Source organism: Sinohyriopsis cumingii, chromosome 6 (assembly GCF_028554795.1).
Source record: "Sinohyriopsis cumingii isolate HCF-2022 chromosome 6, ASM2855479v2, whole genome shotgun sequence".
In the NCBI taxonomy this organism is placed as follows: domain Eukaryota; kingdom Metazoa; phylum Mollusca; class Bivalvia; order Unionida; family Unionidae; genus Sinohyriopsis; species Sinohyriopsis cumingii.
The window spans coordinates 136,323,552-136,384,499 of record NC_142966.1 but is presented as its reverse complement, the minus strand read 5'-3'; the positions used below and the strand labels follow the sequence as shown (position 1 = coordinate 136,384,499).

Genomic DNA, 60,948 nt, shown 5'->3' with positions numbered 1-60,948 from the left:
ACGGCACAAAAAAAATGCAAAAAAGTGGTCAAACATGCAAATATGCACTTTTGGTTACAAATTTATTGATAACTCTGGACCTCTGGAATACAGGATGCACTGACATTTAACAACCAGACATATACATATATCTTTGGGCAGCATTTTAGAATACCACTGTATTATCCTTAAAAATTTATCATTGCAATATCTTTGAACTTTCATCACAATTTTCTTCAGTGGATTGCAGCTTCCAAAATACTGTATATAAAAACGTTCATCGACATCAAATATAATTGTGTAACTGATAATAGTACTTGGTTACTGGTCATGTAACAAGATGAATCAAATATTTTGTTAAAATACATTTCTACTGCTCTGACCAGAAACCAGTCCCATTACATAATATCTGTCATGGTTGCTGTGTAAAGTATATAACCTGTTTTGCATATTTATGTGGTATATATAATTATATAGTTTGTATTCTGTTCTGTTCATATTTACGTAACATACCATATATATGCATTTTTAAGTCTAATCCTACTGTAAACTGCATTGCCACAGATCTGTTTCTATCCAGTTTGTGAGGAATAATCAGTAGAACAAGTGACATGGATCCTGATCTACATTTGCATAATGCACTGGCAGATCATGGTCAAAACGGATTGATCCAACTTATATGCAAGTACACATGGTAATGAAATGCCAGCCCATATCTGTTCATTAATTATGCATATAGCACATGGAGGAATTTGTAAATTTCAACATTATGCCACAAACTTGTTATGTAAGCAATATCACCTTTAGGTAATTATTAGATCAAATATAAATAAATATAAATAACCAAGTGAAATATGTAAAAAGTGATTAATTAAATATAATAAAAAAGTTTTTCTTCATAATCCACTACAATATTATAATTCTTTAAAAAAAAATTCTTCTTATCTCAGCCTGTATTAGGTTAATACTATAAGCATAGTTGGTCTGGACTTTAAAGTCAAAAGCAAAGCGATCCTAAATATATTATGCGGAGGACCCAGGTTTAAATTCATAACGTAGCTATTTTTGAAAAACCTCTCAATGCATTATTTCCTAACAAATCTATTTCAAACATGGAGCCCTTTTCTCTGGAATGGATGCCCATATACATCATTAATCACAAGCGAATTAAAATAACAAGGATATTCCCAATGTGACTTTATACAAATTGATGTACCTTCCCTTACAGAAAGAAATAATAGATCTTCCTAAATTTAACTCTGTCCACTGAACCCTTATTTATATTCAGTATTGTTACTGAGTTATGCCATAGTATTTGCTGATTTAGAATTTGTTTGATTTAAAAGTTGCTGCAACCTGGAACAGATTGATCTAGTAGTAACAGTGTCTGCTCAAGAAAACAAGCATACTCTTTGAGCTGGTTTTAAACAATAATACACGCGTAAAAGAATTTGATCATGGAAGAAATAAAGTGCACTATAATATGCATGACTGCACTTCTATTCTACCTGTCACAGGCTGCATAGAAGCTAGAATATGGAGTAAAAGCAAATTAAGCTCCATTTCAGTGACATCCTATTACATTGTTAACAATGTGCAATACAATGTTACATTTATGACAGAGATTTATTACATAGATTTAATAAGGAACGAAAATGTTGGCTATTGACAGATATAGACCCTGCTTAAACATGGCAATGTGTAAAATTACTGCCTTCTTTCTTTATGGTAAAATTAGTCCTTTCTTTATTTTAAGGTCAAATAGACATAGACAAGACACACTATTAGAAACAAACCAGACACTGGATTATCTTTAATAATTTTATTTCTTGCATTTAATCATCTTATATTCTTGTTATACACACATTCTAGTCAATTTTGTGATAGCATTAAAAAGCACAACACAAATGTAAAACAATGACAGTATTTGTAAAATGGTATTTGACTGAGAAAAACATGGCCAATGTTGCTGCCTCCATGATTTTCAAACAATACAAAACACAATAGTCAAAACATTAACAAGTATGGTATGAAGTGGAATGTAATTGATTTGTTTATGTCAAGTAAGGCATTTTCTTGCCACTAGCTTTGGCAATTTGGCATTGTCAGCATTCACTATAACAAGCAAAAATAAGGAAAAGGGAGACAACTCAAAACAAGCTATGTTGTCATAGAAAACTTAAATTGAGCAGACTCAACAACATGGTCAGTATCTCTGGCTGTAGGTAAAATTCTGAGGCTAAAAAATGTAGCAGTTGTCCGATAAAAAAATGCATTTATATACAAGCTAAAAAGAAATAGATGAATAATTTAAAAGGATACAACTATCTTGCCTGTCGTCTCATTCTACAAAGATGCCAACCACAGAGCATGCTCATCTTTAATCCTATGATAAATTTTCCATGAATATTTCAGTAATAATTAATGTTCAGTGAAAATAAATATGGCACATTTATTTGTACAAGAAATTCCCATTAACATTTCTGCAAAATAACTAAAACATTAGCTTCCCTTATGAATTTAATTTACTCTTATTTCCTATTCATTGATGTTACCATTTATCACCTATTTAAAGTCAGACTGGTTTATCATTATTGATATTATCATTTTACATTAAGAAAATAAATTATATGTACCAAGCTAAAATATATGTGAGGTACTTTTCTTTCTGTGTCCACAGTGAAAATTCCTGTTCAAAATGTTATCTCATAATTTTCCTCATAATTTCATCAACATAGATGATAATGTGGAATTTTCACAAACAAATCATAATTATTTTGCAAACTTCAAAATGGTCGGCATTTCTGCATTCTAGCAAATACCTATGACTAGTGAGTTATTGCTATTTATATACAACTATGAATACTGTCAGTCTACTAGATGTGAAATCTTCACATCTCTCTAAGTAACAAAAGCTTGAATTTTAAAATGTTGAAACCTGTTTATGATTAGTAAAAAAGTTAAAGATAACTACTGATGTTTTGGAAAACTGAATATATATTTGCTCAATAACTATTCATGAAATTTTGGCAGAGGTTTTGGTAAAACACAATGGATGACAGTGACCAATGTTTCAAAATCTTTTCCCTTGGCACACATGGCTGCAGTAGTTGCACATTTTTAATTAAAAAACCCCATTTCTTTTACTTTTGAACACAATTGATTTAAAATAATATCTGAAGACATTGTATCCACAGATCACATCATATCTTCAAAATATTTTTCACTGTGCTGATTTTTCATCTAGACCTTGTGCAACTCCTTTCCATAGCATGTGGCCACCTTCATACAAGTACAGAGTAGGCCATACCACGAATGCCTCCTTGTCTCCCTTCTTGGTGTACTCCTTGAACATATTATGGCGGAATGACCCATCCTTACTTGGTTCACTACACATATAAATTTGTGGATCTTGTACAGACATGTACCAACAAAGTTCTGTGCACTTATCTATGTATTTCTTCACATTTTCAGACTCCAGTTGAACTTCATTCCATGGTGACCAAGCCTTTATGTGATCCATTACATGCTGAAAAGATACAATCACATAATGACGAAATAAAACATCTGAAGAAATATCAGGATACATTCTTAACAATATGTTGCTATCTTTCTTTGTCGTAGTAATTTCCGAAATAAGAGTGTATTGATAACAAATGTTCTAAGTGATACCCAACCATTATGCTTCTCTTTCACTAAAAGCAAGGAAGAACATCTGCCATTTCAGGTCTTAACTGAGTGTTGAAATAATCTAAAACATGCCAATTTAAAAAGGTAGCTGACCATGTAAATCTAATTCATATACATTGAATTTATGAAATTTTACCTCAGTTTGATCATCAGGTAAGTTAAAATTACAGGTGTTAAAATTACAGGTTTACTACTCAAGGATGATTTAAAATTTAGTCAAGGTCTAACATCCATTTTGTATTGTGTGCATCATTAATAGAAGATTTCACATACCTGTACAAACTACTTTTATGGTTATTACATCGAAGCCTTTTTGAAGACAATCTTATAAAGTTTGCACAAGGGAGACATTCATTTGAAAAAGACCTCTGTTATTACTGAAGAATATGCTAACATTTGCAAGATACAAGACAAAAGCAGATTTCTTGAAACTCTAAGACTGATTATAAGTCTATGTATGTTACACTTTACAACTTTGGCTATATTGCACATGACTGATTATAACTCTGTGTGTGTTATACATGACTGATTACAACTCTGTGTGTTGCACATAACTTCACATGATAATCACAGGTTCTTATCATTATTTAGATGTTAGAAAATCATGAAACATTTCAAAATGAATTTAATCCTTAACTGGGGTCTGGCCAGACTAATTGGATCAGGCTGTGGAAGACTTTATGTATCGCATCAGTCAGTCTCTTTAGATTGCTTTTGTCATGGCTTTTCAAAGCTGCTAATGATGTATCTGTTTAATTTCATTTTCAAAATCAATTATGATCAAACAATCCTGACTTGTTCTACATGTATGCAACTCTTCATTCAGTTCATCATCTGGCACATTAATAGATGCTCATCTTGATGCTAAACAGAAATATGTACAATTAATTTATTCCAAGAGAAAAATAAATGCAGGTTGATCTACACTACCTCTTGAACAGCAGACAAAATGAAAGGAGCCATAGATTTGATTTCATTGTTAATATGTTTTTTCATCCCTGGTAACAATTCAACACCATTCTGAAAGTAATCAAGATAAAACAAGGCAATATTAATAAAATAAAAAAAGTAAACAATTCAATTTCACTGTAATTAATTACTAACAAGAACAACTGGACTGTATATTAAATATATGGTCCAACTATTGCTTTCATATGTGTGACCTTGACCCCATGTAGAAAAAGTGCCTTAGTTCCAGGAGAAAGCATTACTATGTATTTAAATTCTTTATACTATGTTATTTAAAGTCTTTATAATATGTATTCAAATTCTTTATACTATGTTATTTAAATTCTTTATACTATGTATTTAAATTCTTTATACTATGTATTTAAATTCTTTATACTATGTATTTAAATACTATGAATTTTAATTCTTTATGCTATGTATTTAAATTCTTTATACTATGTATTTAAATTCTTTATACTATGTATTTAAAGTCTTTATACTATGTTATTTAAAGTCTTTATACTATGTATTTAAATTCTTTATAGTATGTATTTAAATTCTTTATACTATTTTAATTCTTTATACTATGTATTTAAATTCTTTATACTATGTTGTTTGAATTCTTTATAGTATTTAAATTCTTTATACTATGTATTTAAATTCTTTATACTATGTATTTAAAGCCTTTATACTATGTTATTTAAAGTCTTTATACTATGTATTTAAATTCTTTATACTATGTATTTTAATTCTTTATACTATGTATTTAAATTCTTTATACTATGTTATTTAAAGTCTTTATACTATGTATTTAAATTCTTTATACTACGTATTTAAAGTCTTTATACTATTTAAATTCTTTATACTATGTATTTAAATTCTTTATACTATGTATTTAAATTCTTTATACTATGTTATTTAAAGTCTTTATACTATGTATTTAAATTCTTTATACTATGTATTTAAATTCTTTATACTATGTTATTTAAAGTCTTTATACTATGTATTTAAATTCTTTATACTATGTATTTAAATTCTTTATACTATGTATTTAAATTCTTTATACTATGTTATTTAAAGTCTTTATACTATGTATTTAAATTCTTTATACTATGTTATTTAAAGTCTTTATACTATGTATTTAAATTCTTTATACTATGTATTTAAATTCTTTATACATTGTACTATGTATTTAAATACTATGTATTTTAATTCTTTATACTATGCATTTAAATTCTTTATACTATGTATTTAAAGTCTTTATACTATGTTATTTAAAGTCTTTATACTATGTATTCAAATTCTTTATACTATGTATTCAAATTCTTTATACTTTGTATTTAAATACTATGTATTTTAATTCTTTATGCTATGTATTTAAATTCTTTATACTATATATTTAAAGTCTTTATACTGTTATTTAAAGTCTTTATACTATGTATTTAAATTCTTTATACTATGTATTTAAATTCTTTATACTTTGTATTTAAATACTATGTATTTTAATTCTTTATGCTATGTATTTAAATTCTTTATACTATATATTTAAAGTCTTTATACTATGTTATTTAAAGTCTTTATACTATGTATTCAAATTCTTTATACTATGTATTTAAATTCTTTATACTATGTATTTAAAGTCTTTATACTATCTTATTTAAAGTCTTTATACTATGCATTTAAATTTTTTATACTATGTATTCAAATTCTTGATAGTATGTCTTTAAATTCTTTATACAATGTATTTAAATTCTTTATACTACGCATTTAAATTCTTTATACAATGTATTTAAATTCTTTATATTATGTATTTAAATTCTTTATACAATGTATTTAAATTCTTTATACAATGTATTTAAATTCTTTATAGTATGTATTTAAATTCTTTATACTATGTATTTAAATTCTTTATAGTATGTATTTAAATTCTTTATACAATGTATTTAAATTCTTTATACTATGTATTTAAATTCTTTATACAATGTATTTAAATTCTTTATACAATGTATTTAAATTCTTTATACTATGTACTTAAATTCTTTATACTATGTATTTAAATTCTATATACTATGTATTTAAATTCTTTATACCATGTATTTAGATACTATGTATTTAAATTCGTTATACTATGTATTTAAATTCTTTATACTATGTATTTAAATTCTTTCATCCCATGGGCAGTATACACTCTTTTGTTATCACAAAAATTAATGTAAAAGCATAAACATCCACTCATGCTGTTTGTGCTTTAGATTACCAGTTGGATTTGTCAAGTGATCATATTACGTGTTGAAGGGCTCTATTTTTAGACAATGAAAGCCTTATGTACATCAAAATTTTACCATCTTTATACATGATTTTCAGTCTTTTAAGATCAAACAGAATGTTAATTCAACATTTTTTGACATTTTGAACCAAACAGAAAAAAACTAAAGCAAAGTAAAAAATTTGAAAATTTATGCAGGAGTGCTCCTTCAAAATTCAAAGACATTTTTTGTTTCAAGAACAAGTTTCTGTGTTGCATTTGCTTGATATCATTCTCAGTGTTTGGAAACTGTAAATGCATTATCAACTAAACGTGTTATCAATTAAACTCATGCTAAAATGAAAATAACACAAAATGAAAAATAAACAAGAAAATTAGAAATAATAGCAAGGCGTAGGATATAATCCAGGTACATATTTTTAACAAGTCTAAACTTACCGCTGGGGAAATTAATTGCAGTTCAATTGTGTCAGACTTTTCAGTAGCAAGGGTCTTGCACGTTTTGTAAATTTCCTGTTAGAATCATGAAAATTTGGTATTACTAAATACTTCCCTTCATGTTAAATCAAGACCATTTTTAAATCTAGGTCTTTGATTAGGTGAATTCAAAAGAAAATAGATATATCCTATCTCATTATCAACACACACAGAATTTGCCAAAATGATTTGTGTGAATGTATAGACACCACTAAAGGTGAGCCAGATGACATCACTACACAATTACATGGGATCTTAAGACATCACTACTCAATTATTGGGGAGCTTAATACATCATTACACAATTACAGGTGATCTAAAGACATCACTACACAATTAAAGAGGAGTTTAAGACATCACTACACAATTACATGGGATAACTGAGACATCACTACACAATTATAAGGGAGTTTAAGACATCACTACACAATTACATGGGATCTTGAGACATCACTACACAATTAAAGAGGAGTTTAAGACATCACTACACAATTACATGGGATCTTGAGACATCACTACACAATTATAGGGGATCTTGAGACATCACTACAGTAAAACCTGTCTTGAGAGACCACTGCTATGAGAGACCACCTGTCTTGAGAGACCAGGTTCTCCATGTACAGATTTAGAGATTATATAGTGTTATAACCTGTTATGAGAGACCACCTGTCATGAGAGACCATTATGTTTTGGCAGAAGGGGTGGTCTTTCAAGACAGGTTCCACTGTACACAATTACAGAGGAGCTTAAGATATCACAATTACAGGGGAGCTTATGAATCACTACACAATTAAGTTTCTAATATTTTCCCATAATTTTAAAAAAATTCAGTGCATTGTGTTATAAATGCAGCTGCACCAAGACTATTATACTTATATTAGGCCTTAACTTGGATACAACATTCAATATTAACTAGGACACAACATTAGACATTAACTTCATTACAACATTAGACATTAACTTGATTACAACATTATACATGAGCTTGGTTACAACATTAGACATTAACTTGGATACAACATTCAACATTAACTAGGACACAACATTAGACATGAACCTGGTTACAACATTAGACATTAACTAGGATACAACATAACAAATTCAGCATTAGGTTTGATTGCATTTTCTGGAAAAAGTTGTTCTTGAATGAAACTGACATGGATTTTTAGAGCCAGTGTACTTTCTGGACCAGGACAAATCACACCTGTTTACTTTGTCATCATATGCAGAAGTCGACATGCTCAACTCAAAAAACATTTTAATGTCTACTTTGTCATCATATGCAGAAGTCAACATGCTTAACTCAGTAGGGGCCCCGAGTGGCCAAGTGGTCTAAAGTGATGTCCGTTACAGATCACTGCCATCTCACCTCTGTCTGCGTGGGTTCGAGTCTCAGATTCAGCCAATGTGGGTATGTGAGAAAGCTTGCCAGTAGCTTCTCGTGGGTCGGTGGTTCTTTCCGGGGTTTTCCAGGGTTCTTCCTCCACCATTAATACTGGCCGCCATGTATAGACTATCGTGTGCTGAAAAATGGCGTTAAACCCTACAACAACAACAACTTAACTCAATAAACATTTTAATGTCTGTTTAGACTTTATTGTTGCTTTCTTTAAAATGCAAGTAACAGTCTTCATTGATCAGAAAATCTCCAGGAAAAACTGGAGAAAGAACATTGATAATTTTTAAAGATCAAATAGGATACATTAACAGATAAATTTCCCAATTAGTGATATCAATAACATGTAAATAACCCAATCACTGATATCAATAACACATAAATAACCTAATTAGATATACAATAACAGATCAGTTGCCCAATTAATTGATATTAATAACATGTAAATAACCCAATCAGTGATATCAATAAGATATAAATTACCTAATTGGATATACATAAACAGAAAAATTGCCCAATTAGTGATATAAATAACAGATAAATAGCCCAGTCAATAATAACACTAACATATAAATAACCCAATTATTGATAATAATAACAACTAAATAGCCCAATCAATTATAAACAGTAACAGATAGCCCAATCAGTGATATCAATAGCACATAAAAAAAACCAGTGATATCAATAACAAATAAACAGCCCAATTAGTGCTATCAATAACATATAAATAACCTAATTAGTGATATCAATAACATATGAATAACCTAATTAGTGATATCAATAACATATAAATAACCTAATTAGTGATACCTAAAATCATGCACACAATTATATTTTAAATTTTGGTATGGGCATCTAAGTGTTTTCACTGTAATTCTCACTTTCTATCGTGTGCTGAAAAATGGCGTTAAACCCAACAACAACAACAACTCACTTTCTATCAAGCATACAGTCATATGAGGTGAATGACAGTATTTGATATTTGTTCAAACATTATATATGAAACCAATGAATAAAAGGTAGCTTTGATTTTACAACAGAAGAGTGATAATCAAGTAAATCATGGTCAATACTTAGGGTGTTGCATTTTCTAGGAAAAGAGTGACATATAGTCAGCTTCAATTAATCTACAATAAGCTAATTCATGGACAGTAAAAAAATGTACAATTACATCATCTGTATTCTTCAAATTACTGAAAACTAAACTGCATAGGCTTACATTAAATCCTTTAGAAAAATAAAAAAACTTCAAAAAATGTTACTACCTTATATATTAGTTGTTGGGTTTAATGCCATTTTTCAGCACATGGTAGGCTATGCAAGGCAGCCAGTATTAATGGTCGAGGAAGAACCCGGGAAAACTCCAGGAAGAACCACCGACCCATGAGAAGCTATTGGCAAGCTTTCTCACATACCCACATTGGCTGAATCCTAGACTCGAACCCACGCAGACAGAGGTGAGATGGCAGTGGTCCGTAACGGAGAGTGCTTTAGACCACTCGGGGCCCTGACCCAGATCTGCCCTTGTATTATGTGCAAACATATATGGGTCTAAGCAGTTTGTTTGGAATAATCAGTAGTTCAAACAAAATATTCTAATCTGTTGGCAAGTTATGCAATGGCAGATCATTGGTTATGGTGTCTGCAGCTGGACTAGACCGATAAGCGAGTGCATACAGCCCTTCCATTAAGAGCCGAATGATGCTTTGTGAGAATATAATCCAGAATTAATTATGAAGAAAAAAAAAAAACGTATGAAAAATAAGATTAAATCATCATTGTATATGATAATGAGGAGTTATCTGGTATCAAAAGTTTTATACAATTTGCAGTGGGACTTGACAAATAAGCAAGTATATATGGTAGATATGAATGGTAGATTTTATTTCTGGCAATTTAATTTTACAGATGGGTCCTTCTGAACTAAAGTCTAATTTGTAGCTTTACCTGACTTACAGGTGCCTTATAATAAAATGCTATAATTTGCTTTGCTATTGTGAGTGAAAATAGACAGATTAAACACCAAACTAGAAAAAACAATTAAATGTTGAAAGAGTAGTTTTTATACCATCTTTTATGACAAAAAAATTCTCAATTACACAGAATGTTCAAAGAAATTAATCAGAGTATAATAGCATTTATTTTCCACCAATTGTTATTAGAAAGCGAATTTATTTAGCAAATTATGTTTTTTCTTCCACCAATTGTTATTAGAAAGTGATTTAGCAAATTATGTTTTTTTGCCAGAAAACTTATCTGATAACATTACATAAGATAACTTTCTTTACTATCTCTGAATGAAGCCCTCTGAAAGGATGAAAAACATCCTTGTCTATAAATTAAATAAACAAAGGAAAGCAACTCTTACATGTCAACTCTCCTTTCTACGTGCTAGGTGGCTACATGTTAACTCTCCTTTCTACTTGCTAGGTGGCTACCACTATAGATGGAGGTAGCAAGATTTACTTCAGTGAAACTTTAAAAGGTGCTCCCATTGTGGGGAATGGTAGGAGAGATTATTTGTAATGTGATCAGGTATGTATTATGGGAGAAATGTAATTTACTAACAGTTCTGCTTTCTCCATTAAAAATACAACCTGATCACATACATTATACTAGGAGAACAGGTAAGAGGAGGAAATGCTGAACATCAACCATTTACCTGTCTCAATTAATAGGAAATGCTGAACATCAACCATTCACCTGTCTCATTTAATAGGAAATGCTGAACATCATACATTTACCTGTCTCACTTAATATGAAATGCTGAACATCATACATTTACCTGTCTCACTTAATATGAAATGCTGAACATCATACATTTACCTGTCTCACTTAATATGAAATGCTGAACATCATACATTTACCTGTCTCACTTAATACAAAATGCTGAACATCATACATTTACCTGTCTCACTTAATACAAAATGTTGAACATCATACATTTACCTGTCTCACTTAATATGAAATGCTGAACATCATACATTTACCTGTCTCACTTAATAGGAGCATGATTGCTCTACTAAAAGAATGAATGTCTCCTAATTTTAGTTCAATACATCAAGAGACATTTTGTTTATGCACATACATAGGAAATCTGATGGATATCACACCAGACTATTGTTTCACCATCAAAACATTTCCCAGGCAAATCCAGTCAGAGTGGCAAATTCATGTCTAGGTCTAAGGTTGTGCTTTCCTGAATGGGGAGTTGTTACTTTCTATGCAGCTACCACTAACCCAATAAAATTCAATTCTCTCCATAGCAAGGCCATGTCATGCAAATGGAAGCTAACAAATGGAATCTAACGAAGGCATACTCGGCATGCCCGCCAGCTGACTATACCAAGTCCCGAACTGAGATATAACCTTCAAGACCAGGGTTATGGAAATCACATTTATTTTGTGAACTGAAATCTTCATTTGCTGTACCAGACCCAGTGAGATTTCAGAGTACACTGATTGAATAACTCCCTTTAGCCAAACAATCAACACTACTACCCCACAGTATGCTTTGCTTTCATGCCTTCAATGGAATGAAGTCTTTTACCGTTGACAGGATCTTGTGTTTAAGATAGCATCTGATGGTACATGCAGGGTCATGCAAGTTTATTTCTCTACAGAGAGAGATCAAGCAGAAAGAGTGAATAGTTATTTGTTGCTCGACTACTGACAGTAACTTGTTCTTAAAAAGGAAATCAGGCTATATCTTTAAAATGATTAAACCGTTGGAACAGAATTGCATGCAGTTCAGATCTACAGATAATGTATGTAGCTCACTCACTCTATCTCCTGAAGTGAGCCTCGTAAATTGCAAGTCTTGTATGATATCTGCTACAGTAAGGTGGAAGTTGATGATTCAAACTTAGACGAGTTGGACCATGTCAGAACCCAGGAAAGATTCCAGTTGGGAATAATGTAAGCAAGCATGTTTGAATATGTCAAAATTAGACTGCAAGTTGGAGATGTTTCTGTTGTGGCCAGCATCATCTGTTCCATGAAGTGAACATATCTCAGATCATGGAACAGTATTCATAGGTTGTGATGGTGGCTAAGTCTTGTCTTCAAAGAGAAAGAGAAAGAGTTTGCCATCGGGTGTTGAAAGCATTATGATGTCACTATTGTAAAACCATAAATATGCCATTATTACCTCCCAGCTGGCTGAAGGAGAATTGATGACCCAATGCTCCTGCGGTTGGGAAAAATGGTCAAACATTGGACAGTCCCAATATGCATAGATCCAATGGAAGTTTCATGAGGGACTTCTTTTTATGATACAGCTGTACTCTCTTTGATAATGAGCAGGCCTGGACATTGAGCTGGCCAGGAATTTGTCAGACTTGATTACTTCATACTGAGATGGCCAGGAATTTGTCAGACTTGATTACTTCATATTGAGCTGGCCAGGAATTTGTCAGACTTGATTACTTCATACTGAGATGGCCAGGAATTTGTCAGACTTGATTACTTCATATTGAGAATACCTATGAAGGTATTCCCATACCATGAGGTAAAGGTCTGGTGATTGTTCCCATTCTATGCCAAGGCACAAAAGCCAAATTGTCCAACATTACCATGACCATGTTTCCATGAATGCAATCTGATAAATTGGCATTGCAACAGCTCCACTACTGCAATGAGTATGCAAAAGAGTTATAAGAAACTTCCTGGTTTAAGCAAAATCTTGTTTTTATGCTTTCTCTAACATATGAACTATAATACTTTTAATGTATTTGGGACAGAGACACCAAGTTCACATGTGATAAAAGTTCAATGTGTAAATGGAAAAATGTTGAGAAGGGATAAGATCCAACTTATCCACCCTGAACTGCAAATGAGGGAAGTAAATTGTTCATGTTGTGAAACAAAAATGAATGTTTTTGTAGTATATCATCCAGGAACATTGCCATCTTTGAGGCACACATCCTGAATTCTTGGTGAAAGCCCAAGAACTAAAACTTGGGTCTAATGGAAGGGTGTGCAAATGGTATACTACTTAGAATGCAAAGCTAAGATAATTGTATAATACCATATGAATCAGTTTTCACTAGACCTGTCACAAACGTATACTTGTTGCATGCACTGAAAAAACAAACATATATGTCATCTCCATTCTGAAATGGGGCAGAATACTTAGGATATACTGCTTATATCAATTACAGGTCTCAATATGCTGCTTATATCTATTACAGACCTCAATTTACTGCTTAGATCTATTACAGGTCTCAATTTGCTGCATGGATCTATTACAGGTCTTAATTTGCTGCTTATATCTATTACAGGTCTCAATATGCTGCTTATATATATTACAAGCCTCAATTTACTGCTTAGATCTATTACAGGTCTCACTTTGCTGCTTAGATCTATTACAGGTCTCAATTTGCTGCATGGATCTATTACAGGTCTTAATTTGCTGCTTAGATATATTACAGGCCTCAACATGCTGCTTAGGTCTATTACAGGTCTCAATATGCTGCTTATATCTGTTACAAGCCTCAATTTACTGCTTAGATCTATTACAGGTCTCAATTTGCTGCTTAGATCTTTTACAGGTCTCAATATGCTGCTTATATCTATTACAGGCCTCAATTTACTGCTTAGATCTATTACAGGTCTCAATTTGCTGCTTTGATCTATTACAGGTCTCAATTTGCTGCATGGATCTATTACAGGTCTTAATTTGCTGCTTAGATCTATTACAGGCCTCCTCAATTCACTGCTTAGATCTATTACATGCCTCAATATGCTGCTTAGATCTATTACAGGCCTCAATATGCTGCTTCGATTTATTATAGGCCTCAATTTGCTGCTAAGATCTATTACAAGCCTCAATTTGCTGCTTAGAACTAGTACAGGCCTCAATTTGCTGCTTCGATTTACTACATGTCTCAATTTGCTGCTAAGAGCTATTACAGGCCTCAATTTGCTGCTTAGAACTAGTGCAGGCCTCAATTTGCTGCTTCAATATATTAGAGGTCTCAATTTGCTGCTTAGATCTATTACAGGCCTCAATTTGCTGCTTAGATCTATTACAGGCCTTAACTTGCTGCCTAGATCTATTACAGGTCTCAATTTGCTGCTTAGATCTATTACAGGTCTCAATTTGCTGCTTAGATCTATTACAGGTCTCAATTTGCCATCAGACCTTGTAAACAGAAATGTTCTGAGTAGAAGCCCTGTAAGTGAGGTTTTCATACTATCAATAGAACCCGTACAAGCAAAACTTATGATTTTCTTCTGTAAAAAATCCACCTTGAAGAAGTTATCACTTGGGAGTTCTTTCATCATGATACGATGACAAAAATGATGGAGTCAGGGTTCAGATAATGGAATCTGAAGACATCCAAACACAGTTTGGATCACTCATTGTCCAAGAATGGTTGGCTCAAATATTACCAAAAAGGAGTGTGGGTGATGATATATAACTGATGATTGGCAGTGTGGCTGTGTTTCTCATTCCCCTTCCTATCTGCCTATGAAAATAGGGACATTTGATCACCTTTAATTCATCTTGGCCAGAAGGGAAACATAACCTGCACTTGTTGAGAATCACCAGTGATTACTCTGGTGAAAAATCACCCCTTCTCTTCCATATTCCCTGATAGGGTAATTCTAAGGTTGGAATTTGCACTGAAAGCTAAAGGAACAATTCTTCTGGCATCACTAACATCTCCTCAATCTGATGCCCTAACAGTAGTAGACAACCAAAAGGAAGGGAGTGCATAGTAGAGAACCGAAAGGAAGGTAGTGCATAGTAGAGAACCGAAAGGAAGGGAGTGCATAGTAGAGAACTGAAAGGAAGGGTGTGCATGGTAGAGAACCGAAAGGAAGGGAGTGCATAGTAGAGAACCAAAAGGAAGGGAGTGCATAGTAGAGAACCGAAAGGAAGGGAGTGCATAGTAGAGAACCGAAAGGAAGGGAGTGCATAGTAGAGAACAGAAAGGAAGGGAGTGCATAGTAGAGAACCGAATGGAAGGGAGTGCATTGTAAAACATCTAGGATCATTAACAGACTTCTCAAAAATCATCAGATGCATGAAGTAGAGATGAAGTTGACACAACCTTTCTGACTAATTCTGAGAGGGGCCCTGAGTGGCCGAGTGGTCTAAAGCGCTTACCGTTACAGATCACTGCCATCTCACCTCTGTCTGCATGGGTTTGAGTCTCGGATTCGGCCAATGTGGGTATGTGAGAAAGCTTGCCAGTAGCTTCTCGAGGGTCGGTGGTTCTTTCTGAGGATTTCCCAGGTTCTTCCTCCACCATTAATACTGGCCGCCATGTATAGCCTATCGTGTGCTGAAAAATGGCGTTAAACAACAACAACAACAACAGCTAACTCTGACATGACATTAAAGACTCGTCTGTGCATTTTATCAACATCTTGACTAAGTATATATGGATAAAATATCTTGGTATCTTTATTTTTATTTCCAGTGGGGTGAGAAAGTAACCAACTCACCATAAAAAGGATCTTGTGGGATTATGAATGTCCCAAGACATGCCTGGTAATTTTTGTTCCAAGAGATGCCTGGTATTTTTCGCAGTTTTTATTACAATTGTGGTAACATTCTGACACCAGACTGTCACTATCTACAAAGGCTTTATTGATCTTATAGGGAGACATAATTGAAGGTGGAGGAGGACATTTTCATTGAGGAGGGCATTTTTATGTCAAAATCCTACAGATTTCCTTGATCACTGCTTTGAATTAAATTACATCCATTCCATTGCTGGATCATCACGTTTCAGCATTTCCATTTCAATCTCTTAATAAACATATTACGGACTGCTCTCCCTTTTGTACAGGAATACAGCCTTCCATACCATAATGCTAATGAAGCATCATCAGCATACATCATTCCTTTGACCATTGGATATGCCATCAGTATTGACTGTGTTACAGAATGTCAGTCCAGTGTAGCAGGTATTGGATCAGTCAGATTGCTCCATAAGTAATGTTTGTTCACTATGAATTTCATATAAATGTTCAATCAGTCAGCCAGCTAGTCAGCTGTGGGGTCTGTTCAGCAAAAGACACTGTTGCTGTTGGAAGACACGGATGGCTGGATGGCTTGCCAGTCCAAGATAATAGACTCCTGACCACCATAACTGTACATAACTCATTCATGTAGTTAGACTGGTGGGGATGTTTCAACTGTCCACAAGTCAAATTGTAAACCATTACACACATGGATGGAGTAAATGATACTTGTACACATTCACGCCTCACAGGTGGAGTGATATTTGATTGCAAGCCCTCACATCACATGGGTATGGTCCTATTTATGATCCACTACAACTCACTGACGTGGTCCTGTGCCTATCTCCATTGGGATTGCAATATATCATCATCATTTCAACTGGCCAACATATTGGCAACAAAGCCTTTTAAGTCATCCGATCATAAGATATTCCAATGCTTGATTTGAATTGCCTGTGGTTTCTACTCTAGTCATGGATTCTGTGTATTCTGGAACCTTTCTGACTTCCTATTCTACTTTATTCATCCATATAGTATGTTCTTGTGTGGTGTTTGCATTGTTAAGGAGGGTAGCACGGGCATGTTGACATACCCCATGAGACTAATCAGCGATTCAGACAGAGGGGTTTATGTTTGTGTTTAGCAATTCTTGCTCTGGTGAAATGGAGCATGCTCATTGTTGCAGCCTCTGAACTGCTTGTTGACGATGCTGGACCAAGTATTCTATCAAAGTGTACAAATATTACGTGTGTATGCCAATGAACAATTGAAGATGTAGAATGCATGGTGTCCATCTTTCATGACCTTACATCATTTACACTTTATTCTGAATTTGTAATGAGGAAGAGAAACAAGCAAGTGCATACATCAAATATATATATATATATATATATATATATATATATATATATATATATATATATATATATATATATATATATAAATTTGAAATTAAAGTCAACTGCATTATCAAAACTACTGAGAGGTGTAATAACTTAAAGGTACAGCACTGAAAAATTTCACTGGTGAAATTGTATGGTACTGATTGAAATCCCATGTGACAATAATGGTACAATAATTGTATCTGAATAGATTTACTGAATTCGCAAAAATGCATCCACAATATAAAACAAAATTTTGACTAACTATGCCACGGGAATAGAAAATTGGATTCCTGGAGGTTCATGTTACATCTGGGTATAATTGTACCCAATTTGGGGATAGCAAGGGGAGTTAACCAATAAGATTTGCTTCCCTTTCTCTTTCTCTCTCTGACACAAACACACACACACACTCTTTCTCTCTCTACCCACATATAAAGACATTATATCTTTCCGGAAGGGCTGCATTCAGAGGAAACAGAAAATGTTATTCTCATGTAATGTAATCAGGTAATGTATTTAACAAAAAAATGTGCTGATTCACAAAATAAAAGTTTAAAATAAAATCAAAATTCATTTATGTCCTTTTGATTTTAAAATAAGGCATTCAGATGGTGTCAGTTAAAAAGACATTTATTTCTCTAAGGTGTTAATTCATTTAATTATTACATATTTTGTCACAAGTACTTACTTGATCACTTTATAGTGGGATTATCTTCAGTATATTGGACTTGAAAACGTGACAGAAATGCAGCAAAGTATTTCATTGGGTCAATAAACATATGACAAACATGTAACATCCAGAATTTTGTCCTTTGTAACATGAATGTGTAAGTTACAAAGAAATCCTTGCATAACATCATGTCATGTGTACTACATCATGCATTGTAAATTGTCAGCATAAGCAGTGTATTGCAGAAGATAAATAGCCAACCATTGGCCAAGTAAATGTGACAGTCAAGAGAAAATTCCTTGTAACATGTGTTCTATGTAAAGTACTGGCAATGGATGTAGGTGATACATATAAATTAGTTTGACATATTTTTTCAAATCAACAATGATGATCATTAAAGAGAGTGTTTGCCTGTTTGAAAGACATGTAAATATAAAAAATGTGGCCTTTCCATAAATGCAGTGTCACACTGACAGCTTTCTCAATGCCAGATATAATTAAGTGCCACGATAGCAGCATTAGCATACATCAGTTGTTCTTGTCAAGAAAAAGAAAGTTCAATACAAAATTAATCCATTTTATATGACAAAATTAATGCACAATTACAAGTGATTTTAAATGTATGATATTCATGGACTGGGGAGAAAATTTTGACTTGTTGTGATGGATGTTTTGCTGGACACATCATATGGTGACAGATCATAATGTATGGTTGGTTTACTGAAATTCAGGCTTGTATGTAATCATTTATTTCTTGTGTTGCTTTCTAAATGACTCATTTAGTACCAGTATATGTGTGGCTGATGGAATATTCCCCTGACAGAGAGGATATACAGGTATTTACCCAAAAAACAAATCTGTCCAACAGTAACTTTCCAAATCATTATATCCATGTGTTTTATGTACTACCTGCATTCATGGGTTCTTCTTTGATTGCCATAAGCGTAAAAATGATTTTCTTTTGTTAATACAAAGATTTCAAGATAGATCTAAATTCACAAAAGTAAGCAGTTCTCAAATAAATTTGAAATAAATTTTTATTGTTACATACGTACATACATACACACACACATTTTTCATATCTGAATTGAAATTTTAATTAAATTATGTGGACTACATTTTAATATTTATTTTTTGTTTGTTTTCATAATGTCAGAAATTTCTCCAGATGTCAAATAGATGTCTGCATAAATGTATACTGTATGTGTTATGTCATTCATAATATCATCATCAATCTGTATATTTTGTTTTGTGGGTTCATGGCTTTATCAATATTTATAATACTAGAAATATGTTTTTGAGAAATAAATTCTTGTTCACTTTAAATGTTTATATTCAGACAAAAAGTAGTCTTTTGTTTTGGTAACTTAAAAACAAAACAACTTTTGGTCACAAGTTTTAATTTTAATAAGAATCATTATTTGTTTTAAAATACCATAATGTAATCCTAAACAATAAAACAAAGCCAAATTTAAACTGCAAATTACAACTGAGTACCCCTTCCATGGAGAATTAGCCATTTTCGCATTTTATGATATAATAGTTGTTACATTTCATTTGTAAATATTTGAATAGACATTTTAATAGGGTATTGTTACCACATGTGTTTGGGGGAAGGCTATGTAGTATTGTTACTACATCAGATTTTGAAGAAAAATCAATGCCTTGACATAGGCTATTGTTACTACATGGGTTTGGTGGAGAGCTATGTAGTATTGTTGCTACATCAGGTTTTAGAGATCACAAAATCAGTGGTGGGAAATAGGGTATTGTTAATGCATATCTTTGGGAATTAACCATGTAGTATTGTTACTAGTACGTTTACTAGTACAACATGATTCACTTTACAACTTCTTGTGCTTCTTCTTATTAAACTTGATATTGTGTGTACAGGGTTTAAAATTCCTTAAAAAAGGACAAGCAAGCAATTCCTTTTTTATTCTGACAGCCATTCCAAGTAGTCTATTCTCTTGGTGTACATCATAACATTACAAATCCAATTAGTCTATTGTCTTTATTTACATCACACTAATACAAATCTAAGTAGTATATTGTCTTAGTTTACATCAAACCAATACAAATGTAAGAAGTCTATTGTCTTGGTTTACATCACACAAATACAAATCCAAGTAGTCTATTGTCTTGGTTTACATCTTACCAATACAAATCCACGTAGTCTATTGTCTCTATTTACATCATACCAATACAAATCCAAGTAGTCTAATGTCTCTATTACATCATACCAATACAAATCCAAGTAGTCTAATGTCTCTATTTACATTATTCCAATACATATCCAAGTAGTCGATTGTCTTGGTTTACATCATGCCAATACAAATCCAAGTAGTCTATTGTCTCTATTTACATCATACCAATACAAATCCAAGTAGTCAATTGTCTTGGTTTACATCATGCCAGTGCAAATCCGAGTAGTCTATTGTCTCTATTTACATCATACCAATACAAATCCAAGTAGCCTATTGTCTCCATTTACATCATGCCAATATAAATCCAAGTATTCGATTGTCTTGGTTTACATCATGCCAATACAAATCCAAGTAGTCTATTGTCTCTATCTGCATCATACCAATAAAAATCCAAGTAGTTGATTGTCTTGGTTTACATCATGCCAATACAAATCCAAGTAGTCTATTGTCTCTATTTACATCATACCAAAACAAATCCAGGTAGTCTATTCTCTTGGTTTACATCATACCTACACAAATCCATGTGTCCACCTCAGATGCGGGAGGTCGCGGGTTCAAACCCCGGCCGAGTCATACCAAAGACTTTAAAAAATGGTACTAACAGCTGCCTCGCTTGGCGCTCAGCATTAAGAGTTAGTGTTAGGACTGGTCAGCCTGGTGTCAGGATAATGTTACTGGGTGGGACATCATGCTACATGTCTGCGGCATGATGCCCCAGTGCTAGACATCAGTATAAACTGTCACACTGCAGACATCATAGCGAAATCACTGAATTTTTTTTTAAAGCTACATTAAAAATCTAAATCACACACACAAATCCATGTATTCTACTTCTTGGTTTACATCATACCAATGCAAATCCAAGTAGTTTATTGTCTCTATTTACATCATAAAAATAAAATCCAAGTAGTCTATTGTCTCTATTTACATCATACCAATACAAATCCAAGTTCTGCATTGTCTTGGTTTACATCATACCAAAACAAATCCAAGTAATATATTGTCTTTATCTACATCATACCAATACAAATCTTAGCAGTCTATTGTCTTAGTTTACATCATACCAATACAAATCCAATAAGTCTATTGTCTTGGTTTACATCATATCAATACAAATCCAAGTAGTCTATTGTCTCTATTCACATCATGCTAATACCAATCCAAGTAGTCTATTGTCTTTATCTACATCATACCAATACAAATCCATGTAGTCTATTGTCTTGGTTTACATCATACCAATACAATTCCAAGAAGTCTATTGTCTTGGTATACATCATACCAATACAAATCCAAATAGTTTATTGTCTCTATTTACATCGTACCAATACAAATCCAAGTAGTCTATTGTCTTGATTTAGATCATATCAATACAAATCCATGTCATCCATATATTGTCTCTATTTACATTATATCAATACAAATCCAAGTAGTCTATTGTCTCTATTTACATCATACCAATACAAATCCAAGTAGATAAGCAACTATCTCCTCCTCAGTTTTATCTTTCAGACTTGATTCAAGTTCTTCGTAAGCGTTTGACCACTCATTGTCATACAGCTCAGAAAATTCTTCTGCCAGCTTTGTGGGTCTGTGTGGGTCACTTAGGTCGGTGATATTGGGATTGTCACTCAGCTTGCTTGAAGCTATCTCACTAAACCTATATTGAAAGAAAATAAATCACTGACATCTGGTAACTAAACACAAATGAAGAAAGACAGTACCATACTAAGTTGCTTGTAAATCATATCCAAATGCAAAACTCCATAGACCCAGATATGCCATAGCATAATTTCAGTTTGCCAGGATTAATCAGAGTAACGAATAATACAGACCATGATCTGCTGATGCATTATGGGGCAGCAGATCAGGATCTATGTTGCTTGCAGTTTGACCTGTCTTATAAGTGAGTATATATGGTAATTTCCAGTTGTAACTGATATTCAGAGACAAGAATTGTATAATATGATGGACTATTTGGCAGATCAAGTGCATGCCCAAATGTGATAAGTCTTTTTAATACACAGTTGTCAACTGAATGTGGACAGAATTAGCAAGGTCACATTCATTTCTATGAAACTATAAATTTAATGTCTCTTGTGATGAGAACACAGTTAAAATCTTCTTTTTTTTAAATACAAAACTGTTAAGTGTTTGGTTATGTCTATGCTAGTCACATTGCACCATAAGCTGGTATGTATACTAAGCACTAAATATAACTTACTGCTTACTCGCTTATAAGTCATGTCCACTGCAAACAACAGAGATCCTGATCTGGGATTATCATAATGCACTTGCAGATCAGGGTATATGTTGCTTTTTTTCTAAATGATTACTCCTAACAAAATGCACAGATCCAGATCTGCTGGTGCATTATGCAATGGCAGATCTGGGTCTGTGCATTTTACATTTGGACTCATAAGCGAATATAAACAGTAGTTCTGATGTATAACACACATTCATTTTCATTGTGAAACACCATTCTGCCATTTCTGGATAGTGCATTGATTATCATTTATTACATCATGTTTGACTGGTTTACAATAAAATAGTGCTGTACTGTGTCTGTGCTTTTCTGTTAGTTTGTTGTTGTTGTTGTTACAGGTTATAGGGTTTAACGCCATTTTTCAGCACAAGATAGGCTATACATGGCGGCCAGTATTAATGGTGGAGGATGAACCCGGGAAAACCCCGGAAAGAACCACTGACCCACAAGAAGCTACCGGCAAGCTTTCTCATATATCCACATTAGCAGAGCCTGAGACTTGAAACCATGCAGACAGAGGTGAGATGGCAGTGATCCGGGAAACGGTGAGTGCTTTATACCACTCAGCCACTCAGGGCCCCTTTTCTGTTAGTGCCTAACACTTGCATGTGGCTATGATGGTTTAACTCATCTCAGTGTACAAGTTTTTCACACTTTATTTCCAATGAAAAGAAAATAAACAAAATATCCGATATAAAAACTTATTCTAGAGTTTCATGTTAATGCTGTATTTGCACCACCTGAGTGTATTCAAAACTGTACTAGTGTGTACTAGGCTCATGTGTGTCATGACTCTCCTCAGACAGATTTAGAAAAACCTTTTCATTCAACCATTAATCGTGCAACCCTTTTCAAAAGAGAAGAATTAGGTATAAATGGTGCATGCTGTACATACCAATGTATAGTAGGAAGTGTCATTTAAGACTAACAGGGGCTGTTCTAACACAAAGGCAGTGTTATGTATGACTAACAGGGGCTGTTTAGTATGGTAGTGTTATGTATGACTAATGGGGATGTTCTAGCAATATGGTAGTATTATGTAAGACTAACAGGGGCTGTTCTAACACAAAGGCAGTGTTATGTATGACTAACAGGGGCTGTTTAGCACTATGGTAGTGTTATGTATGACTTATAAGGGATGTTATAGCACTATGGTAGTATTATGTATGATTTATAGGGGCTGTTTAGCACTATGGTAGTGTTATGTAAGTCTAACAGGGACTGTTCTAACACTATGGCAGTGTTATGTATGACTAACCGGGGCTATTTAGCACTATGGTAGTGTTATGTATGACTAACAGGGGTGTTCTAGCACTATGGTAGTATTATGTACAGGAACGGCGTTTGGGGGTGGCAAGTGGGGCGACCACCCCAGGCCCTACTCCTGAGGGGGCCCCGCGCTTCAGGCTTATGGTCGTCCTTATGAGTTTGTCAAGCTATATTCTCCAGTAAATTGGAAACGCTGATACAGGCAGCATCGTAATGCAATTAACAGGTGGCAGCACAGATGCAGACATTTTCTCAACGTCACTATCAGGCAACAGCTGTCCGATAACTTGGATCTCAGTTTTTCAAATTTTTGTGTCTTTATGTTATTTGAAAAATGACAATAATAATCAGTTTATTAGGCCAAAGGAATTGTCATCATGTTATTATTTTGATTAAAAAACCCATTGTCCACAAACAGGAAATTTTTGTATGAATAATGAAAAAACTAAATTTGTGTGCAAATCGCGAAAGTTGATCTAGTCTAGACATAGTCAGTGTTTGCAGTAGCATACCAACTGAGATACTGATACTCTGGCCCCGCACGGTCATGGTTGGCCCATGTACTCTGTGTACTTCTAATGCCACCTCTGATTATGTATGACTCATGGGGCTGTTCTAACACTATAGTAGTATAATGTATGACTTATAGGGGATGTTATAGCACTATGGTAGTAATATGTATGATTTATAGGGGATGTTTTAAAACTATGGTAGGAAGTATTTTTAAAACTACCAGGCATTATGCTAGTACTAGAGAGGTGAAAATTGTTTTGATACAGGAGATGAAATTAGGTTTTTGCATGATTTCATATCGACAAAAGTGAATCACATAATCATGTGTCCTAGAATAGACACTGGATTAAACACCCTCACATGTCCTAGAATAGACACTGGATTAAACACTCTCATGTGTCCTAGAATAGACACTGGATTAAACACTCTCATGTGTCCTAGAATAGACACTGGATTAAACACCCTCATGTGTCATAAAATAGACCCTGTATTAAACACTCTCATGTGTCCTAGAATAGACCCTGTATTAAACACTCTCATGTGTCCCAGAATAGATGCTGGATTAAACATTCTCATGTGTCCTAGAATAGACCCTGTATTAAACACCCTCATGTGTCATAAAATAGACCCTGTATTAAACACGTGTCCTAGAATAGATCCTGCAGTGTATCCCCCAGGGGTGTAAAATTGAGGGTACAAAAAACCCCTAGGTGTCAAAACTGGGGGTCAAATAAAAAGTGTGGGGGTCAAAAATGTACTGGCAAATTTTCATACAACTCATACTTTTTCAGCTTGAAATAGGATATTGCAACTTGTACAACATACTCTCCCTCTCTCTCTTTCTCTAAACATACAAATATCCCAACATACACAATTAACAAACAAATGCATTGTCCATTCAAAGAATAATTTTATTAGTTCATTTTTCTTTTAAAGTCATACTTTTAACAGTCTCCTCAACAATATTATAGCCCAACACATTACACATAAGCCAATACAAAAAGCCAAATAAATCTTTTTAACCAAATGGGAGTTAATTTGCTGCCTTTCATCAAATGTGTACTATCATAGGTTTCATTGTACTTTGTCCTAGAACACATTTATCCAAATATCAAGGAGGATAATGATTCATCTTCTTTCTAATAAGTTACACTTGAACTTTAAGATCTTTCTTTTATTGCAGTAAAAGTTAAAAACCAACAAAATCTGCAATGACCCGCTGACTTTGTAATCCAAATAACGCATTTGTCTCTGCAAGTTTACTGATTTCTATGCTGTGAAATAATGTCTCAGGTTATAATGTGTTCTCCAGATATTTTATGGCGAATGAGGGCCTATTTTTAAAAATTCTAAAATCCTGTTACGAAAGGATTATTCACTTTTGCAATCACGCGATTAAAAGTCACACAGGTAATCATAATGAATATTCCAGTCAAGGGAATAATTTTCTCCATTTTTCATTAAAGTTAGATCCACAGTTACTCTTTGTGTTCTGCTTCTTTCACTTTCTTCGCTAATGCTTTTTAGTGCATGACGTTTTAATCTAGCGATCACTTTCTAGTGCAACGAGCCTTGATGTTAAATATCTAGAACAGCTTGCTGAGCTCGATGGAAATCGCGAGAAGCTCGTGAGATTATGGGAAGCTACTCCGTCATAACATTGCCTATGCTAGAGGAGTGCAAGGCAGGCAGCAAACAAAGCGAGGAACCAATCAATGCCTATACGCGAAGTATATACGGTGCCATCCATCGTCCAATGCATTGGGTATTAAATAAATCATGATCATATTATGAAAATCCTTTGTGTCCAAAAAATGCACGGTAACAAAATGTGTGCATCAATTTTCTCCAGCGTGCATCCCTGATGCACAAATGTGCGTAAAGGGAAACACTGACCCTGGATTAAATATAATTGTGTGTCCTAGAGTAAACCCTAGATAAAATACAATCAAAATTATTGCTACCTCTGCATTGCAGTTTCTTTTGCCCTTCTTTCTTGTTCAAGTTGTTGTTTCAGATTTTGGATTTCTGCTAAGTGCCCTTCTTGAGTTCTGAAATTTGTAGTGTTAACAACAAATATTTTCGCTTGTACAAAGTGCTTTTCAAACAATATTTGATAAAATAAACAACGCAAATGAATCTTAATAAAAACAAAATTTATTCATGGATCTTACATGAAAAATCTCAAATTTAATCATGGATCTTACATGAAAAATCTCAAATTTATTCATGGATCTTACATGAAAAATCTCAAATTTATTCATGGATCTTACATGAAAAATCTCAAATTTAATCATGGATCTTACATGAAAAATCTCAAATTTATTCATGGATCTTACATGAAAAATCTCAAATTTAATCATGGATCTTACCTAAAACATCTCAAATTTAATCATGGATCTTACAAGAAAAATCTCAAATTTAATCATGGATCTTACCTAAAACATCTCAAATTTAATCATAGATCTTACATGAAAAATCTAAAGAATGATGCCCATTAGTTCTTGTCTTTAAGGAATAACTACAATTACAAACAATTAGGCATGACGAAAATGATGTCCATGACTTTTTTTTTTTAGGAATGATGAATGACTGGAATTACAATTAATTCTGGATGTCATGAATGATGTTCATTTGTTCTTGTCTTTAACGAATGGTGAATAACTACAATTACAAATAATTCTGTATATCAATTATGTTGTCCATATGTTACTTTATTTGTTTTTGGAGGAATGATGCTGGACTGGAATTACAACTAATTTTGGATGTTGAGAATGAAACCCATGAGTTTTTGTTTTATGACTGATGTAACACTGTAATATTACAAATAATTCAGATGTCAGGAATAAAGTACATTAATTTTTGTTTTTATGTATGAGATAAGTAAATACAGGTATGAGAAATGTAAATACATGTACAAAATATGTAAATACATATATGAGATACAGTACTGTAACATTTGTAGTCTAGATGATTTTTTTTCTTCTAATGGCAAACAATGAGAAAAAACCTAGATCATAGCATCCAGTGAGATAAAGTCTAGATCATAGCAACCAATGAGAAAAAGCCTAGATCATAGAACCAGTGAGAATGAGCCTTGACCCTCATGGTATGGTAATGCTTTTGAATTAATTCAAAAGAAGAGGAAACTTTAATTCTCAAAGCAGTAAGATATGTGTAAGCATTTTAGAAATTGAATTAAACCAAGTACTACTTACTTCAATGATTCTAAGGCATCTTTACTTCCAGAACTAACTATTTCATTTGTAGTATCAACAGCCTTGACCTCTGGGGATCCGCCAAGTCTGTAACAGAGGGACTTGCAACATAAATCTCCAGAAACATATTTTCAGCAACAGAAATAATTGTCCTGCACATACAAATAATCACATATTTTTAGGTAGGAATAGCCAGTAAATTTATTCCAACACATTTTTAAAAACTTGCAAGACATCAGAAAGATTGCCAGACAGACAGATCAAATACTGGTTGGTTGACTGTGCTTTGAAAAAATACCCTACGTAAAATCTTTGTACAAAACATTTTATCACCGGAAACACCACTTCCATCTTAACACTACTAATATTTAACAATTACCTAGATAAACCTTCTTTCTTCGTGCAGACAGCTGATGGTATGAACATGTTTTGAAATATAACATAAAAAACATATGCACAATAATATAATTTCTGCATTTTCTCATGAGTATCAATCCTGGGATTTCCACTGACTCCTGGTTACAAAAATGCAGTATCCCAGGGAAAATCCCAAGAGTCCCTCACAAAACAATGGAAGAGCTGAAGAAGTGTATGTGTGTGATTTGGAAATTTAATGTAGCTTTAACAAGTTTTCAGTCATATCGCTACAATGTCTGCAGTGTGGCAGTTTATAGTGATGTCTAGCACTGGGGCATAGAGCCGCAGACACGTAGCATGATGTCCCACTCAGTCACATTATCCTGACAACAGGCCGACTAGTCCTAACACTAACCTCTTAATGCTGAGCGCCAAGTGAGGCAGCTGTTAATACCAACTTTGTGAGATTTTGGTATGACTTGGCTGGGGATCAAACCCACGACCTGCTGCATCTGAGGTGGACACTCTAACTACTAGGCCACCGGGGCAGTTAGCTAAATAAGTTCCAAGCTGTGCAACATGCAATACTACAATTTAATAAAAATGTTAAAAAAATAATTTTATTAAAAAATAAAAACACCATATTTTGAAACTGTATTGCACAGAGAGAGCCTTTCTGCATCTGCAATGGAAAGGCTGAGAAAGGATCACAGAAAACTGATATATTTGTGATATTTGTAAACAGGACAATTTGTTGTTAATGACTGATACTTGTATTAAATTTGGATTTATGATGTGCACAGCATTTATGTTGAAGATGTAAAATTTGTGATATGTATAAATGGCAACTTATTTAACAGATATTTCTTACAAAGATAAAACAGACAGACATATGGAAAAAATAAATACAACTGAAATTCTGTCTGTTCTTGTCCAGGCATGGCCTTTGTCTGCCTTGGCATGGTCTTGGTCCACCTTAACATGGTCTTTGTCTGCCTTAACATGAACCTTGTCCACCTTGGCATGGTCCCTGTCTTCCTTAACATGGGTTTTGTCTGCCTTAACATGGTCTTTGTCTGCCTTGGCATGGTTTCTGTCTGCCGTAATATGGTCTTTTTCTGCCTTAACATGAACCTGGTCTGCCTTGACATGGTCCTTGCCTGTCTTAACATGTCTTCCTCTTTTGTTTAAAATGGAATCAGTAATGTTGCCTTTTACTCCTGAGGAGTCCTACCTGTTACAGCATGTACATAATCAAGATTTATCTTGAGTTGGCAAAACTGCAAAATGGTACTCCCATCAATGAAACAATTAATCTTTTCCCACTCTGCATACCAGGAACAAACAGCACTTATAATTCTGACCACATCCTCTTTCTTTCTTAACCAAAGGAATTTCTCTACCCAATCTGACAGCTTATGTGTTTTTTTTTAAGAAAAAAATATTTTGCAAAGACAGCTGACTCATCACATCATAGATACTCAAAAGATTAATGACAGTCAAATTTTCATTCAAATAATTGGAAATATATACCAGTTTAAGTGAACTCAATTGATGATTATTGTTTAATTACTTGCACGCAAATAACTTAGACCTAATGTCAACAGGATTTTTTTAAATCAAAACAAAACTCACTGGACAATGTGCAAATTTACAACTCAGAGAAAATTACAATCAAGATTTACATGAAGATACATGTAGTTTAAAAACAAAGACTTCAATAAAACAGACAAAATCTTCCAACAATCATTGAAAATCCCCTGCCAGGCAAGTAAGCATCACATCGTTGAGAAGTTACACGAAACAATTAGGTTTTATTAGACAAATGTTTTGATTGGGTCAACTGGCTAAACAACGCTTGACCACAACTGACTAAACAACACTTGAAAATGTATCAATTTGTGGACAATGCCTTCTATGTAGTACATTTTTATTAGATACCTTACAACAGCACAAGAAACCCTATCAAAATATTCACTGCAACCCTAGGACCCACAAGGTCAAGAAACCCTATTAAAATCCACTGCATCACTAGGAACTACAAGATCAAAAAACCCTATCAAAATGTACTGCATCCATAGGACCTGCATAGTCTAGAAACCCTGTCAAAACTTACTGCCTCCCAAGGACCCACATGGTCAAGAAACCCTATCAGAATCCACTGCATCCCTAGGATCCACATGGTCTAGAAACCCAATCAAAATGCACTGCATCCCTAGGACCCACATGGTCATGAAACCCTGTCAAAATGTGCTTCATCCATTGGACCCACATGGTCAAGAAACCCAATCAAAAAGCACTGCATTCCTAAACCCACATAATCAAAAAACCCTATCAAAATGCACTGCATCCCTAGGGCACACAAGGTCAAAAAACCCTATCAAAATGTGCTGCATCCCTAGGACCCAAAGGTCAAGAAACCCTATTAAAATGCACATTCCTAGGACACACAAGGTCAAGAAACCCTATCAGAATGCACTGCATCCCTAGGACACACAAGGTCAAGAAACCCTATCAAAATGTACTGCATCCCTAGGACCTACAAGGTCAAGAAACCCTATCAAAATGTGCTGCATCCCTAGGACCCAAAGGTCAAGAAACCCTATTAAAATGTGCTGCATCCCTAGGACCCACATGGTCAAGAAACCCTATCAAAATGTGCTGCATCCCTAGGACCCACATGGTCAAGAAACCCTATCAAAATGTGCTGCATCCCAAGGACCAACAAGGTCAAGAAACCCTATCAAAATGTGCTGCATCCCTAGGACCCACAAAGTCAAGAAATCCTATCAAAATGTGCTGCATCCCTAGGACCCACAAAGTCAGGAAACCCTATTAGAATGCACTGCATCCCTAGGACCCACATGGTCTAGAAACCCAATCAAAATGCACTGCATCCCTAGGACCCACAAGGTCAATAAACCCCATCAAAAAGTTCTGCATCCATAGGACCCACATGGTCAAGAAACCCAATCAAAAAGCACTGCATTCCTAAATCCACATAATCAAGAAACCCTATTAAAATGCACTGCATCTCTAGGACCCACATGGTCAAGAAGCCCTATCAAAATATGCTGCATTCCTACTACCCAAAAGGTCAGGAAACCCTATCAAAATGCACAGCACCCCTAGGACCCATTTGGTCAAGAAACCCTTAATAAAATGCACACAGTATCCCTATGATACACAAGGTCAAGAAACTCGATCAAAATATGCTGCATCCCGTGGAGCTACAAGGTCAAGAAACCCTATCAAATTATGATTCATGCCTAGGACTCAAAAGGTTAAGAAACTGTATCAAAATGAACTGCATCCCTAGGACCCACAAGGCCAAGAAACCCTATCAAAATGTACTGCTTCCCAAGGACCCACAAGGCCAAGAAACCCTATCAAAATGTACTGCATCCCTAGGACCCACATGGTCAAGAAACCCTATCAAAATGTGCTGCATCCCTTGGACCCACAAGGTCAAGAAACCCTATCAAAATGTGCTGCATCCCTAGGAAGCAGCAGGGGGGGCGAATCCGACATTTTGTCCAAACGTCATTTGGCTTAATTAGTACTTTCTGCACTCAGCGGATCCGGTGTCGTCAGCGCCTGGTAAAAAAAAAACGACGTCGTCGTCGAGGGGATCGTCCGGACGTCATTTGGTTTAATTAATACCTTCTGCGCGCCGATTCCCAGCGTCGTCAGCGTCCGGTAAGCACATCGACGACCGCGTCGATGTCATTGCCCCCCCTGCTGCTAAGTGGCTATTTGCAATTTAACCGAATATTTGGTCAAGTCCGATACGATATCGTGTCCGAGGGTCATGTAAATTTATCGTTACAAATCCATGTGGGGTCGACTGAGCATGACTAAAAAAGTTTCGAAAAACATTAAAGTCCATGTCACCGCCGCACCATGTCTGCCAAATATTTCGTAGCGTGTGTGTATCAACGCCGTTGAATACAGCAAGAATATTACAGTTGTCTCTGATTACTTTTGGAATCTGAGTGTATCGTTGAGTGACATATATCACGTCAGTGTTTTTATGCCTGCCTCTGGAAAATATCCTAGCTGGGTTTTTTTGATTGTCTAACATAACATCATCGTACACGACTAGATTGTTAACGTCGCCATCAATATCATCGATACCTGGTGCATCATTGATATCTGTAATAAACTCGATGACATTTTTTTTAGCGATCGCTGATGCATTCTCGTTGAAATCTTTCAACACCTCGTAGCATCGTTGATCATCTACGCTAGGAGCAACCAAATACAACTTATCCCACTTCATCCATCTCATTATTAAATTGAGTAACAATTGCGTCTTGCCGGATCCAGATGGTCCGATGATAATCATCCGGATCGAGTTTGGTAACGCTGCAACATGCTTAACTGGTTCTCTTGTTTTAGTCGTTGAAAAGTCAATTATATTCATGTCTCTATACATAAATTATGGATCTATATTGTGTGAAGTGTAGAGTGCGTACTGGCACAAATGATATGACAACCGTTACAACAAGAAATAATAGATCGGCGCTTACTGGTAGGTGTGTACAATGCGGTACAAAGAAATTTAGATTTATTTCTGCTAGACCCGGGGATGCTTTAAAAAAAAGCGAGGAGGTGATATTGCAGCCAAATTGGCAAAACTCCCCGGACCCCCGTGGGCAAAGTATCCAGGAGAAAAACACCTCCCAGGATATAGCTACTGTGGCCCCGGAACACGATTAGATATCAGACTCGATGATCAAAATCAGCCCAAACCCGGTGAGTATCCAATAAATGCTATCGATAAGGCGTGTCATGCTCATGATGTTGCTTACAAAAGTAGCGATCTGCAACAGCGTCATATCGCGGACGTAAAATTAATTCACGCGTTAAATGCTATTCCTGATAAATCCGTCAAAGAAAAATTGGCCTCATGGTGGTAAAATCGGCTATGAAAGGTAAATTAATGATTGGAAGCGGAGCTTCTCGCGCTGGTAATTGAAAACGCTAGCGTTTATAATAACAACATGGAATCCATCTATTATTCTCCGAGAGGATACTGGAAGGGGAAGGCCGCAATTGGTAAGCTTGCAAGCGCTGCAAAGGTAACAAAGGCCACTGCGGCTAATTGGTTATCCAAACAGGCTATATGGCAAATCTATCTACCACCGCCTAAACAAATCAACTTCTCGCGCTTTGATGTCAGCGTACCCAATGAAGTTCATCAGGCTGATATACTATTTCTGCCGCATGACAACGGTTACAAATACGCGCTAACCGTAGTTGATGTTGCGAGTCGATACAAACAAGCGGAGCCGTTAAAAACAAAGTCAGCAACTGAAGTGGCCGATGCGTTTGAGCGGATTTATCGAAGAGGTCCTCTGCGCTGGCCAAATCTATTACAAGTTGATCCTGGTAGTGAATTTCGCGGCGCTGTTTTATCAACGCTGAAACATCATAGCGTCGCGATACGACGAGGTCATACTGCGCTACATCGTGATCAGGCAATTGTTGAACGATTCAATCGGACTGTTGCTGAACGGTTATTTGGATATCAATACGCGAAGGAATTTATCCAAGAAAAACGATCTCGTGAATGGGTCAAAAGGTTACCAGGCGTAATTGCAGCGTTAAATAACGAGATTACCCGAGCAATTAACATGAAGCCCAGCGACGCGATTAAATACGAGTATATACCCGGAAGATCAAAAATAGATAGCGTTTCCAAGCCGATTCTCGGCGACGTCACTGTTAGATATCTATATGAACCTGGAGAGCTTGAAGGCGGTAAAAAAAGAGCTACTGATCCTATTTGGAGTGTTACCACACATAACATATCAACGATAACACGATCAACTGGTAGGCCACCGATCTATAGACTGGATCCAACTGCCCCACAGCGGGGGTTTACACGCGAGCAACTACAAGTGATACCTGACGATACTCAATTACCCCCGCGTGGTCTTAACTAGCGCCGTTGCGTCTATTACACTCAAGACAGGTCAACCTCACATTGTTTTTGACATGACCGAGACTGTTATCGATCCTGTCCACGGTAAATTGGCGAGCGTCTTTATCCGAATAGCGCCAGCGCATTACACAATTACAACTCGCGCAGTGATTATTCTGTTGTTGTCGTAACGCAATTATTAATTCGGCATCAATATCAAAACGCCGCTGTTTTTTTTTATCCTGTTGGCGGTAACCCGAGAGTTTTCTATCAATGACGCTTGCATCGATGACTCCGTCACTGGCTTCGTCACTGACTCCGTCAACAACAATTCTTCGAAGCTGATTTATCCTCCGTACTCGGGACACTGCAAGATAGACTAGATTCGACCATTCGATGCGATTATCAACTATCCAAACAATTGTGTCCGTGATGGTTAGTCCCTGCGAGGAATGTATTGTTGTTGCGTATCCTAGCGTCCACGGGGATTTATCAGCACGTAGCGCGTCCTCGACGACGCTGATATCAACGAGCACGATATCATTCAGCACGAGAATTTGTTTTTTTGTCCCCGACGCTGTCGGGGCTGGAATCTCAACTTCAATGTTCTGCCGCCGTGTATCCGCGGGTCTATAGCATAACGGCACTGGGCGCGTTGGAAACCTTTCCTTATGCAGCGTAAACAACTTCCGCTGAAGTGTGTCTCTGACTATCTTTCTACTCGCTACAATTAAATCGTTTGGTCTCCATGTTTCCCAGAATTCATTTAACGGCGTTTCCGGAATCACCTCGCGAATTATTTCACATTGAATTCTATCCGGCTGTAATCTGATTAATTTTTTAACCTCGCGCAGTTGTTCATCAAGTGCCCGGTAATCAGTATCGGTTTCTTCATAATAGTCCACAAAACCCTTTAACCAATCATGTGGACCCTCGCCGACAAATGGTGGTGGTTGGCCATGGTCGCCACACATGATCACCGCTGTATTCGCGCGCAGCAACCACTCAAGAAACATTTGTAAAACGTCTAACGAAACAGTACATATTTCATCCCAGATGATAACCTCAGGAATAAATTTTTCGCCCATTCGATCAGGAGTCCACTCACCGCCGCTGTATCGAAAAAAGCTGTGATAAGTAACGGCGTCAACATTTCGTTGTTTTATCTCTCGCGCTAGTCTGTGGGTCGGTGTAAGCACGATTATACTTGCCCGCGTTCGAAATAATTCAATTGCCCGAGTCGTCTTTCCTGACCCGCCACAGCCGCTTAAATAAACCGTCTTGTGTCTACAAATTGGATCAGAACACGGTGGTGCATTAGACCATTCTGACAATTTATCGCCGCGTAGGTAATTGTTCTCAACGGTGACATTTGCTGACGGGGAATAATCGCGTCGTATTTCATTTTTAATTCTCCATGTACCCCAACTCTCGTCCGGACTAGTAAACCCGGCTACGTTTTCCTTATACGCTATGTCTATATAAAACGAATCAACGGCTACTCTAACCGCGGTGTCGGGGAATCTATTTATCATCGAGAATAAATTGATAGCGGCGTAACCCAGCATAGACGCCCTCAAATGTGGATACGCCGGGCTGTCTCCATCGCTGTAGGTAACAACTGTACCCAACTTTGTTCCATTGGACAAGAAAGCTGTTTCGCAGTTCACGTATCTATTTTTCGCCACTGCGTCCTTGATTACGAAATCATATTCTGCGTCATCTATAATCAGCCGTGAGCAATATCGTTTGTAGTCGCAGTTTTTTCCACCTTGTGTGAACTTACCGATTATTCTTCTACCGAGATCTTTTGCCTCGTGGTTTCGTTGGTTGAATATCCTCCTGGACCATTCGATGATATATTCCTCGTCGGCATCAATGTGCTTTCTGGACTCGTCAATTATACTATCTAGACGCTCCGGTTCTGGTAACCAGACTTCAGTCTGCGCTCGGTATGATATAATCGCGTCACTGACAATCAACGATACAAGCATGCTACAATCAATCATATACCGTAGCAGCGCTATTGGCAGCCACTTCTTTTCAGCCATGTGTCTACCGATCCAAATATAGCAACAGCGATGAAGTCCTGCCGCGAACTCAAATGATACTACCCGAGCGAATCCGGTTAAATCAAAATCAGGCAGTGGTCCATTAATAGCAACACGGGTCATTTCATGTCTGGGGTGTCCAAATCGTCTAAAGTACTCAGCGGCGGATCCATACCCGAGAAAACTCGCTGGATAACAGGCGACCATATCAACGGAAATCATAGCGTCGCGGTTGTATTCAGTGTTCCATAGTCCACCGTGATAGTATTCCAAACAACTGGATTGTACATCCGGTAGAAATTCCTTGCGCGTTGGACTCCACGCATTTTTCCTCGCTGCAATATGAGCCGCAACCGATGGAATCGTAAAACAATTTGTTAGCAGTTGTTCATCATGCTCTTCAAATTCCATGGCGGTTTTTTTCATCTTGTTGTGAAATGCTTCAGTGCGATATAATTCACCGTTTGGTCTTACAAACTGATCAAAGGTATCAGCGCTGCGAAGTAACCACATTGATACAGGGTCGTTTTTACACAAATAAGCGATAGCATCAAATAGTTTCCTCTCCGCGAGAAAACCATCTTGTATAAATTCCCCCGGGATATACTTTACCGTTCTATCCCGTGGAAACACTGTGATCGCAGGCGTCCATGCGTGTTCGTTATGATCAATAATTTTGATTGGGGCTCCATTTGATTTATACTTTGATTCGTGTAATACTTCACCGGTTATCGTTGTAACGGTTATTGGAAATCTCAACGACGTTTCTAATCTCGCTATGTCGCTGATGGTTGCTCCACGCTCTTTTACGGTTAGTTCCCACTGGTTGATTTTGCTACGTCGTAAATCAGTCAATTTGTTTCCTCGACACGCATTTGTAAAATGCTCTATTATTCGTTCTGCTACACAATTTATCCCCGTTGACTGTTTCATCGGCGCTAGTTTTCCGATATCAGGTTTCTTATTTAACGGGTATATTCCATAAACAACTGCTGTTTCAGGATACGCTCGTTCATAGTATGGTCTGTCAATTCCGGTTAACAGCCCCGGCTTGGAGTCGCGGCTAACAATGACTGTTTTCTTGTCGCTGAGAACTGGTTCAAATTTATCACGTATGATCCAATCACCTGATTCCACCCGGACAATGAATTTTACTCTGAAGAAATACTTTTTACCGTCAAGTTGTGATATTATCGTTGCCGCGCGGTTGTCGTTCATGGTAGCATCAACAACGCCATCAATTCGAAATGTTGACCAACTATGAGATGCGCCATCACGCTTGAATTCATCGATACAATCGCGTATTTTACTCAACAGGGTTCTATCGTTTATTAACGCTTTTGGTGCGTCCTTGAGGACTCTGTCGAGATTGAACTTAATATTTTTCCAGGGCTTAATTGCTGCTAATCTCTCGAACTCATCCATATAATTAAAACAAGTATTTAAATGAAAGAATATAGTATAATGAATCACTGCAAATGGTTGATGATTGGGTCGACAACCCCGTGCAATAAATCAGGTAGAGGTGAATTCTGCGGGTACCATTTACAAAGCGTTCGTAATGGTTCTCTTGGCCCCCTCCCATGCTTGGTTTGCCACGTCGGTGTAAGAGGAAAATCGCAGTTGTGTGTCAATTGTGGCGGAAAGCGATACAGGGAACTAAAACGCTATTATGACAAACGAATAAAAAACGCCGTCATTGACCCCACCGCTGACTTCGTCATCAAAACCCCCCAAGACTACGTTGAAAGATTCATAATTAAACCAAATAATAAATTAGACAAGTAGTATTATTATATAAATGGACCAAGAGTTCAGACCTCACCCCTTGCTCGTCAATTACGAGGCATCTCGCGACGGCATTGTTAGAAACCGCAAACTGAAGAAGCCGGTTGGATGGAAAAACAATCACGGGTATTTAATGTTTGGTGCCGGAAAGAAGAAGTATCTTGTTCACAGGGTGGTATATGAAGCGTTTAAGGGGCCAATCGAGGATGGTTTCGTTATTGATCACATTGATTCTGATTGTCTAAATAATTCTCTTGCAAACCTGCAAGCCATCTCTCAGAGTGAAAACAATAAAAAAGGCCAAACTGGTAAGTTTTCAAAGCAAGCAAGGGGTGTTAAATCGTTTGATACAACAACTCACGAAGAAAAAATATTTCAGTCGATGAACGAGGCAGGAAAATATTTCGATATTTGTAGAGCCTCAATACGAAAAGTAGCAGAACGAGTATATCAAACAGCGATTTCAAAAAAGGCTGGGCACAGAATTCGATTTTCATATATAGATACGAAGTCACCGTTACAAGGTCACGTCTGTTCCGGAAGAAAACGAATTATTAAACACCTTCGGAATTGATACACGGGGGTTTCATTTTTTTATTATTTAAAAACAAGATGTTCTATAAGAATAATGAATATCGAAGACATCAATAATATATTAGCCGAGATTTCAAAATTAAAAAATCAAGGAATTGAATTATCTGATGGTCTCGACAGTGAAAAAATATTATCCGATTATGAGATTATTAACGAACAGTCGAAACGGGGACGTTTTACCCTGGCCCGCGAGTACTTTTTTATAAAACGATTACAACATACGATTAATGAAAACTTGTACCACAATGACGCAAATGCATTCATTGGACTATTTACTGCCGTTGAAATAATACGAAAAAAACTCGGACGTGTTTATGAACGACGCCGGGAGATTTCTAGCAAGATCAAAAACATTAGAAGGATCATAGACGAAAACTCCGGCGGGAAATTAGAAATTGCTTCGCAATTGCAATAATGGTAGGCGAATCACTTACTACTCGGCTAGCCAGAGAGCGGCTAGCGGCGCTTAAAAAGTTCATACCGTTACGAGACAGGGTCCGAGAACAACTTCAAACGCGGCAGCAAATGCAAACTGATTTTGCTGTTGGAAGCGAACAACTCTTTGCCCCGGTAACTAAAGCGACCAAAGATGTTACGGCGGCAACTGTACCCGTCCTCGATGCGCTTGAAAAGATAGCGGCGGAGACAAAACAAACAAAAAGGTCTTTAGAAACACTCCCTGCAAAAATAGCGGCTGCTACAACACGGAGGCCACCACCACTCGCTATAACCGAACCACAAGAACCTTATGTTACAATGGCCGACGAGGAAGAACTAGGCGCCACCGCAAGAGAACCAGAAGAAGAAATACCAGAAGAAGAAATACCAGAAGAAGAAACACCGGAAGAAAAAGAGAAAGGGGGGAATATACCCCGTAATATACTCAAGAAGAGCACAATAGATCAAATTAGAGGCCTCAGCTTTGATGAATTAATTAATTTTGCTGCCAACAATTTTGCTAAGAGCATACGAGATAAGGAGCATATCAATAGCGGTTACGAGAAAAATATAAAGACGTTAAAGGATTGGACAAGAATAGTGTATTTAGCGAGTAAACACGAGAATGCATTATCACGCGGTGATAATAAATATATAATATTCCACAAAGAAGTTGAAAGAAGGATAAAACTAAAAAAAGGAAAAGGATACTCTGTTGGTAAAGAATCCTACGGCGTTACCTGTCCTAACAGTGTTCTCAGTGATATATCACGGCTAGAGGTACTAATCGGAGGAAAACGAGCCGGAAATAACTCTCCGGAAATAATCAATGAGGCCGCTGATATTTGCAAGCGGTTATTTACGGGCGGTATCATGGACGTTAGTGCGTATCGAACGCTCATAGACGAGTTAGTGGATAATTAAAAAAATTATAAAATTATAAAATTATAAAATTATCGTTTTTGACTGTTTTTGGCCATTTTTTGACCGTTTTTTGCCATTTTTTGACCGTTTTTTGCCATTTTTGGCCATTTTTTGAGGGCAAAAACCCCAGGAAATCATTTAGAGAAAATCGATGTTTTTGCTGAAAAATCGAAAAAAAAACGACTATAGGCAACAAAAAACGACCAAAAATGACTAGAAATCAAGAAAAAACCGGAAAAAACCGGATTTTTATCGAGGGCAAAAACCCCAGGAAATTTTGATAAAATTTATTCCGGTTTTCCACACGGCGGTGGGAGGGGGGTCAATCACTGGTGATCACAATCACTAATTGAAAAACCGGTGTTTTTATAATAAAGATGATCATACACTACAACCACGATAAACCAGTACTCGTCTACGTGGTAAACTCGCGATTGCCTGTTTACCGCGCGTACTATGGAGATGGTCTCGGTAGCACCATTGCGGGGTTATTTACAAGAATGGCTCCAAAAGTGGCGCCGTTAGCCAAACAATTAGGAATGAAGGCTATTGATGTTATTCGTGATAAGGGTATTAGTGCTATTGGAGACGTTGCCGGAAAGGCGCTTTCTGTAGCAAAGGACAAACTAATGTCGTTGGTGAGGAGAAAAAAACAGAAACCACCATTGATGCCATCAACGACGGTGATGCCTGCGAATGTCAGTAAAGTAATAAATAACGCCGTGGAAGAAAAACTAGAGTCGTTGGCGGCTCAGTCGTCCACCAACGCGCCCATGAACGCAATAGCGGGGGAGTGGTCTTAAACAGAATTCAAAGAATTTACGACGAAAAAATCGCAATTGAAAACATCAACATGATAAATAATAAAATGTTTGCGCGAACCGCTGATCACGCGTTTGATATGGATGCCCCAGTGCGCAGGGATGATTCTGTCCGTGATTATCAATATTATTCTTATTATGCAGCGCAACCCGACCTACGATCGCGAATTGAACTTCAAGTCCAAGATACCAGTAAATATTTTTTGCCGTGTGAAGCGTTTATCGAAATTGAGGGAGAACTCGTGACAAATGCCGCCGATAATGCACCATACGCAGATGACGATCGTGTTCGAGTTGGTTTCGTCAACAACGGTATTATGGCGTTATTTGAGAGCGCCAGATATCTTATTGACGGGCGAGAAATTGAGTCAATAGAACGCGAGGTTGATGTTGCAACGACGATAATTGGGTTAGCGAGATACTCGGACGATTATACGAGATCGGCGGGCCCATCTATGATGTTTGCGAAGGACTCCGCCGATAACGCTGATCATTTTCAGTACGTTAACGTGCTAGTGGAAAAAGATACCGCAGTTGACCAGGTTGAAGCAACCAATCCAGATCGCAGAGTAAAACCAGGCGTTAATTTCACTGTTATAAAAAGTCTTAACGATAATTACAATATGGGATTCGCAGCACGAATATTGATGCTAAAAAGACCACGCCGACAGTTTTCATGCGCGATTCCACTCCATCACATATTCGGATTTTGCAGAAATGTTAGAAAAGTCATCTATGGAGCCAAACACACAATCGCGCTAACGCGAAGGGGCGATGATAACAATGCAATATGGCATGCTGCTGGCGTCGCTGACGGTAAAGTCATTTTAACTAAAATGGCATTGTGGATGCCGGTGCTGACTCCATCAGTTACCACGGAAGCACGATTGTTAGCATTTATGGAACAGGGAGGGAAATCGTTGTTGAGTTGGCTAGCGGTAACAACTGATGCTAAAGAGGATAACGTCGCCGATACGTTTACATGGCACCTGGCATCAAAACAGGGCGTTTCAGCCCCGCGTCATATATTCATAGCGCTACAGAATAGGGAACGATTGGGCAGTCAAGAACGCAGCCATATGATATTTGATCAATTAGGAGTCAGGGATGTTTCGCTGAGAATAAACGGACAACAGGAACCATCCGAGGATATACAGCTTAATTACGGCGACAACCATATCGCACGTGTGTATCATCGATTGCTGTCATATATGGGCCGTGATCAAAACGTCGACACTGGTTTGCAAATATCACAACTTGATTTTAAAAACCTGTATCCGATTTATTATTTTTCGTTGGAACATCTTGATTTAGTGAGACAATCCGTCGTTGATATACACTTCCGAGCTCGTATAGCCCCGGCTGGTGTTAATTATAGAGCGGTTGCTGTCATTCTCAGCGATAAATCAATGCTGTTGGAAGGTGTTGGTGGACGAATGAGAATCGTTGATGCGCCAGTGGAAAACATGTAATTGAAAGCACAAAACGCATTTACAATAAATGTCGTATAGTGTCGTCAGTGTAGAGTTGACTGATGGTCAAGTCAAAAAATTACGATCAAAGTCGGCTAAGCAATGCGGGACCACAATAACGCTGAAGCCGTCGCAGATGGCGGGTGGTAATCATAAGATATCGTTGACGGCGCGTCAAATAAAACATTTCAATAATGCGATGAAGAATAAAAAGGGTGTTCAAATAGATTTTTCAGCCGCAGCAATCAAAAACATGGAAAAGACCGGTGGGATATTTCCGCTGTTAGCCGCGATTCCGGCATTTATTGCCGCGGCCGCACCAGCAGTGGCGAAGGCGGCGGCGTTAGGGGCCGTTGGTACCGCGGCGGGAATGGCATTGAAGAAGGCAACCGGGAAAGGCTATAAAAAAAAACGACCCGTAGCCGGAAAGGGTCTAAGACTACCGGGAACCCCGTATTCATGGTACTCGGGGAAGGGTCTAAGACTACCGGGAACCGTTTATTGACTCCCATGTCTAATTTTGATTTAATAGACGCCGCAAACGCGCTAGCGATAAAAAACTTCAGAGGTGTTTTTATGAGGGATCAATTACCGGCGGCACCAAGGAATACTGAAACCGGCATAATTAACCTCGATGGGTCCTCCGGAGCGGGAACTCATTGGGTTGCGTACGCGATTGATCCGCGTGCAATCGTCTATTTTGATTCATACGGGTTAGCCCCGCCAAACGAGTTCATGCGGTATATCCGGGCGTGTTCAGCCCGGGTTTTTTATTCCACGCTGCCAACACAGCAGTTAAGCGACCCGCCAATATGCGGCCGTGAGGTATTGAACGTGCTCGCGGCGATTTCATCATCGCGGAAACCACCTCATGTGGTTGTAAACGAATACACTAGTGGGGTCGTAGAGGCCCGGCGGGTTAATTAGAAACGCCGTTTTTTTTTACAATAACGATGATTGATATTTGGGGACGACCGGTTTCGGCGCTGAAAGAATCCACGGAAACGCTCGCCACCGATGACATAAAAAAACTAATTGAGGATGAAATCGCTGATACGTTGAATTTAACCAGTGTTGACCCAGGTGAAATAGTTGTATTTCAAGACCGCCAGGGTAAATTGAAATCCGGTAATGTGTCGCTGAATGACGTTTTAACACGACAGCGTGACGCCGCCGAGGGCACTATCGCGCTGTATACCGGCGACGGACGACTCAAACCGGGTGAATCCATCTTGACGATAAATGGAAAAATAAGTACACTTGGCGACAATTATGTAACCATGTCGAATTCGTTAAAAGGTTTACGTGGTGAATTTAACTTGCATGAAAAACAGTTCAGGTTGATGCTAACGCATTTCGCCGAGGTGCAACACATTGTCGATAATTTTTTTCGGGGGCCCCCGACGGCAACCGAACCGAATTTTATAATAATAACAAATGCTATTTCGGAGCTTATGACGCTGCCGGGCCAATTTACCCCGTTGCGAAAAAATGTTAACAGGATCGATGACAACTTTGATAAATTCTTTGGTAAAAAAAATACCAAGCCGGATGAGATTACAATAACTATAAATGATATCACTGCGTATGGACAGGAAATAAAAACAATCAAAACTGATGTTGCAACAAACAAAAGGAGTGTAGACGCGCATGAACGGGAAATAGAAATAATCGGCGCTAATGTTGCAACGATCATAAATAATGTAGACTCGCATGGACGGAAAATAGAAACAATCAAAACTGATGTTACAACGATCATAAATAATATGGACGCGCATACACAGGAAATAGGAACAATCAAAACTGATATTGAAGCGAACAAAAAGGGTGCGGACGCACATACACAGGAAATAGGAACAATCAAAACCGATATTGAAGCGAACAAAAAAAATGTAGACGCGTATTGGCGGGGAATAGGATTAATTAAAACTGATGTTGCAGCGAACAAAAAAGGTATAGACGTGCATACATATGAAATAGAAACAATCAAACTTGATGTTGCAGCGAACAAAAAAAGTATGACCGAGACTACACGGGAAATAGAAACAATCAAAACTAATGTTGCAGCGAACAAGAATAATATAGACGCGAATTTGCGGAGAATAGAAATAATCAGAACTGATGTTGAAGCGATTAAAGACGGGCTACCGAGAGTAGCAGAGCAATTCGAAAAAATAAAAACCCCTCATGAGAACATCATCAACATAGTATACACAATTCGGCATGGATCATTCGATTGGACTCCTACACAGAATACAGTAAATATCACCGCAACTGTTAAGGGCATTTATCGACTGACACTGGTTTCAATGATGCAGTTTAATATATTATCGTCGAGTTCATCCGGGTTTAACAATACAATATCAACAATTATAGACAAGAACGCAACTGAACTGTTTACAATTTATGCCGTTGATAGAAATCTAGCCGAGGCAAACATTACATGGTATGTGGAATTTGTAGCGAATCTAAGTAATTAAAAACACTAGCTCTTTTAAAATAAAAATGACCACCAGGGTAATTGAATCAGAGGTATCACCGACGTCACATCAATATCGATTCGATACCGCAAAAGAATTCTCCGCGAATTTGAAAACGCTTTCCGAACAATACCGCGTAAAAATAAAAAAATACCGCAGAAAAATAACCACCATCGACGCGGTCGTGTACTCGGTGTCGGGTATAGTAGCCAGTACCGGTGTTATTTTATCCACGGTGACCACGATAGCCCCGATCGCTGTTCCAATCGCTATCTCCGCGATGACAACAATTGCTGGAGTCGCCAACGCAATCACTAAAAAGATATCATCGTGTTTTCAGAAAAAACTCGACGAGTATACAGTAAAACATCAAATAGTATCCGACGCGTACTCGAAATTATCCGGGTTGATCTCGTTATCGATTGATAATTTGTTCATATCCGATGTTGAATTCTCCACGATGGTCCAGTTGTATAGCTCCGCGATGTCAAAAATCGAGGATTTTTAACTGGAAGCCGGAACCACCTGGTTGTTGAAATTAGACACTAAAAACAACGAATAATAATAATGTCGCTGAACCCTGAGGGGTTTCAATTACTCCAGCGGATCGCGGAGAATACCACTCCGGTACAAACAAATATGATATCGATAACGTCAACGAAACCCGAATTCAGTGTGAACTTCCCATCGCCGGTTCCAGTGAAGGAAATAGCGCTGGCAAAATTGCGAATATATCACAGTTGGCCTAATATTCGAGCGAACGCATTTAACGGACAACAACCTAATAACTCGCTGGTTTTTGCGTGGACAAATAAGCCCGATGGGACCCCAGACTGGAATGAGGTTACAATACCAACTGGGTCATACCAAATAGAACAAATCAATGGAGAATTTCAGCGCAGGATAAAATCGATCACAGGAAAGGAATCAAAAATCGCTATTACGGTTCATGAACCGACGTTATCGTCGACGATTGAAATAAGCACACCGGGGTATATGGTTGATGTTTATAACAGTTCAGTAAGAACCATACTAGGTTGGCCCGAGAATCCACCTCGTGAAACCCCCGAGGACTTGCACACGAATGCGCAATCGTATCATGAAATTACCCCCCGGTATCTAGATAAATTATCCATTATAAAAAGCACGTTATCACCCAGTTGGTTTTTATTTCAAGACAGGAATATCATGCAGTGGTATTTTCAGCATAGGGAAACTCCTGAATCGGTCGCCATATTAATATTTATTTTAAGTGATATCACTGATACTTTTGTCGAGATTAATCATTATTACCAATTGCAACTAGAACAACTACGGAAAACAAAAGCACGAAAACACGTTGAGGTGTTAAATCAACTTATATCAGACATGAAATATGTCAATGAACGAATCGTTAAAATGATATCCGATAACAGCGATGGTAGTAAACAAAAATTCCTAACCGAGTATAATATCACAGAAGCCGATTTACCCGATTTCAAGTTTCCAGGATACAACGCGACAGAACTAAGAAAGTCTCTTAATGATTTTCTCGGTTCATCAACTTATATCCTCAGACACGATAACGGAGATGGTGGTAGGCATATTGCTCCATACAACGTAAATATCGCATCGGTGATAGCGATTAATCTAGTGTGCGATGTTATCGAAGGGAGTTACCAGGTAGATACCAAGCAATCAAATCAGGCTCAACAGGGGTATATCCTTTATTCATTCTCACCAACAGCCCCTCCGGGATTTTTAATCGTTGAGAACCCGATTAATCCGGTCTATATGCGATGCCATAATCGGTTTTTAACGAGAATTAATTTCAGACTTACCGATCAGTCAAATAACCTAATTGACCTACAAGAGGAGGAGTTAGTGATCACTCTGTTTGTAAGATCATAGCAGCAGGGGGGGGCGATGACATCGACGCGGTCGTCGATGTGCTTCCCGGACGCTGACGACGCTGGGGATCGGCGCGCAGAAGGTATTAATTAAACCAAATGACGTCCGGACGATCCCCTCGACGACGACGTCGTTTTTTTTTTAACCAGGCGCTGACGACACCGGATCCGCTGAGTGCAGAAAGTACTAATTAAGCCAAATGACGTTTGGACAAAATGTCGGATTCGCCCCCCCTGCTGCTTAGGACCCACAAAGTCAAGAAACCCTATCAAAATGTGCTGCATCCCTAGGACCCACAAAAGTCAAGAAACCCTATCAGAATGCACTGCATCCCTAGGACCCACATGGTCTAGAAACCCAATCAAAATGCACTGCATCCCTAGGACCCACAAGGTCAATAAACCCCATCAAAAAGTTCTGCATCCATAAGACCCACATGGTCAAGAAACCCAATCAAAAAGCACTGCATTCCTAAATCCACATAATCAAGAAACCCTATTAAAATGCACTGCATCTCTAGGACCCACATGGTCAAGAAGCCCTATCAAAATATGCTGCATTCCTACTACCCAAAAGGTCAGGAAACCCTATCAAAATGCACTGCATCCCTAGGACCCATTTGGTCAAGAAACCCTTAATAAAATGCACACAGTATCCCTATGATGCACAAGGTCAAGAAACTCGATCAAAATATGCTGCATCCCTTGGAGCTACAAGGTCAAGAAACCCTATCAAATTATGATTCATGCCTAGGACCCAAAAGGTTAAGAAACCCTATCAAAATGAACTGCATCCCTAGGACCAACAAGGCCAAGAAACCCTATCAAAATGTACTGCATCCCAAGGACCCATAAAGTCAAGAAACCCTATCAAAATATGCTGCATTGCTAGGACCCAAAAGGTTAAGAAACCCTATCAAAATAAACTACATCCCTAGGACCCACAAGGTCAAGAAACCCTATCAAAATGTGCTGACTAGGACCCAAAAGGTTAAGAAACCCTATCAAAATCCACTGCATCGCTAGGATCCACAAGGTCAAGAAACCCTATCAAAATCCACTGTATCCCTAGGACCCACAAAGTCAAGAAACCCTATTAAAATGCACTGCATCCCTAGGACCCACATGCTCAAGAAACCCTATCAAAATGCACTGTATCCCTTGGACCCACAAGGTTCAAATGTGTATTTGTAAGCAGCCGAATACTATGTCAGTGATCCAAGTACAGGTCAAAGGAAATTCCTGCTAGCAATACGTTTATGTCTGAAACTATTTTTTTAAAAATAAAAATTCACTTTTATGCTGCATCTTACAAAATTTGTTATACTGCAACTATTGTAAGCGAAATGTAAAATCAAATACATTACGATCTTCTTCAAAAAGTACAGTTAAATACTGCTTGCAAAAGCCCCAGTTTGTCAAAGCTACATTAAAAATCCAAATCACACACGCACATACACAAAAGGCACCGGATTAACTTTCAGACCATTGTTAAATATAAGAACATTACTCCAGTAGGAATACATCATTAGACTGGAGTTTACAGCCTATTTAGTGAATTTATATCAAAAGGACTTTTCTTAATACTCTTGCGGTAAATGTCTGGCAGAAGATAAAACTAATCAATTTGTTGAAGGAGTTGCTTCCCCTTATCTATATTGAACTACTAATTCTAAAGAAAATTTGGTAACTTTCTGATCAATTTTTCCAGAGAAATATGTATAAGAATTGCAAATATTTATCTGACTTACCTCTCAATTTCTTCTTTCAAGCGGTCAATAGTTTTCTTGGCTTCTGCAAGTTGAGAAGCAACATCTGCATTGGTTTCAGTTAACCTATAACATAACACATCAATTGTATTTTTATAAGATGCCTTGCAGTTGGCATTTTTTCCCCAAATTTATCTGCTTTTAACAAATATCTTTTTCTTCTTCAAATATGCTGGCACTGTAACATCTGAATTCCTCTACTTACTAGTGCTGATAAAGCTACAAGTTTCAGTCCTGTCAATTTATAAGTTGGAGTTGTTTGGAATTTCTTGTCAGATAGCTGAAAGTTAGTTACCAATTTAAACTTGCAACACTGTCACAAATCTAAGTCATGTCAGAAATAGGCAAAAACCAAAAATGTTCAACTAAAAAGAAGGATTTAAATGATAAAATCAGACTTGCCATGTTTTACCTACATATCTCAGGTAAAAACCAAATTTTTGAAGGATACATTTTAGTGAATTGATCTTTCCTCTATTGTCATGTCACTCATTATTTGAGAAAACTGTTGTGGAGAACATTTTATCCAGGGTGCTAGCAACTCCCTGTAAATGTGGTGCCATCCTCAAACTAGGTTGTAAACTGGATGTGTAATGAGTGTGAACTGTACAAAGGCTATTTCTTTAATTGTGCACCTTTCATAAAAACAATACGGTGATAGGAATATCAATGCTGTAAGTGATAATATCTTCCTGTGCAACTATAGTAATACATTAAAGCATTTAGAATACTGATGGCATGGAGGGTTCAAGTGATTTTAATTTACAAAAAAATCATGCAAAATAATGTAACTCAGAGAAATTGGTGTACATGGTCCTCTTGACTGTACTAATTACTATTTATACTATTTTTCTAAATTTACTTTCTTTGTACATCACTACAGACTTTATATTAACATTTGAAACATTAATGGCAGAAACATGCATAGTTATTTTCTTTTAAATATGTTTTTTAACTTTTGTTTCAAGTATTAATATTAGTGGAACAACTTAAAAAGAAAAAATTACAAGGAGGTCTATCAGTTATCTAAATCTGGGATGCATCCCATTGCATAGAAAACAGTCCAAAAACGTCAAGGATCTAGTTACTCATTTTTGCAAAATCATAATATTTGTTACTAGTACATGTACTAATAAAAAAAAACTATATCTGATAAAAGATCATAGACACTTCACGAAAGTCATAGAGGGATTATAACAACTCGAAGACAAAAAGGAAACATGCTTCACCAAAAGAAAAGTTTGCTATAATTTAAATACTGAATACAAGATCTTTAAAAATAGAAAGATCTCTCATTGTTGCAAATCTGAAAGTAACCCAAATGACCAAATACATTTTCTAAAGTCAGATCTTTCAACCAGTAGCTAGCATTTATTTAATGTGAAAAATCATAAAATGGGAAACAAAGTCAGAAATAAAAGACAAAATTTAAATTTATGGCTTCACATTATATATTGTCATATATCCATATGTAATGTAGGAAAGAGAAAAGTAAAGGTAATTAATTATATTCAATACACCACTGCTATATGGTTAAGCAAAGAAAAAATTACCTTTTCTTATCAGCCTTACTATTCTTTAGTGCTTCTTCTAACTTTGTCATTTCAGATTTCATTCTAAAAGAGAAAATTTGTTGACATTTATTTCATTATATATCGGAATCAAGGAAATTAAAAAGTGTTGCATGAAAGGATGTTACAGTAGCAACTTTACAAACTCTTGAGTCATCAACATCTTCTCTTTCTTTCTGAACCATTCACTACTGGAACTCTGAGGACATTAATGTCTTTTCTTTCTGTTGGAATGTTGCACTAATGGCATTTCCATGATACTGTCTGTACAGGACAGTGTGAACTATAAACCACCAAACTCTCAGATAATTTCATAAGATACTCTACATACATTTATAAATGAATATTCAATAGAAAGATTATTTCTCAGGATTAATGGATAAAGTACATACATAATAATAGAAAGAAAGACAGATATGTCTTTATGATACATTAAATGAGTTTAATGACATTACCGTAAGTTCTCATCTGTAAGCCGTGTGTTTTTGCGACTCAATGAGTCTCTCTCTATCTCCAACTCCTCCTTGTCTCTATTTACGAATTTATGTTTCTCATTCAGTGAATATGTCTTTCTAAAAGGCCTGTCAGGAAGGCCAGTTCTGTCCTTGGTATTATCAAGTATCTGGAAATATTCCAACATTTTTATTGTTATATGAATTCAAAAGAATTGCACCAAATACATAATGGTGAAAGCATAGGCAAGTATAAACATTTCTCTCACGTTATTTAAGCAAAGAAAGGTACATACACTTCTGTTTAATATTTCTTACAAATTCTTGCAAATGGAAACACTTTGCAAATTAATCTGACAAAGATAATATGTTGTGACATTTTGAGGGCTTGCATCAACTGCCAAAATTAGTTATTTCACAATTGGTATTTATTCTTTATTCTGTGCAGCATATTTAATGGTATCAGAGGAACAGGAATATTTAAATATATAGAATATTCTTCTCTGTAACCATTGAAAATACCATAAAATCAAACAAATAACCATTGTCATGGCTGTCATGCCATGTCAAACCATTGTCATGGCTGTCATTTAATGTCAAGCCATTGTTATGACTGTCATATCATGCCAAACCACTGTCATGATGGTCATGTCCAGAATTTATATGGAATTCAAAACTGGAATATTTTCTGTGATTCAGCAAGAGACTGACACATCTACACTTTGTAGATTATTATAGATGTTACTGGCTTCCATCTTGAATTTCCTCAGCATCTGAATCAAGATTCACTTAGAACTTTTCATTGACAGGACTTGTATTTTTAATTCTCTGATCATTTTTGGATTTAAATCACAACATCATAAGTTTTTTTCTTAGTGTTCACTTTGTATTCTAGGAAATAAATTATTTGTTCAGTTTTACAAAGCTTGTTGTCTTCACTTTTTTGTTACATTTTTATGAGCATAGACTCATGACACTATCTATACCTTGGAAGAAATGTGCTATGTAAAGTTTCATGGCAATTGTCCAGATAATTAGGAGGCGTTGTGTCTGATGACAGATAAAAGACCATCTAAGGAAGCACCAATTTCATTTTGGACTATCTAGACCATGTAATAAATTTATTATGTAAAGTTTCATAGTAATCATACAAGTAATGTGGGTGAAGTAGTGTCTGATGACAGACAATAGACCAATCATCAAAGTAATGTGGGAGTTGTGTCTGATGACAGATAACAGACCAATCATCCAAGTAATGTGGGAAAAGTAGTGTCTGATGACAGACAACATATGCTCTTCTGTTCTATGACAATTTACCATATGCTAAATGAAACATTTAAGATGCTTATCACTTACTGATACATGATTTCTGACATGGAAGGATACAAATTTACAAATGGTCTATCATGATAGACTACCTGGTGTTCTGGTAGATAATAACCTATCATGGACTGAACATATCAAACATATCAGTAAAAAAAGTCAATTCAAGTTTATGGCTTCTCAGCAGGATAAGACATTTTCTCCCTGAAAGGCACAGAAAACTATTTTATAACAGTTACATACAACCCTATTTGGACTACTGTAGTACAGTATGGGGTAATTCAAATGATAAAAACATAGCAAAGATGGCACATCTTCAAAAAAGAGCATTTGGGCTAATATTAATCCAGAAAGAAAGCAAGGAAAATTTAGCTGGTAGGTTAAAAATATTACCTATTAATTACCGAATCTGTTTGAGAAAAACCAAAATTAATGTACAGGATATCTCATAATAGTGTTCCTGAATATTTACAATCACTATTCCAGTATAGGTTACCTGGTAATACTCCCCACCTGCGATCCATGTCTACCAAACAGTATAAAATTCCCAAACCAAATAAGGAGTTATTTAAAATAAGATTCCAGTACTCTGGAACTCTGCTCTGGAATAGTATTCCAGTTGAGATTAGAAATGCCCACTCTATTTCCTTCTTCCAAACCAAATATATCCAGTGGCTTCAGAGATGCAGCTAAAATAAATAAATTCCTTTCTATGAGGGCCTCAGGGTCGATTAGGTTTTAGCTAATTGTGTTACCCTCTTTAAATAAGGTCATTATTATTATTATTATTATTATGGGAAAAATGTACTCTACTATTAAGAGATCACTGTGTAGACTGTACGGTTTTTCCCCAAACCATACACTGACTGTATGTTTAATTGTCTTGTTTCAACATGCTGTGCACTTTATATTTACTAAATTTACTAAGAAATCAGCAACTAAATAAGAAAATGAAATACTCAACAGGTTGCAACTGGGGAGCATATACATGAAGGTCCTTGAGGGTGATAAAATAACTGTCTTGAGTGGCCTTGAGTTTCTTGCTTGTCTTTCCTGAGTCAACTTTTTTCTGCTTCCGCTGGATGTCTTTTTGTAACTTTCTTAACTTCTTTGCCCCTTTCTGAAGAGATGTGGCAAGAATATAAAGGTCATCAACATCACGGTTGTACTTCTCTTCCTGTGAATCTGAGTCTCTTCTGTTGAGAATGAATGAATGAATGAATGAATGGATGAATGAATGAAATAACAACATGTTGGTAATGAATGAATAAAGACATGTTGGTAATGAATGAATGAAATAAGGACATGTTGGTAATGAATGAATGAAATAAGGACATGTTGGTAATGACTGAATGAAATAAGGACATCTTGGTAATGAATGAATGAAAAAAGGACATGATGGTCATGAATGAATGAAATAAGAACATGTTGGTAATGAATGACTGAAATAACATGTTGGTAATGAATGACTGAAATTAGAACATGATGCTCATGAATGAATGAAATTAGAACATGAAAGAGATAAAACAAGATAAATTATTCTGATTCATTGTCACATGACACCTATAACCTCCAACATTACTTAATGAAGATGTTGCCATATTATGCTTGCCAGAAATTCACAGCCAAGTTACAACAAGCCTCTTTTTATCTTGCAAAAGACCTTCTTTAATGAAGAACGGCATGAAATCCAATCAAGATGTCACATGCTTTTGTACATTATTTATATATCAAGGAAAGATATACTGATGATATGATACAGTCAAAATTGCCAAATTTATCAATTAGAGGAGCTATGGTCACTGATTGTCCAACTTTTAAGTACATGAATACAGTAAATAATTTGTCAGTTAAAATAATATATAGTCTGACAACTCTTACATAGCCAGTGTTTACAATGAGCATCAAGGATGCAAATTTGCTGCTCAGTGAATAAGGAAAGAGACTTAACAAGTTAATGAGAGTCAGCAAATTAATGAGACTCAATGAGACTCAACAAGTAAACAAGACTCAAAGAGACTCAACCAGTTAATAAGACTCAACAATTTAAAGAGACTCAACAGATTAACGAGACTTGACACAGTACAGAAACTCAACAAGTTAAGAGAATCAATTAAAATCAACAAGTCAATGAGACTCAAAAAGTTAAGAAAACTCAACAGATTAATGAGACTCAAGAAATTATAGAGACTTGACAAGTTAAATGCAGCTGATTAGTACACTGAATGTCACAGGCTAAATTTGTATTATATTTAACAAACCTAGCTGCTTGTGACAGCTACAGAGCATGTACATACTTTCAGTTTATCATATCTAGCCGCTTGTTACAGCTACACAACACGTACATGTACATACATATCTAGTTGCATATAACAGCTACACAACATGTACATACATATCTAGCTGCATATGACAGCTGCACATGTACATCATGAATCTCTAATATCCTTGATTCAAGTGGACACATCAAAATTTGAGTTCTCAAATGTACCAAAATAATGTTGTTATTTTGGGTTTAATGACATATTTTTGCACATAAAAGGCTATACACTGTACATGCTGGCCATTATATCTGGTGGAGGAAGAACCAAGAACAATCCAGAGAGGAACCACCAAATCATGGGAAGCTCTAGCAAGCTTTCTCACACACCCATGCTGGCCAAGCCTGAGACTCAAAACTGTACTTACAGACCAAAACAGTGATGTTAGTATGTGCTGATTTACCAATAGTATGAAAGCAAACTTCTGACACACATCCTGGTTATTTTATTTTGTCTTAATATAGCTGAAGAAAACAAAATTATTTCCTTCCCATTTTAAGTTCAGGCAGTGGAATCCTTTGTCTCATGATATAATTTGTAATTCCAAAGTGCCATTATGTATTTGGACAGGGATTATTGTTAATTTATTTTAAGACATTCTGAAGTACATCAACATAATCAAGACTATTAGTATATCAGCATATCCAATATTGGAATTCATTCAGTATAATCTATACTTTTGTGCTTTTGATAGCACATTTAGGATTATTTGGGATTTAAATCATAATACTGCAAGTTCCTCTAAAAGTTTCACTTTGTAACTCAGAGATATAAATTTATTCGTTAATATGATAAAACATTTTGCATTTGCTTCTTTCTGTTACTTAGTGTAAGACTATAGAGTTGTAACACTTACAAATATTGCCTTTTTGGACTTAATATATATAGCATTTATATAATTTTGATTGTTTCAATCTTGGAGGTAACTGAAGTTCTTTACCAGTCATCCCAAAATATTTGTTTTGGCAACAGATTATCAAAAAGTTGGTCACAATGGGGAAACAATGTATTTAAAGACAATATCTACTCCTCTAGTACCTATTCCTATAATAAGCTATGTAAGTGATGATCAGGTTACAAGCCCTAGGTCTTCCCTTTGCTGCAAAGAATATAAAAAAATCTTTGAAATTCAATAAGTACTAGCACCAGAATTCTATTAAATAATAATTAGTGCACCTGAGACAAACATACATAAAAAGTATTTTGACTGGTAAAAGGGCTACCAGAAATTCCACATAAACTCTTGGTAAATAATGAAAACAATTATTGTTAGTACAAATAATTGTCCAGAGTCATTCTTGAAAACAATATGCAGATCACAATAACAAAACAAAAATTACTAACGTCACTCTTTATACCAATATGCAGACCACCATAACAAATAAATCCCAATGTCATTCTTGATACCAATACGCAGACCACAATAACAAATAAATCCCAGGTCATTCTTGATACCAATATGCAGACCACAATAACCAAAAAATGACCAACATCATTCTTGGTACTAATATGCAGACCACAATAACAAATAAATCCCAGGTCATTCTTGGTACCAATATGCAGACCACAATAACAAATAAATCCCAATGTCATTCTTGATACCAATATGCAGACCACAATAACAAATCAACACCAGGTCATTCTTGAAACCAATATGCAGACCACCATAACAAATAAATCCCAATGTCATTCTTGATACCAATATGCAGACCACAATAACAAATAAATCCCAATGTCATTCTTGATACCAATATGCAGATCACAATAACAAATAAATCCCAGGTCATTCTTGGTACCAATATGCAGACCACAATAACAAATAAATCCCAGGTCATTCTTGGTACCAATATGCAGACCACAATAACAAATAAATCCCAGGTCATTCTTGGTACCAATATGCAGACCACCATAACAAATAAATCCTAGGTCATTCTTGATACCAATATGCAGACCATAATAACAAATAAATCCCAATGTCATTCTTGATACCAATATGCAGACCACCATAACAAATAAATCCCAGGTCATTCTTGGTACCAATATGCAGACCACAATAACAAATAAATCCCAATGTCATTCTTGATACCAATATGCAGACCACAATAACAAATAAATCCCAATGTCATTCTTGATACCAATATACAGACCACAATAACAAATAAACCACAGGTCATTCTTGATACCAATATGCAGACCACAATAACAAAAAAATGACCGTCATTCTTGATATAAAAAAGAATACCACAATAACAAATAAATCCCAGGTCATTCTTGATACTAGATATGCAGACCACCATAACAAATAAATCCTAGGTCATTCTTGATACCAATATGCAGGTTATTCTTGGTACCAATATGCTGATGATAATAACAAAATAAATCCCAATATCATTTTTGATACCAAAAATATGCAGACCACAAAAAACGAAGATCTCTAACAGTTTATATTATTTTAGATGTGAATCAAGTGTTGGACTTAGTCATGTACTGTCTATGGCTGGTCATTTATGATTATACCATTTCTCCTGCAAGTTGAATTTAGATTTTAAACAAAGTTTATACATGTGTCATTTTGAAGTGGATGACAAGTCCATTGATGATATGACTGGTCCAACAATTGATAAATTTGCTCACTGCAAAGAAAATAATCGAGCATATTAGTTAAGAAAAGTGGGAGTTGTCAAGTGGGGAGAAGAGCAGTAGTAGATTTAACACGAAAAGGGGTTGAAGATGTGGTCATGGGTTAGTCCTACAGTGTAAGACACTGATCCGTATAAATATCAGGGTCGATGTTAGCATTGTGGGACTAGGCGTTGGGAAGATACTAAGTCGTGGAATGGGGGAGCTGGGAGTTGTATAGTCTTATAATGTAAGACGTAGACACCCAAAATATAATTATGAGGGTCGAGGTCTTAAATTGTGGGACTAGGAGCCGTATGGTACAGTTTTAATATGAGACAGTTCTAGGGTTGCATTTTTAGTTCATTAGTCTGCGTCAATCGCGTGATCGAGGTGAGATCCAACTCGTGGATCAGTATCAATCAAGGTTTGGGGCTGATTTATCGGACTATAATAACTGACACCTACACGAATCAGGGCTTTTAGCATTCGTCTCTATTCTGTTCCGTATAAAAGACACCGTGATATGCCATTGTATTTCACATGTATATGCATATATACATAAATATACATCACGCTCTTTAAGTTTTCATTTATGTGTACTTACTCTAGTTCAGGTATAGACGTGACCCCAGATGCACTCCCAGCCACTGAATTTTCTTCAATAATAGCCTCAGAAGCGGCCATGATAAACGGTTAGACGCGTCTGAAGACAGGAAGTTAACTACAGTAAAGCTAATCGATACTTTCAAGCCTAGCTTTGAAGTATGACACGGAATTTACAGTATTTACCACACCTGTTACAACACTACTGTACACTACATGTATATACCTCTTAGGGTACTAAAAATCACAAGAATCAGTCTAGAAATATAAATGTAGTATATATTCGGAATGGTCTTGGATATTTCTTCGAGAGGTATGATTGATCTCGAAGTCATGAATAGTCTGGTTCCCGAACGATTCACAACAATCGCACATTTGCATCTTTAGTCATAAATGTGACAAGTGATCAGTCTTATTTAACGAATGCTGGTTCGATGGCAATGATTGGATGATATTGATAAGTTAAAATAAAAGACTTTTCTTTTGGGAGCTTTTCCTATTTGTAAGAGAACAAAAGGGGACAGGGGACAGTTTTTATGTACAAAGTTAAGGTCGCATGCACCTGCCTAATATAATAATTCATTAAAGAAATAAAACATGAGTGAGGTCTGAAAGGTTCATATTTTCGGATAGGTATTATGAAGCAAAACATAATCATATCACACGCTTGACCCGGCAAGTCTACTGACGTTCTTAGAATAAAATGTTTATGTACCCCAACCCCTATCGTATACATGCATTTTTCACATCCGAAGGCCAATTTTGACAGAATGTGGTGCTCGCAGTGCAAAAGCAAGCCATTTCCCTGTGTGATACTATTGAAAAACATTGTCTACTAAATAGCTTGATGCAATTCTGTATAGCTGTCATCCAAGCCTTTTAATATATATATATATATATATATATATATATATATATATATATATATATATATATATATATATATATATATATATATATATATATATATATATATATTCTTTTTGCTTAAAACCATGTGTCTGCTGCTATGACTGGCTAGCTTAACTTCATAGCCGACTATTGGTATTTCAATGGCTACATACTGTGCAGTGACTTTGGAAGGTGGACATGCCTCACATCAATTTCAAGAACAACACGAGCCCGAAACATCTAGTTCACAAATATATCCATCTCTTTTATTTAATTATTGCACAATAATATCTCTAAAACTCACACAATACCCTTAACTAAAACAATTTGCCAGGGGCCAATATGAGAAACTGGCCCCTGCCACTAAATCAGGTACGCTGTTTTATTGATGAACTTTGATTCATTTTACAGACTTGAGTTTGGAACACACATGCCTGAAATTAGCACAAATTTATTTAGGTGCAGAATTGAAAGCATATCTTACAAATGCATGTACACCACTGTCAGCATTTCAGCAGAGGAACTAGGTCGCTTTATGTCTGGTTTTACAAAATTCAATGTAACAATGCCAATAAATGGCAAGAATATATTAAGCAAACGAAACTGATCTTGTAAAAACAATTTAGTTAATGTTCACAACATTTGATAAAAATAAGATATTACTAATGGGGTCGTCCATTAATTATGTCAACAAAATAGGGGGAGGGGTTTGAAGAGGTTTGACAATTGTTGACATGGGGGAGGGGGGAGTTCAAGATAAATGACGTCAACAATGTTATTTTTTACAATAAATTTAATAAATGAAAAAATAGGAAATTAGTCGGTGCGTTGGTATGGCACACACTCGTTCGCCCGTCAAGAGCCCACCAGTTTAATCCTAAACCGGTTGAGCTCTTGCCAAGGAAGTCATAGTCTTGCATCATCATATTTTGTTTTTATTCAGTGTAGATTGTAGACTGTAGACAGATATTTAAGGGAAGCTGTTACTAAATTCAAAGACTGCACTGAGCCATATACATCTAAATAGTATAGCTATCCATGGACTTCTATTAAATAGCATCTATGTTATATGTATAGATGCTATATATATTGAAGTCAATGAGCTATCCCTACAAGGATGGATAACCGAGCCTCGGAAACTTGAGAGCTTGACTATTATACAGTCATCTTTAACATAATACATAAAATAAATTATGTAGCCTACACAATCATACAACTTCTTCAATCAGATGCAGTAACCATAATGCCTTACAAATATTGTACACTTTGATAACAGACTTTTGTTCATTTCAGGCAAATGCCCCCCCCCCCTTTGCATGTGCTGTAAAATTGCTGTAGCCTACATACGAAAATTAACATTGCCCCCCTCCCCCCGAATAAAAAGTAAGAACAAGTCAATAATTTTTACAATTTGTAAAATGCCATGATGTAAATTTTTGCCAACCGATTCGAAGCTCGTACTTTGAGATTATCGCCGATAGATTCATTTCACCACCAATTCCAGTCTGCCAAATCAGTGAAGGCCTTAAAGCACCAGATGCATCTGAGAGCGACTTGCACATATTTCCATCTCTTTTCTTCAACCAGTCTTTGAAACTTGATAACATGCTACCTCGATCGGCAAAGGCGTTCAAAATTCTTCCATATGATCTATATTGTCCTTCCATTCAGTTGTCGATGCTTGAACGGATCTGCAAAATCTGTCACCTCTATGTTGCTTCACAAGTCATGTCGAAGAAGCATGTTCAACAGCACCGACAACGCGATCTTGGGCCTAGGCAATTACCACATGCTCCTCAACCGCAAAGAATTCGGCCAATACGAGTGGCTGCCAAAAGACAGAGAGAGCGGATGGCAATTATTGCTCATGGAGAGATGTTAAGCGCAGAATGGTTAGATGAAGATCATGTTGACTTGTCGGGTGTATCGGTTCCACAAGAAATTAATGAATCAAGCCACTATGCCCATTATAACAATTGAGGAACATTTGGCTTCCCCATGGGAAGATGATAGAAGCTAGAATATAAACTCTCGATTTTTTCATGAATTCAAAGTGTTATAGTCAATTTAAAATCTGTTAAACAAGTAAAAAAACTGTATTAAAATTTATTTGTAGACCTTTTAATTTCCATAATTCTAGTTTTAACATAAAAGCCAGCCGTATAAAATATTGTTAGTTTGTGGGTGTGTGTGTAAAATTTTATTGGGTAGGGGTCACCGAATGTTTGACAGTTGTTGGCAAGGGGGGGGGGGGGTAAAAGTTGCTTAAAATTGTTGACATAATTAATGGACGTCCCCTATAAAGAGAAACAACTATTAATATGATATAATGTGCTTACAACGTCTCCTTTATGGACAAAAATGAGTAAGAATTTAGAATCAAGCTATAAACTAGGAAATTTCTTTAGAAGCGGCAAGTTGTCATGTTGGATAGTAGAAGTAGTGAAGGGGGATACCCTAGCGACAATGGGAATTAGCATTACAGACCCCCCCGGGACAATCTGGCGACAATGGAAAATTAACATGGAGAAAAATCGTGGGACAATCTGGCGACAAGGGAAATTAACATGGAGAAAAATCGTGGGACTGTTTAGCGACAAGGGAAATTGAACATGGGATGTTTTTTTTTTTTTAAAAAAAAAAAATAAAAAAAAAAAATAAAAAAATAAAAACAGGGTAGGCAATCGAAAGTCATTCTCTTTTCGAGAAATGTGGGTGGCCCTGAAAAGGGCCTTTGGGTTTATGTTAATATTAATATTAACATAGATGGCATCTGTCACATCTTCTACTTCTTCTTAAACTCCTTCTAACTGCAGGTCCATACACAAGTACCCTCTTGAGACATCCTTGTCTTTCTATGTAAACTCTTCTCATCCATAGACTAGTATCTGTC

The 60,948-nt window shown here is 36.3% G+C and overlaps 1 protein-coding gene across 1 annotated transcript; it reads right to left on the bottom strand.

Annotated features, from left to right (window-relative positions):
• Positions 1 to 1,786: 1,786 nt before the first annotated feature.
• Positions 1,787 to 57,491, bottom strand: LOC149798066 (uncharacterized). Its single transcript, XM_089963149.1, has 11 exons — positions 57,166 to 57,491; positions 52,583 to 52,814; positions 50,299 to 50,465; positions 49,826 to 49,888; positions 48,255 to 48,338; positions 27,761 to 27,847; positions 26,507 to 26,593; positions 21,953 to 22,154; positions 7,322 to 7,396; positions 4,600 to 4,689; positions 1,787 to 3,508 (listed from the first exon to the last, which is right to left on the bottom strand). The coding sequence occupies exons 1-11, from the start codon at positions 57,243 to 57,245 to the stop codon at positions 3,203 to 3,205; spliced, it is 1,473 nt and encodes a 490-aa protein (XP_089819275.1). The 5' UTR covers positions 57,246 to 57,491; the 3' UTR covers positions 1,787 to 3,202.
• Between the last annotated feature and the right edge of the window lie 3,457 nt (positions 57,492 to 60,948).

What these genes read in the sequence shown, in the direction of transcription:
- LOC149798066 (XM_089963149.1), bottom strand. Translation starts at nt 57,245, where the DNA reads ATGGCCGCTTCTGAGGCTATTATTGAAGAAAATTCAGTGGCTGGGAGT. An exon ending in ATGCTCCCCAGTTGCAACCT is followed by an intron (nt 50,466 to 52,582) that starts GTTGAGTATTTC and finishes GAATATTTCCAG; the next exon opens with ATACTTGATAATACCAAGGA. An exon ending in AGTAAGGCTGATAAGAAAAG is followed by an intron (nt 48,339 to 49,825) that starts GTAATTTTTTCT and finishes GTTATGTTATAG; the next exon opens with GTTAACTGAAACCAATGCAG.